The following is a 72089-nucleotide window of genomic DNA, read 5'->3' on the forward strand; positions in this document are numbered from 1 at the left end:
CTGACCATCTTTCTATTTTGTTTCCAAATTTCTTGCAGTTAACTTAATGGCGATTGTGATCCTTTCTCGGGGAAAATGCGGACTCTCCAAATGCATCACCCGTTACCTGGTTGGAATGGCAACAGCGGATCTGCTGGTTGTCATTGTTGCTGCTTTAGTGGAACAGACCAACAATATCTACATTTATTCCAGATCCCTGCTTATCACTCCTGTATGCGCTATGACACTTGTATTTCGGGTCGTGACGCAGGACTGTTCTGTTTGGTTCACGGTCAGTTTTACCTTCGATCGCTTCATCGCAATATGTTGCCGAAAGCTGCGGGAGCGATACTGCACCGAGAGAACAGCAACTGTGGTTATGGTGACCGTGGTTATTGTGAGCTGCGGGAGAGGTGTCCCGTTTTACTTTGCCGTTGAACCTTACGTCATCATTGACAACACGCCGTGGCGGTGCGTTGCCACATATGAATACATCACTTCACCCGTGTGGAGAGGGTACCAATTACTGAACAGTATTTTAACACCATTGCTACCAATCGGCTTAATCCTGGTGTTTAACGGGTTAACAGTAAGACATATCGTTGTGGCAAATAGAGTCCGCAGAAAGCTTCGGCACAGCAGCGACAATCAGAAAGATGCCGAGGTGGAAAAACGCAGAAAATCCATGATTTTGCTGTTTTCTATATCAGCTAATTTCATATTATTTTGGATGCCCTATGTAGCCCATTCCCTGAAATGGCAAATGCAAAACTATTATTACCAGGACAGATATTTGAGTTCCCCGGTATACATCCTACAACAATTTGGGTTCATGTTACAAATTCTCAGTATGTGCACCAATACTTGTATCTATACACTGACACAGAGGAAATTCAGAGAAGAGCTGAGGAATGGAATGAAGTATGTGTTGACATTAAATGGCCATCTGTGTAGATAACGCCCGTGTCCAATTGCAATTCTGCGGAGTTTTCAAATAAAGCCGATTTGCAATGAACAGGTTTGGCAAATATGTCATAAATTCGAACAATCATATGCCTGGCCATCCTGAAATTGTAACATTGGTGGAAGATTGCTGACTTCATACAGTTTAGGTCGGTAGCAATACAAACGCTCAATGCTGCTGGCGTGATTATTACATTGGTTGAAGTATGTTCCAAACTATCACAGACACTCGACTGTCAAAAGTGCAGGGATGCCTTCAGAACTTTCCGGAATTTAGCTGTTTCAAAATGGAGAGGGTCGGGTAACAGAGTTTAAAGGGGGCGCAATAGGAAACCAGGGATAGTATCGCAGCTGCAGAAAGGGAGGACAACGTGGAGCGTTTGCTTATTAATAGATAGCGCGACTAACACACAAACATGAAGCTGATCACTCCGTTTGGAGTATTCTATACAGCCGTCCACCAGATCAACCAAATAAGTGCTCCGGGAACGGTGAAGATCCGATCGGGAAGCCGATATTTGACATCGGCCAGTTATTGGCACGGATAACTGAAACTTCCAGAATATTCTCTGGCACCTCCTCAGGGTAAAAGGTCTTGGCATGGCATAATTTCTCAGTCGTGTCGAGGAAGGATTCATCTGAATATATGAAGACAGGCGGACTGGCGAACAGTCCGTACCGGATCTAATATTAGAAAAGGAAACGGGTCAGGTGACGGATCTCTCGGTGGGTCAGCATTTCAGAACGACAGGGCAGATCTGCCCTCGATTTACCTTGCACATGGATAGGGCCAGGGAGCATTGAATGTGTTTAATTGGGGGTTTGCGGTGTATGGTGCTACCTGTCAGGAACATGGCAACGTACATTAGGAAGTGATGTACTCTGGGAAATTTGCAACAGATATGTGGAGATTGTTTAGGGAGCACTGACATGGGGTTCAGTAAGGGGTTGTCTCATTGACACAGGGCAAGGATGATAGGATAAAGTAATCCTAGGTGGCAATAAAGTTGGAACAACTCGTCAAGAGGAAGAAAGAAAGGTACTTAAGGTTTCGGGAAAAAGGATCTGGCAGGGTTATGGAAGGTCACAATGCACACAGAAGAGAATTTAGTAATGGATTTAGAACATTTAGAAGGGGATTTGAGAAATCCTTGGCGAGTTGCACTGTAAAGAACAGGAGGAGACTGGGGAGAGTGTGGGCAGATCAGAGGCAAAAGAGGAAAACTTGTGTCTGGAGTCCAAGCTCCTCACTGAATACATTAATGAATGTGAACACAGCGTCAAAAGGCAGATATGCCAGAACATGCCGACGCTGAGAAAGAGGATGCGCTTGAAACTTGGAAAACATTATGATAGATGATTCCCCGGTGCCGGAATGGATATAGTTCAGCTGATTTGGGAAGGGAAACAAAGATATTGCTGAGATTCCGGACAGGATATTCCTTTTTTCCTTGACCACGGAAGAAGAACTAGAAGATTAGAAGGTGGCAAATGCTATGCAAATCGTTACAATGCATTCATATTTTCAAAATGTTTCAGAAAGTGACATGCTCTTATTTGTTCAATGGTTAACAAACATCTGTAATTGTAATCATAAACATTTAATGAAGCCTTTCGACTCCAAGACAAAGAGGCGCAGAAGGTAACGTATCGTCCACGAGTTAATATTCAACACAATTAAAACATGACGTCTCCAAACCTCCAACGACTTGCAGGATTACTGACCTCCACTTTCTGACCAAGGATAGGATTCGGATTAAATGACCCTTTGTTGTATAGTATCGAGGCTAATCATCCCTTTTACCTATTAGCACCTCTGTAGCAACAGATCTGTTCACCGTACTGAGACCACTGTCACACCCACCTCCAACCCGGAACTACTGTCTTCATTTTTTTTCTGTATTCTTTTAAACTTATTTACATCTTTCCTGCAGGTAGATGAGCCCAACAGCACACAGTATTCCAAATTAGACAGCAATGATGTCTTAAACAACATCAACATAACATCCTCACTCCTGTACTCAGTGCATTGGCCTATGAAGACAAATGAAGTCAAAAGCTTCTTTATTTTTACGACCCGGACCGTGGCCATCCTCAACTTCCAAAGCAAAAGGCCTCAACACGCATTCTAAAGAACTTCGGAGAGTGAGATGTAGAGAGCTGAAGCTAGCATACATCAGCACTTCATAGAATTTCGGAAAGATATGGAGCCTTCGAATTCGCATCAGTTCCGGGACATCACTCTCATCCGTGTATTTCTCCAATCATCTCTTAAACGTTGACATCGGAATCTCAATTACCACTTGTGTTGGCAGCACTGTCTACACTCTGACCACCCTCTGGGTGAAGAAGCCTCCCCTCATGTTTCCATTAAACTTTTCACATTTCACACTTCACCCATGATCTCCAGTGGTATTCTCGCCCAACATCAGTGGAGAAATCCCGCTTGCATTTACACTCTCTATAGGCCTCATAATGTTGTACAACTCTATCAAATCTCCCCTTAGTCTTCTACCCGCTCGGGAATAAAGGTCTGACATATGTAACCTTTCCTTTTAATTCAAAACATTCAGTCCCGGCAATGGCCGTGTAACTTTTTTTTCCTGTATTCTTTCAATCTTATTTGCATCTTTCCTGCAGGTAGTTGAGCCCAACCGCACACAATATTCCAAATTAAGCCCCAATAAAGGCTTAAACAACAGCAGCGTAACATCCCAACTCCTGTACTCCGTACTTTGTCATCGGCAAACTTGCTGATCCAGTTGATGACATTATTATCCTGATCGTTGATATAGATTACAAATAACAACGGACACAGCAAGGATACCAATTTACTTCCTCATTGTGAAAGCCAAGCGACTGACCCATCCCGAGCATCCTCCCATGTGAAACCTTTCAAATTCCTTGCTGAAGTCCCTGCAGACGGCATCCACTGCCTTGCCGTCAACACCATTCCTGGTAACTACCTCGTAAAGCTTTGTACGTTTCGTTAGACATGACCTACTACGCACTGGCCCATCCTGACTATCGCTAATGATCCTGGTTGTACAGATACTTCCCTTCATACGCCATGACCAGCGTAGATTTAACACCGAGGACAATTTCTCATTACGTAGAACTTGACGAGTCCCTTCCAGGCAAAACTATCATTATCATCCTCTGGTTGTCACTGATATTTATGGCCTATTGTTAAATGATCCTGCAATATTATCAGGATATATTGAGAGTAGTCTGGAAACGAAGGTGTCGTAGCTTTAAATAAATAATCGACTGGACTTAAACAGTGAGATGCGGTACAGTAGATAGAGCATAGAACATAGAATATTACAGCCCAGTACAGCCCTTCGTCTCACGAGGTTCTGACCGACTTTCAACTAATTCAAACTGACGCATCCCGGCTGCAATTGAATCAGAATTAGAAACAAATTTAATATCACAGGCATACGTCGTGAAATTTGTTAACTTTACGGTAGCGGTACAATTAATCTCCCTCCCGGTGGTAACACTGTGTAGAGGGCGTGGCCTGTTGGTGGGCAGCTTTAGTGATGGACGCCACTGTTACAAAAATCATCCTTGTAATAATGATAAGTGATGTACAGAGAATCTGCACTTCTCAGCAAGCAAATTTTATTATTTCAACTATAAAACACGAAGGTTCATACGCCATCTTCACTCCACTACACTCCATGAGCAGTCAATGAACAGAAAAGTCATTACCCGGGAACGGATTCGAGGCTGGCCAGAGAGAGGGACTCGGGAGAAAGAGACCGGGACAGAGACTGGTGAGGTAGCGAGAGAAAGAGGAGGGCAGAGAAAGACCCTGGGGAGGGAGGGCCGGGAGGTCGAGGTATCTGGTGTAGAGAGAGATCAGGGTTTCGAGAGTGACATTAGATGAGGAGAGAGATCGGAGTCGGGAGTTTGGTGTCGGTAGAAAGCGGGAGGGAGATAGCCGGAATGGAGAAACGCGACGGAGAGGGGGACGCAGCAGAGACCGGAGGCCGATAGAGTGACTGGATGAGAAACAGACTGGTGGAGTGAAAGTCCAGAGCAGGGCGAAGGGTTGGGGTAGGTAGAGAGAGAGAGAGAGGCAAGGAAATAGAGGCCGCGGTTACGGAAGAGATCGGATAGAGAGAATGTGAGAGACGAGTGGGGGGAGAAAGGGACTGGGGAATGTAGAGAGACGGCGGCGAGTGTCTGAGAATAGAAGGACGGAGGGGGGGGGGGGGGGAAGAGAGATGCAGCCGAGATTCTAGGAGAGGGAAACTGAGCGAGACAGAGTGGGGCGGGGTAAAGGTAGAATTGTATGACAGAGCTAGTGTAGAGAGATGAGGCAGAGACTTGGGATGAAATGACTGAGGGGAGAGTCTCGGAGAGAGACCGGTGAAGTAGAGCGAGATCGAGGGGGAGGGGGCCGGGGAAGTAGAGAGTTCTGGGGTGAGGAGAGATATTTGGGAATCTGAGTGAGGAGGGAGATTGGAAGAGAACTCGGAAGGGGAGACTCCGAGACGCGGCTGTGTGAAGGGTAGAGAAGGAGTGACGGCATGTAGAGAGAGAAACTCGTGGGAGGGAGAAACCAGGATTGGGGAGTCAATGGAGAGAGAGAGAGGCGGGTTTAGGTACTGGTGGCCGGTGGGGTTGGGGAGATGGGTGAATACAGGGAGACGGGAGATTATAAGAGCTGGGGAGGGAAATAGACACTGGGGTTGAGAGAGAGAGAGAGAGAGAGAGAGAGAGAGAGAGAGAGAGAGAGAGAGAGAGAGAGAGAGAGAGAGAGAGAGAGAGAGAGAGAGAGAGAGACTGGGATGAGGTAGGGAAGTGTGAGTCACAGAATACTGTCCATAAATACACTGAGCGATTTTGACTTTCCTACCTGCGGGGCATTCTGGGATTACAGCGTTTACATTCTATAGACCCTCTGAAACAAGCAACCCGTGCCATCTCTCTGACCGCTGCCACCCCGCCTGTTTGACCCGAGTCCTTCCCACACCGTATCCGCGATCTCACTTTCTTCGCGATATTCATCCTCCCTCCCCGTCTCTGTGACCACAAAACACTGCTGCTGTAACGAAAGCGCAGAGTGGTATGATGAAACTCTTATACAGAGTCATGTTAGTAACGGAACACTCTGGGCAATTTCCAGCGTTGGAGTCAGGAACCGAAGCCACCCGAGAAGAAAAATACGGAGACTCGACAGCCGGAGCGGAGACAGCGCCTAGTACGCGCAAGAGGTCCAATCGACAATGGTGGTTCAACTCTGTTTTGCTTCAGGATTTAAATTTTGTTAATTTCATTGAAAAACAGATTGTATTTTTTCTTTTCAACAAACTCAACGGAAGAAATTTCCGGTGGAACATTATGGGATACCTTTAAACTATATAGCCGTGGGCAAATTCTTTTCATACTCTGCAGGAAGAAAGCAGAGGGTAGTAGTGGAAGGAAAGTATTCTGCCTGGAGGTCGGTGACTAGTGGAGTGCCGCAAGGATCTGTCCTGGGATGCCTGCTGTTTGTGATTATTATAAATGGCCTGGATGAAGAGGTGGAAGGAAGTTTGCAGATAACACGAAGATTGCAGGAGTTGTGGGTGGAACTGTAGGTTATCGAAGGTTACAGGTTGCAGAATTGGTTGAAAAGCGGTAGATGGAGATCAATCCGGGGAAGAGTGAGGTGATGTATTTTGGAAGGACAAACCAGAAGGCTGAGTGCAGGGTTATTGGTCGGTTACTTAAGAATGTGGATGAACAGAGGGACTTTGGGGTTGGAATCCATATATTCCTCAATGTCGCTGCACAGGTTGATAGGATAGATAAGAAGGCCTATGGGATAATAGGGGGATTGAGTTCATGAGTAGTGAAGACATGTTACAAATCTACAAACCTCTGGCGAGAGCACACTTACAGTATTCAGTTCAGTTCTGGTCACTTCATCATAGGAAGGATGTGGAAGCTATGGAGACAGTACAGAGAAGATTTACCAGGATGTTGTCTGGATTTGAAATCAAGTCTTATGAGACAAGGTTAGCAGAGCTGGGACTTTTCACTTTGGTGCGTAGAAGAATGAGAGGGGACTTGCTAGAGGTCTACAAGACTATGAGAGGTATAGATCAGATGGATAATCAGTACCTGTTCCCCAGGGCACGAATAGCAAACACCAGAGGTCATAGGTACAAGGTTAAGGGAGGGAAGCTTAGGGGAGACATCAGGGGTAAGTTTATTACACAGAGGTTTGTGAGTGCCTGGAATGACTTGCCAGGGATGTTGGCGGAGGCTAAAACATTAGGGGTATTTAAGAGCCCCTTGGACAGGCACATGGATGAAAGAAATATAGACGGTTACGCGGTAGTGTGTGTTTAGTACATTTTTAAAGGAATATATGGGTCGGCACAACATCGAGGGCTGAAGGGCTTGTACTGTGCTGTAGTATTCGAGCGTCTAGTGTCTGGAAGTCCCACTCATAGCAGATAATTCAAAGGTTAATTTATTATCAAAGCATGTATCCATATACAACTCTGATTTTTTTTCTCCTCCAGACAGCCATGAAAAAAAGAAAGAACATGAACGCCGTTCAGAGAGAAACATAAAATCCGCCCCCCCCACACACAAACATAAATAGAATGGCAATCCGATCGTCAACCTCAAAAAACTCCTCTCCCCACACAAAACGCAACAAGAACATCAACACCCCTCTCCCCCAAAATAAAACCTAACGCCGCACAAATGTGGAGGAGTTGGTGTCACTAGTGTAGAGGAGGCTGCATCGAATTAGGCGACCACACGGGGATTCGCAACTGAATTGTTGCCTCATCTGGAAGGATGTTTGGACAATGGAGAGATTTCAGCCGTCCGGCTCTTTCACTGTGACATCCCGAACACCAAACTAAATCCATCCAACCAAGTCTGGGCGAGGTTTTATGACCAATAAACTTAATTCCTTTCTACGCTCAGCTGTCCAAAAGATTCCCTGACTTTTAGAGGACGGGGTATCTATGGTCCACACTGTCAGGGTGCTGAGTTTACCAGGAGACAAAGACTGCAGGGACGAGAGGTTTTCTGTTGACTAATACACTGTGTGTGGACCCCGCTGCCAATTCTGGTGTTGTGACCCGAATCGAGACAAACACCACGCTGCCCACTCCACCAACAACACGGCACAACCGGACACATAACAGGGGACTTTACATCCCAGAACACTGGATTCAGTGATGAAATCTGTGATTAATGTCGTCCCACGAAAATCATAAGAATCGTCCATTCAGGTGTTTTTAAATACGAGCTCTTTCCCACAAGTGGCGTCACCCACACACTGCCGTCAACAGAGGATTCTGGAGCTGAGCAATCCCATTGGTGCGAAGTGATGTCAATCACTGCTTACAGCCAATAGCGGATGGAAAGCATCCAAGAGGGCGATAACCCCGCTCCCTCGGCGAGCACCTCGTCAAAGCGGAGCCAACCCCAAAGGAAATGTCCCTCTTTTTGATTTATTTCCATTTCCCTCCGAGGGAATTTTCGGCGCTTGTGAAGTGTCTCCTGCGGCCGGATTTTGATGTATCGCTGAGTGTTTGGAGGAAACCGCTCGGCCCATCGGCTTGAATAAGCTCCCGGGGGATTTAGGGATCCCGGCAGAAGACGGAGGGGAGGGGGATTTTATTGAAAGGATACCGATAGTGTGAGAAGGAGCAAACACGATATTTGTCCCGGTGGGGATAGGAGGGGTTCAGTTGTGGAAATGTCTGAGACCATGGTGGTGGTGAGCTGGAGGATAGACACCAAAGACTGTTGACCTCCAAGTCGGGCCAATGGTCTGGGAAAAGTCGGGATAGGAGTGGTGTTGAGGGGCAATGATGGACTGGCCCGGGATCTTATTGAATGACAGTACAGGCTGTAAGTGCCGACTGGCTTGCTCCTGTTCCTGTTGTCTCTGTGTTTAAGGAGATGGAATAACCAAATCTTTCCTGGGTCTGCAAGATGTTTCAGTGTGTGTTGTAAGGACCGGTGGTTGGAGCCCAGTTTTTCACAAACTCTATCAGCAATCTGACCGAGAGACCAAATCGAAGATTTCTAAGTCTGCTGTAGACACGAAAGTATAGTTATATACTGATAATGACACAAACGTATATTAAGATATTGTTAAGGACATAAAACTTATATCTCTACATTGTTGATGGGATTTCTGTCAGTTATTGATACATTATATATATTATATATTATTAATATGATAATATATAGATTATATCATTTCATACAACCTGTATTTAATGACATAAAACACATTTCGATATTGTTAATGTACATTTTAATATTGATCATGACACAATGTATTTTAAATATCGTTAATGACATAAAACATGTTTATAGACTGTTACTGACAGAGAATCGTATAATTTGTGTTCCGTGTGTTATCTGAATGTACTTGCCTGCGATGCTGTTGCAAGTCAGTGTTTCTCTGAACCTGGGCCTTCCCGTACTTGTGCACTTGGTAATGAATTCAACAGGACCCCACAAAACTCAGTGAGATTTGATTATCATCTTGTCATCTCAGTGGGTCAGATGTAGAGACAGTACACTGTTAAGTACAAGAACCTGAACATTGTTGATCAGCAGAAGTATCTTGGAGTCCAAGGTCACCGCTCCCTGAAAGAGACTACTCAGATCGACAGAGTGGTTAAGAATGCAAATGGTATGCTTACCTTTACAATCAAGGCGTTGATTTCAAATGTCAGGAAGTTATGTTAAAGCTCGAATTAAGCCACATCTGGAGTATTTCACACAGTTCTTGTAGCCTCAATCTGGGAAGAATGTCGAGGCTTTGGAGCGAGTGCAGGCAAGCTTTACCAGGAAATTTCCTGGATTACAAGGCATGCATAATTTCAAAGGGCATATGCAAAAGTTTACATTGGTTCGTTCTAGCTTTTTCACTTTAGGATCATTTATATCATAGTATGCACTGTAAATTCAGTCTATTTCTGTAGGACCATCAGTGATTGTCCTTGATGTGTTCTTCCACCAAGTTCTATCTGCTCATTCTGTGCTCATATTATACCTGTAAGTTATCAATAATTATATATCAGCAATCTTTCTCCTACTCTCACCTCATTGTGAAGTGTTCTGCCTTACTGAGTTATTTCCGCGCTCAGTGTTTGTTACCTAGAACTAGAAGAGGATTTATTGAATACAGCATGAGGTAGGGTAAGGGCAGCCATTTCAAATTTTAGTTTCAACGGTATGAAATGGCAGCTGTGCTAATTTTATATAAAGAGACTTTACAGGGCAATATCAGGGTAGCTGTCTGTCACCTGAAGTTTAATTGAAGTTGGATAACGCAACAAGACAATGGTCCGTAAGACAAGAGTAAATAGATAAGACAATAATTTCAAAAGAAAATTTCGAGTTTTGGAATGGCCATGCCAAAGCCCTAACGTTAATCCCATAGGAATGTTGTGGAATGGCCTGAAGCAGCAGTTCAGGCAAGGAATTCCACCAACATCCCAGAGTTGAAGAGCGTTGACTGTGTGTACTGAATGAAGAGAAAACTAATGATGATCCCTTTTCCATTCTGGTTCCATCTGCTCATTCCCCACACATCTTCGTTAAACTCTGTCCAGCCTGTAACCCAACATCCCAATGATATACATCAACCATCTTGTTTAACCTCTGTCCAGTCTGTGTCCCACCATCTCAATGATATATATCAACCATCTTGTTCAACCTCTGTCCAGTCTGTATCCCACCACCTCAATGATATATATCAACCATCTTGTTCAACCCATGTCCAACCTGTATCCAACCACCTCAATATGTATCAACCATCTTGTTCAACCTCTGTCCAGTCTGTATGCCCTCATTTCAGTGATATATATATCAAACTTCTAGTCAATTTCTGATCAGTTTTTATCGCATCAATAATTACAATTTTAGGTTCAACGTTACAAAATGGCGAAGTGTTAATCTTGACAGCATTTAAAGTGAGTCTGTTATTGCATTTAATTTTTGTCATTTTTGGAGAGCCACTTTCTCTGTTGCCAGGGTAACAGCCCATGTGACTTGCAGGGAGTGGTGCACGTTTGTATCGCTCTCTGGTCACGGTCCCTCAGTGAGAGACAGCGGCCTCGGGAGCAGATGTAACAGACTGATAGTGGGGTGGGGAGGATTTTGTGAGCAGTGAATGTAAAGACTATTAACTCTGTGTTGGAATGAAGACGAAACTAATGAATGTGGGCATTACATTTCTGCAACTTTGTTCAGGCCGTCACAAACATCCTGTAATCAGTCAATAATTGTGCATAATTTAAAGTAAAAGGAGAAAAAGCTGGAAACGTTCAGCAGATCGGGCAGCAACTTGGACAGTCCCAGTTCAGATACTGGGTCTTCCACAGTTACTCTTTCCACAAATCTAATCTGATGAAACGAGTTTCCAGCACTATTATTTCAATTTTATAGTAAAAGCATTTTATTCCTGTTAGCCTACAGGAAATGTGATGACCAGTTGTGCTGGGCAAGACCTGATTTAACAAAAAGATCATGATAAATTGAATCCGGTTCAGTTGCAGGGGACAATGTAAAACGTATCCCCCGTATCTGGTGACTCACGCCCAGGATTTCCAGCCTGATCATTGGTCCAGTCAGATGACCATCAGGTTCCCATTCTACCATAAGTTGACGCAGTGTTAGTTTTTGAACTCTGATTGGCCGAAACACTGCATCATATTACCGGTTGCAAGGAGTCCTGGGAGAGTTGCTGTTTGGACTGTAATCATTGAAACTACTACTGTCGCCTCATTGTGAATTATTTTGCCTCACTATCGGTGTTTATTAACGAGAAATAGCAGAGGATTTATTAAATGCAGCCTGAGGTAAGGTAAAGGCAAACATTACAATTTTAGTTTCAACGTTATAAAATAGCTGTGTGTTAATTTTATATCAAGTCACTTTACGGGAGACTGTCAGGGTAGCACTCTGTCAACTGAAGTTTAATTGAGGTTGGATAACGCAACAAGACAATGATCGAGAAGACAAGAGTAAATCAATAACAGAATAATTACAAAAGAAAATTAGAATGGCCTAGTCAAAGTCCTAACGTTAATCCCATAGGAAAGTTGCGGAATGGGCTGAAGCAGCAGTTCCGTCGATGAATCCTACCTCGAAGCAGCAGTTCCGTCGAAGCAGTTTTGTAAGGCGGAATGACATAAAATTCCTCCAAGCCGATGTGCAGGAAGATCTATAGTTAACGGAAGCATTTGGTTGAAGTTATTGCTGTACGGGGGATTGGGAGCGCGGCCGGGGGGCGGGGGGGGGTGGGTTCACACCAATTAATGAAAGCCAAGGTTCACAGACTTATTTTGAACAAGTATATGCAATATTGAATGATATTAATATTGTCTTAACGAGACTCACAGCCTTTAAAATTGACTCTGTTGCTTACATTTTCGGTCACTTTTGGAGAACCGCTTTCTGCATTGCCAGGATAACAGCCCATGTGACCGGTACGGAGTGGTAAACATTTTTATCGCGCTCTCGTCACCGTTGCTCAGTGAGAGTTAGTAGCGTCAGGAGCAGATGTAACAGACTGATAAAGGGGTGGGGATGATGCTGTGAGCATTGACTGTGTGTACTGAATAATTCCTGTGTTGAAATGAAGAGAAAGCTAATGATGATCCCTTTTTCCATCTGGTTCCATCTGCTCATTCCCCGCGCATCTTGTTTAACCTCCCTCCGGGCTGTAACCCACCACCTCAATGATATATATCAACCATCTTGTTACCCCCTGTCCGTTCTGTATCCCACCACCTCAATGACAGTCTGTATCGCAACAATAATTACAATTTTATTTTCAACATTACAAAATAGCAAAGTGTTAATCTTGACAACATTTAAAGTGAGTCTGTTATTTCATTTAATTTTTGTCATTTTTGGAGAGCCACTTTCTCTGTTGCCAGGGTAACAGCCCATGTGACTTGCAGGGAGTGGTGCTCATTTTTATCGCTCTCTGGTCACGGTCCCTCAATGAGAGACAGCGGCCTCGGGAGCAGATGTGACAGACTGATAGTGGGGTGGGGAGGATGTTATGAGCATTGACTCTATTGACGGATTTATCCCTGTGTTGGAATGAAGACAAAACTACTGAATGCGGGCATTACATTTGTGCAACTTTGTTCGGGCCGTCACAAAGATCTTCTAATCAGTCAATAGTTGTGCATCATTTAAAGTAAAAAGAGAAAATGCTGAGACCGTTCAGCAGATCGGGCAGTAACTTGGACAATCCCAATTCAGATACTGGCTCTTCTACAGTTTCTCTTTCCACACATCCTATCTGATGAAACAAGTTTCCAGCAATACTATTTCAATTTTGTATCAAAAGCATTTTATTCCTGTTAGCCTACAGGAAATATGATGGCCAATTGTGCTGGACAAGACCTCACTTAACAATAAGATAACGATAAATTGTGTTCAGTTTAGCTGCAGGAGACAATGTGAAACGTATCGCTTGTATCTGGTGACTCACGCCCAGGTCTTCCAGCCCGATCATTGGTCCAGTCAGATGATCATCAGCTTCCCGTTCTGCCATAGGTTGATGGAGTGTTAGTTTCTGAACTCTGATTGGCCGAAACACTGCATTATTTTATCGGTAGCAAGGAGTCCTAGAGTTGCGGTTTGGGCTGTAATCCTTAGTACTTATACAGATAGGACACGATGTTCCTCCTTCCAAATGAATCAGAAGTCTCGGGCAACTGGACATTGGTTATGGGTATATCCCTGAATACACCACTTGCTGTGAGATGTGTGGACGATGTGCGAGGCTTCTGACGTCGGTAAGGGACAGATTCAGCTGTGTGACCCTCTGAGGCTGGGTCATGGGATATCCTAGTTTTAGATCAAGTAAAATGGACCCGGGGGTCAACTTGCCCAGGTTTATGAGGTGTTGAGCGAGTATTTCTGGTCTGTGGGTTCATTGTTCAAACCGTGTAAACAAACCACAACTTTTCGCACTAAATTGTTTTGGCATCAATTTGCCTGTTGTTCCTGGGAATCTGTTCAGTGCAGTTGTTGCTAACAAGGTCCACATGAATAATCTCAAGAATGATCGGCTTTATGTATGAGGAGCATTTGATGGTTCTGGACCTGTGCTCAATGGAGTTCAGAGGGGCAGTGGGGTTGGTAGGGGGATGTATGTTTAAGTAAACCTACCGAATGCTGAAAAGCCTAGATACAGTGGACATGGAGAGGATGTTTCCATTAGACAGAGAGTCTATGATCTGAGAGCACCGTCTCAGAATAAAGGCGCCTACTTTTAAAATTATGATGACAGACAGGCAGACAGACATACTTTATTGATCTAGAGGGGAAACTGGGTTTCGTTACAGCCGCACTAACCAAGAATAGAGTAGAAATACAGCAAAATAAAACCAGAAATTATTAAATAATAATAAGTAAATTATGCCAGGGGAAATAAGTCCAGGACCATCCTATTGGCTCAGAGTGTCTGACACTCCGAGGGAGGAGTTGCAAAGTTTGATAGCCACAGGCAGGAATGAGTTCCTATGACGCTCAGTGTTACATCTCGGTGGAATGAGTCTCTGGCTGAATGTACTCCTGTACCTAACCAGTACATTATGGAGTGGATGGGAGACATTGTCCAAGATGGCATGCAACTTGAACAGCATCCATTTTTCAGACACCACCGTCAGAGAGTCCCCAGAACATCACTGGCCTTACGAATGAGTTTGTTAATTCTGTTAGTGTCTGCTACCCTCAACCTGCTGCCCCAGCACACAATAGCAAACATGATAGCACTGGCCACCACAGACACGGAGAGCATCCTCAACATCGTCCGGCAGATGCAAAAGGACCTCAGACACCTCAGGAAGTAGAGACGGCTCTGACCCTTCTAGTAGACAGCCTCAGTGTTCTTTGACCAGTCCAGTTTATTATCAATTCGTACCCCCAGGTACTTGTAATCCGCCATCATGTTCACACTGACCCCTTGGATGGAAACAGGGTCGCCAGTGCCTTAGCCCTCCTCAGGGCCACCACCAGCTCCTTAGTCTTTTTCAGATTAAGCTGCAGATGATTCTGCACGCACCATGTGACAAAGTTTCCCACCGTAGCCTTGTACTCAGCCTCATCTCCCTTGCTGACGAATCCAACTATGGCAGAGTTAACAGAAAACTTCTGAAGATGGCAAGATTCTGTGCAGTAGTTGAAGTCTGAGGTGTAGATGGTGAAGAGAAAGGGAGACAAGACAGTCCCCTGAGGAGCCCCAGTGCTGCTGACCACTCTGTCTGACACACAGTGTTGCAAGAGCACGTACTGTGGTCTGCCAGTCAGGTAATCAATAATTCATGACACCAGGGAAACATCCACCTGCATCACTGTCAGCTTCTCACCCAGCAGAGCACGGTGGATGGTGTTGAACGCACTGGAGAAGTCAAAAAACATGACCCTCACAGTACTCTCCGGCTTGTCCAGGTGGGCGTAGACACCGTTCAGCAGGTAGACAATGGGATCCTGAACTCCTAGTTGGGGCCGATAGGCGAACTGGAGGGGTTCTAAGTGTGGCCTAACCGTAGGCTGGAGCTGCTCTAGAATAAGTCTCTTCAGGGTCTTCATGATGTGAGAGGTCAATACCACTGGTCTGTAGTCATTGGAGCCACTGGGGCGCGGCGTCCTCGGCACAGTGACGAGGCAGGACGTCTTCCACAGCCCAGGAACCCTCTGGAGACTCAGGCTCAGGTTGAAGACATGGTGAAGTACCCCACATAGCTGGGGGGCACAGGTTTTGAGCACCCTGGGGCTGACACCATCCGGGCCTGCAGCCTTGCTTGAGAAAAATCTCTTCAGTTAAAGGACGGCTGCTGTGTGGAACCTGTTGCCGCAGATAGGGGTGGAGGCTGCCCTTTGCGTATATTTATGGCAGATTTTAATATGTTCGTGATTGCTCAGTAGCTTCAGGGTTGCAGAATGATGGCAGGAATATGGTGTTGGAATAAAAATCATGTTTGAATGGTGGAACAGACTCGATGGACTGAATCATCTAATTCTTCTCCTACATCTTGTGTCTGACCATAACTGAACGATGACTCCTTCGTATCCCATATCAGGCATTGGGAAGTACGAGGGGAAATTTCAGATTTGTTCTTTGAGATCGTTATATTTGTCTTCAACATTTAAACTTCGATAAACGGAAATATTTGTTTTCTCATTTGTATTGTTAATGTGCTTTATTATCTCTCTAGTTAAAGTGAGACCTGTGGTGAGAGATTTATTGGAAGAAAAACCCCAAATGGAAGCAAACCACGACTGAAGACGAGGGAACAGCAACAAGTGAACCAGCCCAAAGACTGAGAGCACCGACTGGAGAGAAACCTTTTGACTCAGGGTTTCCATTGATTCAGTCAGGAGAAAGTCTGGTGAGTCTCATTTACTCAAACACTGGTCCTTTAGACATTACATATCTATACAAAGGAAGGTAGGAAACAGTTGGAATGAGACTGAATGTGCCAGGTATGCCTCTGTCAGACCCAGCTGCAATCACTCCAAGTCTGGTAAGGTGTTGTCAGCAGCCCAGCTCTTTAAAGCCACTCACATTCTCTCAGAGTTTGCTCATTTCAAGCTTTTACGTGAAGCAGTTTTTGGTCAGTTCTGAGTGGGGAGCGGGAATGAGAGGGGTTTGTTTATACTTACTGTCTTTCAGAAATGTAATTGCTTGAATTTAATTTGTGCCAACTTACTAACCATATCCTATACATTTTCAAACTAATTATCAATATACACGACAAGTAGGAATGGGTGTAACCCCGGGAACATCACTAACCACGGAACTCAAGTCCAAGAAACAGCTTCTCACCGTCAGCTTCTGCTTCCTAACAATCATCTGTTTGCAGACTCTGGGGCCCTGTAACAAACTCAATGTTAACAGCAAGATTAGACTGTAACTAATATAAAGAGGAACTTGCTGCTTCCTGTAAGGACGCGTATCATGTCTGATCCAAAGAGAAAGATCCTCCGTTGTTTACAACTTGATTTACCTCGAGACCCATCCTTCCCGGTACGCTGCGTCCGATACTCCGTAAGCCCCCAACCTCCCCCCACCCCGCCAATAGCCCCACACCCTTCCCATCGTTCACCCCACAATCGAACCCGTGGACAGATTCCCTTCACCCACATCCACACTCTCAACTTGGGTATCATAACTAACTGATCATACATTCCCGGCTCGGGCGCAAAACTGAAACCAGGCCTGCAGCACTGGCGACCCCGGACACCCCAGATGACTGGTTCAGTTCCGGCCCTTACCCACTGCAACCGACCTTCGATTTACACAAACCCGAGATAAGCCCCTTCCTCACCGCCGCCCGATCAGGAGAACCGCTGGATTCAGCTGGGTTCTGCACTGTGCCCTGACCTGCAGGAGGTCCCCACAGCGCCACCTGTGGCAAGATGTCGGACGGACAACACAGACTGTTCGGGTGTTGGTTCATTCACTGTGACACCCTCCAAACTTCACATTAACTCCATCCAACCGACTCTGGGCGAACTTCAACGAGCAAGAAATAAATCCCTGTCAGCGATCAGCTGTCTGAATAATTCGCTCACTGTCGGGGTGGTTTAAATTACCGGGAGACAAGGACAGCAGGAACGAGAGGTCTTCTGTTAACTGATCCGAATCTGTGTTTCCCCTGCTGGCAATTCCTGTTTACAGTAGTTAAACTGTTGTTTATGAAAATGCTAAACAACGAGACACTGCACTGACCGAACCACCTCAAATCAGATCACCCTGGAAACTCTTCCCCAGAAACATTCTGGGTTTTGTGACCCAACTCGAGACAGGCACCACACCGCCCACTCTACGGACAACACGGCAGAGCAGGGCAGCTGGCAAGGGACTTCACATCACACAACATCGGATTCAGTGATGAAACCCGTTAAGTTTCCTTCGTTCTCCCCCTGAAATCATTAAAACCTCCACTCAACAACTTGTGAATGCAAGCTGTCTCCCACATATGATGCCACTCTGGCGCCTCCACATAAAACCATCAAATACTGGAGCAGTATTAGGCCATTTGGCCCATCTGACGTCACGTGCGTCTGCGGGTTTGTTTCGCATGGTTGTGCAGTTTAATCTTTCTTCCGTTCAGATCAGGGAGTGACATCCGTATATGTCACGTCTTCTCATTTTGGGTGGGCATTTTTTTGTTCCTTGACTCCATGTCATTGTTACAGATTGCCAAAGTGCAGAAAACGTTTCCAGGTATATAACCCTATTAATGCAAAAAGGAAGCCTTTCCATTCTTTCGGGCTTCTCAAACATTTGTACACTTCAGTGAATTCTCTCGCCAGAAGTTCCAGAGCAGAAGCTCAGTCTGTCTAATATTGCCTCAGAATAAGTGGGGACTCAGTTATTATTCTCATGTACGGAGGGACAGTGAAAATCTTGTCATGCATACATTCCAGCTGGAGAGGGTGCAGAGCAGATTGCTGAAGATGCTGGCTGCATTAGAAACGAAACGTCGACTGTACTCATTTCCATACAAGCTGCCTGGCCTGCTGAGTTCCTCCAGCTTTTTGTGTGTGTTCTTTTATATTCCCTGTCCGGTTTTTCTAAACTGTGCGGGACCGTTACAGATTTCATCACTCAGATCATTATATCTGCGTTCAAGATATAAATTCCTATCAATTTTGTTTTCAAGAATATTCAACAGATATGTTTTGTTCTTCCTTATATTGAAAATGTGCTTCATTATCTCTCCGATTGAAGTTAGATCTGCGCTGAGAGATTTGCTGGAAGAAAAGCCCACGACTGGAAGCAAAGAACAACTGAAGACGAGGGAGCAGCAACATTTGAACGAGACGAAAACTGAGGACACCAGCTGGAGAGAACCCTTTGACTCAGAGTTTCCTTTCATTCAGTCAGGAGAAAGTTTGGTGAGTCTCATTTACTCAAACACTGGTCCTTTAGAGATTACATACCTGTACAAACGAAGGTAGGAAATAGTTGGAGTGAGACTGAGTGTGCCCAGAAGTAACAGTTATGCTTCTGTCAGACCCAGTTGCAATCACTCCAGGTCTGGTAATGTGCTGTCTGTAATCCCTGTTCTTTAAAGCCACTCCCATTCCCTCAGTGTTTGATCATCTCAAGCTCTTGCATCTTCTGAAATAGATTTAGATCACTTCTGATGTTACCTTGCCTGGCTGTATTAGGTCACAATCATCTCAAAATGCTTTGGCAATTCCCTCCCTTTATGAGACGCCGCAATTGCTTCGTTCTGTAGTGATTTCAGAAATGTAGAACTGCCATGAACTACAGTGACATGTAATTAATTCCTCTGGCTGTTGCAAGCTATAATGATATACTTCCTTCGAGTATATGGTTGTGCAAGCCTCTGCTGAGAACCAACCCACCTGATGCAAAAAGTCCCAGCACCACATTTCATTCAGTCACAAAAAGCAAAAGCCAATCGATAATTTACATTTACATACCCTGACTTTATCAAATATTTCTACTAATAAATTCTCAGAACCCATGATCCTGTGATTAAGCAGAAAAAGGTTCCAATTTGACTCTGTACCAAAGGGACAGGTTATATCTGTATTTGAGATGAACGAATCTCCTGCAGCTGCCAGGGTCGGTTAAAACTCAGTCGTTGCGGGACGGCAAACAAAGTGTTAGGGCAGATGATGGAGCAGTTGGGATTATGTTCAGAGAGACCGTGGAAGGATCGGTTGTGGACAGGGAATCATGTAGTCAGTTGGATGGGTTGAAATGTGTTTACTTCAATACAAAAAGTATTAATAATAAGAGTAAATTAAACATGGTTCAGTACACGAAAGGTGCATGTTGTCACCGTTACACAGACTTGACTGTTACAAGGGCAGGATTGGCTGTTTGATGTTTCAAGGTTTAGTTGTTTCAGAATGCATAAGGAGGGGGTGAAAGGGAGACAATTGTGACTGCTTATCAGGGATGGTATCATAGCAACAGAAACGGAGGACATCATGGAGGGACCATGTTCACACAGCGTGAAAGAAAGTCAGAAACGGGAAGGGAGTAATATTCATACCTACCCAAAAGCGACTGTGGCAATGAGGAGCAGATAACTTGTCAGTTTTTCGAAAAGTGAAAATGTAACAGGGTTGCTGTCATTGTTGACCTCAACTTTCCTGATGTTGATTATATAGATATAAAATCGGCGTTTAGATGGTGAGTGGAGAAAAGTGTAGGGGAGGTGCCAGAGATAATTTTCCACAATATGTGACAGTCATGCACCGACATTTGGATCGACAGAGTCTGATCAGGAGACACCATGGCATTGTGCATGGGAATTTGTGTTCAACAAGACTTGTTATAGTTTTTGAAGATGAGTGTCATTGAGGGCAATGGAAAGGATGTTGTACATTGAGCTTCAGTAAAGTCTTTGACAAGATGCCAAATGACAGCTCGGTCTGGAAGATAAGATCACATGCGGTCCAGGGTGAGAAAGTTAGATGGATTCAAAATTGCCTGGAAGGTAGCAAGCAAAGAGTGACGGTTGAAGGTTTTTCTTTGAAAAGAGGCCGCAAGATTGCTAGTTGGGACATTTGATATTCGTTATTTGATAGCAATGATTTGAATGCGGATGTACAAGGCTTGACTAGTAAGTTCACTGATGACACAAATTAGTAGATGGTGTTCATGACGAATATTATCATAGCTTATAGGGGATCTAAATGCGCAAAGGAGTGGTAAATGGATTGTAAAACAAACAGGAGCGGCAACGGTTTCACGCAGAGCTTGGTGATGACGTGGAGGGACCTGCCAGAGGAAGTGAATGAGGCAGACCCAATTGTATAATTCCAGAAGCAGATGGATTGAGGATGCCAGGAGGAAATGGGCCTAAAACAGGAAAAGAGGATCAAATCTGTGGGCACCGTGGTTAGCATTTTCTCATCGGGCTGAAGGGTCTGCATTTGTGCTCTGTTGCTCAGTTACTCTATCAGTAGGATGCGCCAGATATCACTGGACAGACATGCCGACAGATGGGGAATGGTTTGTCCCTAAGCCAACTCCTGCTCTGATACAGGGGATGTAGGTTCTGTCATATTTACAAAGTAATCATATCTCTGATTCACTGTCTGCTTCTGTGTAATTCAGATAATCACCGGCAGGTGGAGATTTCTGCACCGGGACCAAAGTGTAAACAAAAAATCAACAACCAGGAATCGTCAGTCGGAATCATAATGGCTACAGGTATGATCACTGGGATCTTTATGATTAAACGTCTGTCGCATCTGTGCACAATCGTTCCGATGAAGTATCTTACACAGATGGTAACGGGCACAGCAAAGTTTCATCAAACAGGATCATTGAATACCTTGGTAAAGAGGTCTTGAGTAATCGATCAGTCCAACAGTTCCAGCGCAGGGACCTGACACCAGTAATGGTCGAATGACTCCACTCATCAGGCAAAGCTTCACTTGAGTGAAAGGAGCAGGAGACCCTGAATCAGCAAGTTGGGAGTGAACCACTAACAGGAATGTGATATCGGTGTTGTTTGTTCCGTAAAAGTCCAGGTTCAGGGTTTGTTGCACAACTGGGCCTGTTTAGAGGTGAAAGACATCTCCAACTTTCATTTATAAAATTCAGAGACAGGTAATAAGAGCATTTCTGGAATTTCAGAGATTGTGTGATAACACAAAAGTTCAGGTTTTGGTCGGGTAGCTAGCAACTCCACCCTTGATTTTCTTGACTGCTGCGCAAAGGAGATGAAGTGAGATTCCGAAATCTGTTTTCTGTAGCCCATCCGAGAACATGGCCAATGGTAAGAATTGCTGAGGATCAGGAGACAGCTCATTGTAGGTAAATTTGAGGTGTGTTTCCGTGTTTTAATACCCCAATGAATGTCTAGGCTGTGGACAAATGGTGACCGTTATTTTCACAAAAGATGTTTAATGAGCTTTAATGCTGATATAGCACAGGAAATATAAAAACAGCAAGAGACAAACATAATCAAAGAAGGTGACTGGGACAACGTAATCTCATTGGTGAATATGATTAAGGTGAATCCCACGGGATTTCTGCAGGGGAACTAGGGTGGAGACATAAAATGATGGAGGAACTCAGCAGGTCAGGCAGCATTTATGGAGGGGAACTATTTTCTCAGAGTCAGAAATAGTTCTTATCCGATTCAATCTTTTGTAAGTGAAATATTCAATCCGCATTCTCTTAGGTACTAATACATTCTTCCTGTAGTATTGGTACAAGAACTGTACACGCCATTTCAACTGGTCCAAACAACAGTTTATAACATTGTCACAAGATATCTCTGCGCCTGTGTTCTGCTCTGTTGCTAATGATGGCAAACCTGCTAAATGTCGACTCCACACAACGACTCCTGTAATCCGGTGGCTGATTTGTTTGTGACCCTGTGAAAGGGACAGTGTGCGTATCTAGGTAATGGTCAGTCTGTGACCCTGGGGTCAGGACCGTTTGTGACTCAAGGCAATGGTCAGTTTGTGACCCTGTGAAAGGGACAGTGTGCGTATCTAGGTAATAGTCAGTCTGTGACCCTGGGGACAGGACCGTTTGTGACTCAAGGCAATGGTCAGTTTGTGACCCAGGGGACAAGACGGTGTGCGTCTCGAGGTAATGGTCAGTCTGTGAACCAAGGAACCGGACACTTTGACACAGCAGACGAAAGTATGTGATCTAGGGAATCTTACAGTGTGCAATTCAGAAGTTGGTTTGTGTATGACACAGATGACTGAACAGTTTGTGACCTAGGAAGAATTTGCTTGTGGAAAATAATTCCAGTGTTATTTCCCGGTATCACCGGACACCATTCCATTAAGATCCCCTGGTTATCAGTGTGTTCAACTACTGAAGAGCCAGTGATCAGTATTATTGTGTCGATCGTGTTCTGTATCTGGGAGTGGATGTGTCTGGTCACCGGCTTATTGGGATGATCTCCTAGCAGGAAGTGTGGTTCACATTCACCAACACAGTCCCACTCCAAATCTAGTCAGCCGGAGTCTCGGCTCCATTGATTGATGGCACTGTGTCTGTTCCGGCTGGAATTTAGAAAGGTGAGGGGTGGGGTATCTCAATGAACCCTTTCAAATGTAGAAAGGCCTAGACAGAGTAGATGTGAACCGATGTTTCTTGTGCTGGGGAAGTCCAGGATAAGATGGCACAGCCTCAGGAGAAACATTTAAACAGAAAACTCTTTAGCCAGAGGGTGGTGAATTTGTGGAATTTGTTACCACAGGCAGCTGTGGAGGCCGCGTCATTGGGTATATTTAAGGCAGAGACTTGTAGGTTATTGATTGGACACGGCATCAAAGGTTACGGGAAGAAGGACGAGAAATGGGGTGGAGGAGGGGAAGAAAGGATCAGCCATGATTGAATAGTGGAGCAGATTCGATGGGCCAATTGGCCTAATTCTGTACCTATGTCTTATGATATTATTGTGATGCACCTATTGTGAATTCTTGTTTTGCTGAGCTCTAAATCACTCTAGTTTAAATTGTATTTCGTCCAAAGATATATACATTAGCTTTAGACGAGAGAAGTATAGAACATAAACATTATGTAAGGTGCAGTGGAGCTAGTAGTATATGACAGATCATCAGGATTCAATATAGCAGATACACGAATATGAAACATGTAAGTATATTCAGGATATCAACAAGCAAAGGAAATAGATCACGGCGTGATAAATAGAAATCATTCAACAGGATTTACTTCAGGGCTAAAGAAAGTCTGCCAAACAGAGCTGAATAGTAACAATATAACAAAAGCAATAAACACGTTCGCTCTGCCTATATTAACGTATTCTTTTGGCATAACACCTCGGTCTGAAACTGATCTGGAAATCTTATACAAATACTCCACTCCAGGACAGTACGTTTGTTGTTCTTAACCTCCTCCTGTATCGCTTTGGCTTTACACTTGGGGTCACTGTCTTGCTGCAAATCAAATATTTTCCCAAGTCGCAGTTCTCCTGCAGACTAAATCAGGTTTTCTTCCAGGATTTCCCTGTATTTTGCTGCATACATTTTACCCTCTACCTTCACATGACTTCCAGGGCCTGCTGTAGTACAACATCCCCAAAGCATGGTGCTTCACGGTAAGGATAGTGTGATTTTGATGATGTGTAGTGTCAGGCTTACATCAAATATAGCATTTAGTCTGATGGGCAGCGCTCAGTTTTGGCTTCATCGACCTTAGAACATTTAGGGTCTCCCACATGTCTTCCGGCAAACTCTGGCCGAGATTTCATGTGTTTTTTTTTCCTTTTTTTCCAACAGTGTCCTTCGCTTTGCGACTCTCCCATAAATCTGTGACTGGTGAAGCACCCAGGTAACAATTGATCTCTGCGCAGTCACTGATGCTTGCAACTCCACCACAGCCGTCATAGGTCTCTTGGTGGCCTCCTTCACCAGTCCTCTTCTTGTAAGTTCACTCAGTTTTTGAAGACAGCTCCTCCAGGCAGATCTAGGGTTGTGCCATTTTCCTTCCATTTATTGATGATTGACTTAATTGTACTCCAAGGGCTATTCAGTGACATGGAAATTTCTTGTATCAATCTCCTGTCATGTACTTTTCAATAACTCTTTAACGGAGTTCCTTGTAGTGTTCTTCTGTCTTCAGGGTGTGGTTTGACTCGCCAACAGTTGAATCTTCCAGGTACATTTGTAGTCTTACTACAATCAATTCAGACATCTTGACTGCACACAGGTGTCCAAAAACAGATCTCAATTTAAATAATAATGTGACTTCTAAAACCAATTGGCTGCACCAGTGCTGACTTGTTGTGTCATATTAAAGGAGGAGGACTGCTTACGCAATCAGTCATTTTGTGTTTTATATTCAGAATTAATTTTGATCACTTTACAGAGATTCTTCCACTTTGACACAAGTCTTTTTTGTCACCCGGTTCGGATATCGCCCAAGTACGGAGTGAGAGACACTGACGCAGGTCGATAGTTCACAGAATTTAATGCGAACAATATTACAGGGAAAAGAAGACAATAAACACTAGGCCAAACAGGGCGGATGACTAAGACTTTCAAATGGAAAATGAAGCCTACACTGCGGCTGAAAACAGCAACTAAATATAAAACTAATACCGCTAGTCTTCAGACTCATTTGACTCGACAGTTCAATTTCTCAGGTCGAATGCAAGCAGGCAGCGAAGAACTGCTGTGTTCAACTCTCGACAAACACTGTGATGACAAGTATTGAGTTAAATACTATCAAAATTAAATCATAATTAGCTGTCATGTGCATATTCACAAGCGCATGCCGTATCTACTGCGCTGCTGAATCCGTGGTTCTGACACTTTTATCTTCATCAGCGTCAAAAAAAGCCACATTAGTGCCACTGTGATTGAATGTTGTAAAACAATAAAACATAAAAACATAGAATATAGAAATCTGCAGCGCATTACAGGTCCTTCGGCCCACAATGTTGTGTTGGCAATGTAACCTTCTCTAGAAACTGCCTAGAGTTGCCCTACAGTATAGCCCGCTATTTTCCTAAGCTCCATGTATCTATCTATGAGTTCCTCAAAGGACCGTATTGTGTCCGCCTCTACCACCGTTGCTGGCAGTGCAATCCATGGTCCCACCAGTATCTGTGACATCTCCCGTACCTCCTACTTCCAAGCACCTAAAACTATGACCCCTCGTGTTAGCCATTTCAGCACGATCAATGCCTCTCATCATCTTATGCACCTCTATCAGGTCACCTCATCCTCCGTGGCTGCAAAAGGAAAAGACCAAGTTCACTCAACCTATTTTCATAAGACGTGCTCTCCAATGCAGTCAAAATCCTTGTAAATCTCCCCTGCACTCTCTCTACAGTATCCACACCCTTCCTCTAGTGAGGTGACCAGAAATGAACACAGTACTCCAAGCAGGGTCTGACTGAGGTCATATATAGCTTAGACTTTGTTTCACAGGTCTTGAACTCAATCCCACAGGTGATCAAGGCTATCACACCATACGCCTTCTTAACAACACTGTTAATCTGCACAGCAGCTTTGAGTGTCTTATGGACATAAACTGCAAGATCTCTCTGACCCTCCACACTGCCGAGGGTCTTATCATTAATATTATATTCTGTCTTCAAATTTGACCTTCCGAAATGAACCACTTCACACTTATCTGGGTTTGAACTCCATATGCCACTTTGTAACCCAGTTCTGCACCCTATCGCTGTCCTGCTGTAACCTCTGAGAACCCCCCAGACTATCCACAACATCCCCAAATTTGTGTCATCAGCAAACATACTAACCCACCGTTCTACTTCCTCATCCAGGTCATTTATAAAAATCAGAAAGAGGAGGGTTTCCAGAACAGAACCTTGCATAACACCAAGGGTCACCATCTTCCATGCAGTATTTCAACCATCTAGAACTTCTGTGGGAAAGCTAATTCTGTATCCACAAAGCAATGCCCCCTTTGATCCCATGCCTCATTACTTTCTGAACGAGCCTTGCAATGGAAACCTTATCAAACGCCTTACTGAAATCCATATACACTGCATCCACTGCTCCACCTTCATCAACATGTTTTGTTACATCCCTAAAGATTTCAATCAGGTTCATAAGGCATGACATGCCCTTGACAAAGCCATGCTGATTATCCCTAATCAGTTTATGTCTCTCCAAATACTCATAAATCCTGCCTCTCAGAATCTTCCACAACAACACACTCACTTAACTTGCTGACTGGTGTATAATTTAGTGGTCTATCTCTACTCGCTTTCGTGAACAAGGACACGATATTTTCAACCTTCTAAACCTCTGGTCCTTCTCAACACACGATTGACAATGGAAAGATCATCGCCAGAGGCTCAGCAATCTTCCCACAGTAGCCGGGGAGCATATTTCAACCGGTCCCGGCAGCTTATCTAATTAATGCCTTTCAAAAACTCCAGCACATCCTCTTTCTTAATGTCTATACACTCAAGCATTTCAGTCCGCTATAAGTCATCCCCACAATTGTGAAGGTCCTTTTCACCTGTGAATACTGAAGCAAAGTATTCTTGAAGTACCTCAGAATATTTAAAATGATCGGCAGATTGAGAAATGTCTGTCGATAACGTAGCGGCGAATTCTAACCAAACCAAGTTGACATTGCTGGCGACCCCCCACGGATTTATTCTACTTTCCTGGCGTCCCGTCAGCTCCAACGATGATTGTTACCAAAGTCGCTGATAAGTATTCGATACTTTATTAGCAATCAGCAAACATACAATCTTGAAGCGAGGAAACTGAAGTGTCCCCAAGTGTCAGTTCAGCGTATTTGAATGGATAATAATAAAATATATGACATCGGTCAGTTCCCAGCTGTGTACCGCACGGAGCAAAGCACAAATATGTAACTGATTCCCTTTGTGTTTACCACACCCCGACTGATGTGACTAGTTGCCATGAAAAGCATCATAAAAAAACAACATAGAATACAATGCAGGTAGAGAACAGATGCATGGTTCCTACACACTGGTTCAGCTCTAATACAGCGTCTTCCACCTGAAATGTTAACATACCGTCTGTCTTGTTGAATAATTCCAGTTTTATTTATGGTTGTTTTGGATGTACGGGGGTCGACATTGTGTTTAGCAAGGTGCCATTTAACTATCTGATAATAGCCAGGTGACATGAAAGCTTGACCAGAGTTTAAGTGCTAATGATTTTCTTAAAGTCGTACAGGAGAAAATGTAGTGGCTCAGGAGAAGATGTTGCGATGCTGTGTGTGTGTGTTTGGTGCGGGGGGGGGGGGGGAGGAGGGCCGATTGCATTGTTCAGGATGTCACAGTCTTTCTACATAGAATCAAACCACATATTGTCTGAAGCATCATTGCCAGGCGATGTTAAACTGAAAGGAGACGGTGAGAACAGGTATTACAGAGAAATCTGTGTAATCCATTGATGAGAGGAAAAGATGTCACATTGGTCAGCAGAAAAGCTTCAACCCACCCTGGTGTAACAGTTGTCCATTACTCACCATAGCACCACTAGTGGTAGGAGGACCAACACAGTGGGGGCTGTTTGCTCAACCTGCCTCGCATTCCATTGACACATCATTCCCAGTCCAAGACACCAGATTCGCTCCTAAAAGGGAATTGTCTGCAATATAACAGGCAGAGTAGATACCCCAGAGAATCCTGGTGCAGTGTACAATCCATGGAGAGATCGGAAATGGACATTGTCTGACTGTGGGTGGATGGGCACAGGTGGAGCAGGTCATGTCAAGGCTTCAGTGGACAGGCCCAAGATATTTGGAAGTGTTTTCCTCAGTATAAAAGCAAAACAATGTTCTCCTTTACACCACAGTTAATGTCTGAACCTCCTGTTAATTTTGTTTGAACAGAGCATCAAAATCCGATCACAGCTGCCCTCAAAATGGCTCAAGGAGCGGGCATCGGAAGAGTTCCAGTGTGGTCGACATCAGAAAAGGTCACGGGTATGTCGGCGAATTATTTTAATTTATAAATATTGCCTTGACTCTGTGTCTGGGTTTAATTCAATATCGTCAATTCCCAAATTATTTGTGAGGGGACTGAGCAGAGACTGTTAACATTTCTGGGGGAAGCACAGTCACACGTGGACAGGGTACAATTACTGTTTTCTTCCAGCTCCTCTCGCAGATTGTGATGCATATTAAAACAGTGAGTATTCCAGAACACAAGACATTCTATAGATGTTGAAAGTTTTGAGCAACACAAAGGCACACAAAATATTGTCGGAATTCACCAGGTCAGGCAGCTTCCATAGAGAGAAATAAACAGCTGACGTTTCGGATCGAGACAACATGGAGTAGAAATGTGGCAATATCTAGAATTTCTGTCCCCTTCATTTCCAGTCCCGATTAAGGGTCTTGGCCTGAATCGTCGATTGTTTATTCTTCTCCATAGATGCTGCCTGATATGCTGAGTAGCCTGAGCACTTTGTGAGAAATCCAGAGATTTGCTGAGAAAGGGGTTGACCAGGCAGGCAGACAGTAACCCAGAGCAAAGCGGTGGTGATGGGCAGAACCAGGAGAGTCATGGTGATGGGTTACTATATTCCCAGGAAGAAGCAAAGCCTTTTCAAATAGAGAGGTATATTCCCAGGGACACAGCCTTCAATGGATGGAATTATGCCTCTTCAGCCCCGGCCGGCAGAAATTTTCCTCTGCTCTTCCCAGGTCCGCGCCCATTTCACCACCCCCAACTCCCCTCCTATATATATATATATTTCGGGCTGCTTGGTCACTTAGTGCATCATCTTTAGGTTCCAGAGAGAAAGTTCCTGCCCAATAATGCTCCTCATTTTCCTTCACAGGTCCGAGCTCAGTGATCACCGAGCTCCTGGCAAGCTGGGACGATTTCCAGCTGCTGCAGTTGACGGACTTCTACCGGGACAGGCTGGAGCAGGCGATGGAAGGAGGGGTGCACGGAGTGAGCCTGGCGTTAACGGCCGAGTATCAGTTCAGCGGAGAGGAACATCGGGTGAGTGGGAGAGAGAATGGGTTTGAATTTTCACTCTTCACAGGACTGATGGGTGTCCGATTTCTGACTCATCGGATATTAAATTAAATAAACGAACAGTTGGAAAATAAATACTATACATACAATTACAAAACAAAATGTGAATCTGAACCAGTGATAGAAAGAGGTGAAAATACGCGGCAGACTGGTGGGTAGCTGCTGAATGTTAAGAGTGAGCAGCAGCTGTATGGACTTAGAATAAAGGAGATTAAGTGGAAATATGCCAGGTTGTTTCGCTTTCGGAAGTCCGTGCAGCGTGACAGCAGGATGTCACTGAGAACTAGGGTATTATCTGTGTTCGCCACAGGAGCTCGAATGTGTTCTGTTCTGGGTGGAGATGATTGTTTCACAATCTGTAACTGCAGACAGTGTGGATCGGAGAATACTGCCATGTTTTAATGTGTAATCACTGAATAAACCTCCACTGGAAAAGGCAAAGGAAAGGCATCAGGAGTCAGCCGGTAATCCGCTGTCATATTGGACACAGGCGGACTGAGGAGAGGAATCACATCATCTTTTCTACAGCTTCCCTGTGACTGCTCACTCTATTACAAAAACCCTCCTGACTTCTTTCTTCATCTGTGATGGTTATTTTCAAATTTCTGTTTTACACCGTCAAATCCGGTGAGGAATTATTTATGTATTTGGAGCCACGTCAATGAAGCGGTCACAGGCCAGCCAGGATCTCATTGACTGGTGGACTAGGTTCACGGTGAATGTCCCTCCGTGTGCTCTGCACTCAGAATGTACAGTCCATGTCCAGACAGGATCAGCACCCATCCGGGTGACTGCTCAGTGTGATCCCGTTACAGAGCACATCATTTACTTCTCATTTTCTGTGTGAATCTGTCAGTCCCCAATATGTTCACTGTTACTCTTCACAGAAAATCTCTGATCTCGCTGATAAGAGAGAGCGGGCGGACAGTTCTAAACTCCTCCTGAGCCTAGTGATGGAGAAAGGCTCCCGCGCCCGGAGGGTGATGTGGGAAACCTTTGTGAAAATGCGGATTGGTGTCCCAAAGTTGGACAAAATACTGAAAGAAATACAGGAACATGGTGAGAGAGTATCAGAGATTAATTTAATTTTGGAATCAAGAATTACATACTTAATAACTTGACGCATTTCAATTCCTCAAATTGTTTAAATCTGAACAGGTTGTGTTCTGGTCCGTCGACCCGTACCAGAGATTCCCAGGGAACTGAAAGGTAAGTTTGATGTTGTGTAGGGCCATGTCGTTGTTGAGTCACGGGGATTTGATCGGGTAAATGTTCCACCGTGACACAGCGCACAGTGAGACACATGGAAAAATGTTTGCTGGAGGGAGAGTTTTCACAGGACAGCATGAGGAAAAACGCAGAGAGTTGGAGGCTTTGCTGAAAGGGATGATTCCTCTCTGGGTCCTGCAACTACAGATCCCTCCACCGGGGTCGGAATTGAGAAGAGGGCAATCTGAGGAGCGAAACTATGGGAAATTTCTTACTCCGAAAGGTGAAATTATATCCCTACAACCACCCAACCCCCGGAATAGCCCTCATCCTAAATCACTTTTCTAAACTCCCTCAGCTCCTACAGGTTATCATTTTTTTTTAGAATTGGGAATCCATTGAAGTTCCCGTCGCAGAATAACAATGACAGCATCCATTTAATGAGAAAAGCAGGTAACACTGCAACTAGTCCCGACAAAGGGTCTCGGCTCGAAACGTCGACAGCGCTTCTCCCTATCGATGCTGCCTGGCCTGCTGTGTTCCACCAGCATTGTGTGTGTGTTGTTGTTTGAATTTCCAGCTTCTGCAGATTTCCTCGTGTTAACACGACAACTATTCTGTTTAATCCCATAACAGCAGATGAACCCCACTCTGTTCACATCTGCAACGTCTTAGTGCAAACACTGCTAAAGTTATCCCGTTCAATTTCCCACTTAATAATCCTGGGAATTCCATCAGGAGACAGTGTTACTGAGGGTGTGATGGGGAAAAAATCCTCAGCTCTGTCCATAGAAGCTGAAATATATGTGATGTGTGGTGGATACTGTGGAAGTGTGAGAGATGGAAGTTAGGGCAGAGAAACCGAGGGTTGTAAGCTTGCGGCAAAGAGGTGGAAAGGACTGAAAATATCTATAAATAATATTGTAATTAATTAAATTGTGATCGTCTGGATAAGAAACTCACTACATCCGTAAGCACATTGTGTCGGTGAAAATGGAGCCCGGGGCAGTACATGGGCTCAAGTGAGTGTAAGGTTTCATCATCGCAGACTGAGTTGGATCACTCAACTGCACATTTATTAGAGGAGAGAGCGAAGCAAAGAAGGTATTGTAAAAAGTATTAATCTTACATTAGTCCATGTTTTAACTGATAACTCGAAGCCCTTGAACAGTAATATAAGGAATCTTGGCCAACACCCTCATTCAGCCTGTCTCATTTCCAAGAACAAAGTCCAAAAGATGTTAGTTTTGAAATGGTATCAGATAAAGTTTTCAAATTGCTCTCGTTTCTGTCACCTGTGTTAATGCTTTTCCAGTCCACATTCAGACAATAAAACCCCTCCATTTTCCTACACTAAGGATTTGGTAATTCTCGACAATTTGCCTGCAAACTTGTTCTTCAATGTTCTTCATGCTGTTTGCCGAGGGAACAGTCACGGCAGTGAAATTCCCACACCCATTTCTGAATATGAAACAGATTCTCTCCCTGATTATTGAAGAACATTATTTCTACCACTGTCACATTCTCTAAACATTTCAAAAATCTAAGTTTTCTTACTGTGTCTGTTACTCCCGAATACTTGATTGGAATGCCCGCACACTCCCTGACAGGGTCCTGAGACCCCACGCACACCTGGCAGGGCGTTGACACAGTGTGAGACCACACACACACCCCTGACAAGGTCCTGACATATTGTGAGATCCTACCCACCCCAGTTAGGGTGCTGACATACTGTGATACTCCACACACCCCTAAGAAGATCCAGACAGGATGTGAGACCTGACACACCCCTGGCAGGGTCCATACGCATTGTGAGACCCCACACACCCCTGCTAGGGTTCTGACACACTGTGAGACCCCACACACCACTGAGTGGTTCCCGACACACTGTGAGAAAACACACACCACGGACGGGGTCCTGACACAGTGTGAGACCCCACACACCTCTGACAGGGTCCTGACACACAGTGAGACGCTACATACCCCTGATAGGGTCCTGACACACTTTGAGATATACTCACGCCTATTAGGGTCCCGACACAGTGTGAGACCTCACACAAACCAGACAAGGTCCTGAAACACCGTGAGAACCTACTCATGCCTGTTAGGGTCCTGTCACTCTGTGAGACCCGACACATACCTGAGAGGATCCTGACACACTGTGAGACCGCAGACACACCCCAGACAGGGTCTGAACCCACTGAGAGACCCCACACACCCCTGAGAGGGTCCTGACACGATGTGAGATCTGACACCTCTCTGACAGGATCTAGACAGACTGCGAGACCACACACACTCCTGGCAGGGTCCTGACACACTGTGAGACCCCACACGTACCTGACAGGGTACTGACACACTGTGATACCCCACACACTCTTGACAGGGTCCTGACACACTGTGAGTCCCCACACACTCTTGACAGGGTTCTGACACACTGTGTGTCCCCATATACCCTTGACAGTGTCCTGACACACTGTGAGACCCCACACAACCTGGACTGGGTTCTGACCCACTGCGAGACCCCATACACCACTGACAAGATCCTGACACACTGTGTGATCCCAGACACCCCTGGCAGGTTCCTGACACACTGTGAGACCGCACACACCCCTGACAGGGTCCGGACCCACTGAGAGACCCAATACACCCCTTACAGGGTACCGAAACACTGTGACACCCCACACACCCCTAACACGGTTCCGACACACTGTGAGACCCCACACACCCCTCTTAGGTCCTGACACACTGTGAACCGCACATAACCCAGAGAGGGTTCCGACACAGTGTGAGACCCCACACACCCCCGATAGGGTCCTGTCACACTGTGAGGCCACAAACATACCTAACAGTGTCCTGACACACTGTGGGACACCGCACAACCCTGACAGTGTCCTAAAACACCTTGTAACCCCACACAACTCCCACCGGGTTCTGACACACTGCGAGACCCCATACAACCCTGAAAGGTTGCTGACACACTGTGAGACACACTCACGCCTGTTAGTGTCCTCACACAGTCTGAGAACCCACACAAACCTGACAGGGTCCTGACACACTGTGAGACCCCACACACCCCTGACACGGTCCTGCCGCACTGTGAGAGCCCACACATGCCTGTTAAGGTCCTGTCACACTTTGAGACCCGACACACGCCTAACAGGATCCTGACACACTGTGTGAGCCAGACACTTCTGGCAGGGTCCTGACACACCGTGAGACATCACACACCTCTTACTAGGTATTGAAAAACTGTGAGACACCGAACACACCTCACAGTATCCTGATGCACTGTGAGACAGTTCCTGACACAGTGTGAGTTGACGCACACTCTTGGCAGGATCCTGACATACTGTGAGACCCCAGACACACCTGGCAGGGTCGAGACGCACTGTGAGATCCCACAGACCCCTGACAGGTTCCTGAGACACTGTGAGACTGCACAAACACTTGACAGCGTTCTGACATACTATGATACCCCACACACCCCTGACAGGGTCCCGACACACTCTGAGACCTCAGACACACTTGGCAGGGTCCAGACACACTGCGAGACACCACACACGCTTGACAGGGTCCTGACACACTGTGAGACGCCACACACCTCAGACAGGGTCCTGACAGCCTGTGAGACCTCACATCTGACAGGGTGCTGGCACACTGTGGGACACCACACACCCATCCAGGGTGTGAGAGTTGTGCGAGGATGTCCAGTACGGGACAGTCGGGGGTCAGTAAACTACCAGGGAAATACTCACCTTCACAGCACAGTTAATGTGGGAATGTGATGATCTGGTGTTTATCTGGACCAGGCCTCTCTGTCCAGTCAGGGGTCTGTTAATCGAATTTACTTTACTGTGCGAACATCCATTGACAAATCCAATCAATGCACAGCTTTGAGATGACTCTTGTGTGCTTAAATACTGAGTTCTGAGTTGAGGCATCTAACAGCTTGTCCACTGTCTGTTCCCATGGAAGATGTTCAACAGAAACACAAGGAGTCTCTGCGGACACAAACTGAAACACTGAGAGCGAACACGATCCTGATGAGGGAGAAGGTGAAGGTTTTCCAGCTAGTTGATCGATACGCTGAGCTCACGGTCATTTCTACTGTTCGAGATCGGAGACTGGTGGAACATGAGCTGCTGGCAAGAGGCAGAGACCACGAGGAGTGGAGAGAAAAACTTCTCCGTGGACACCTGGAAAAACTCCGGATGGATCAGCTGTTCCAGAGCAGCTTTTCCCGAAGTAAATCCAAATCTGGGAGTTCGGCAGCAGTGGCCGGAGTCCCGGGGATCGGGAAAACAACAATGGTACAAAAGATCGTTTATGACTGGGCCAAGGGGGAAATATACCAACAATTCCAGTTTGTCTTCAGTTTCAAATTCCGGGAGTTAAACTCCATTAACTGCACAATAAACCTGAGGGAACTGATTCTGGATCAATATCCTTACTTCAGGAATATCCTGAGAGAGGTCTGGAAGAACCCAGAGGGATTGCTGTTTATATTTGATGGCTTGGATGAATTCAACGACATAATTGATTTTGATGACAGTCGGAGAGACACAGAACCTCGGTCCACATGCACAGATCCTGAATTCAAGTGCAAGGTGTCTGACATTGTGTACAGTTTAATCCAGCACAAGCTGCTCCCAGGGAGTTCAGTGCTGGTGACCACCCGCCCCACTGCGTTACATTTATTGGAAAAGGCAGAGATCAGTATCTGGGCTGAAATCCTGGGATTTGTTGGTGAGGAACGGAAGGAATATTTCATCAGACATTTTGAAGATCAGACGGTGGCGGCAGCTCTCTTCAAGCACGTGAAGGAGAACGAGATCCTGTACACCATGAGCTACAACCCCTCCTACTGCTGGATCCTCGCTCTGGCACTGGGCCCCTTCTTCACACAAAGAGTCAGGGACCCGCAGCGAGTTCCCAAGACCATCACCCAACTGTACTCTTACTATATTTACGACATCCTGAAAAACCACGGCCGTGAGATTGAGAACCCCCGTGATGTGTTACTCAGGGTTGGTCAGATGGCCTTCAGAGGAGTGTCTGAGAAGAAGATTGTGTTTACAGATGGAGATTTGATCAAGTACAATCTGCAGCCTTCCCAGTTCCTGTCCGGGTTCCTGATGGAACTTTTGGAGAGAGAGGATTCTGCCCGGAGCGTGGTGTACACATTCCCACACCTCACCATCCAAGAGTTTGTAGCTGCAGTCGCACAATTCCTAAATCCACATCCCGGGGATATCCTGAAATTTCTCACTGAAACCCACAACACGACTGATGGGCGATTTGAGGTGGTTCTCCGTTTTGTTGCTGGTCTCTCCTCCCCAATGACAGCTCGGAGCCTGGAGGAGTTTCTGGGTCCATTTCCTCATGAAACAACCTGCCGGGTGATTGACTGGGTGAAGGAGGAGGTTGAACGCCAGAGTGGAAACACGGGGAGTGAAGCTAGTAAAAGGAGACACCTGAACACATTGCACTACCTGTTTGAGTCTCAGAATCGTGGACTGGCTCAGGCCGCACTGGAATCTGTGGAAACACTTTCGTTCAATGGGATTGCGTTGACCCCGATTGACTGCGCCGTCCTGTCTCGTGTCATCGGACTCTGTGACACAATAAAATCCCTTCAAATGCAGCTCTGCTATATTCAGTGTGAAGGAATCCAGAGGCTGGGACCCGGGCTGCACAAGTGCCAGGAGTTGAGGTAACTTGATTTATTTCTCACTGTGAACTGTGAAACTGTTCCATTGTGTTGCTTCATTGTAAAAGTGTTTGTGTAAAACTGTAATAAATCAAATAGTAAAGAACTGTGACAAATGCCCAGGGGATCAGTCAGTAATTCCCCAAGGACGGGAGGGTTCTGTGGTTCCTTGTGAACGGATATTGGAGACTTCATCAGATCGGTGAACAACGACCATTGGTTTAATGGTAGTAAATCACAGGAATGCCCGTGTTTCTCGCTGCCTGTGACACGTCCATTGACAATGTTCTTTCTCACTGTTACTGACACCCAGACCGACACTGACTGCAGCAGGTGGATCAGAGATTCACACCCCCTTCCCTATGAGGGACAAGAGACTATCAGCAGACTTTCCCAGTGAGAAGGAAAAAAATACCATTGTGAGATTATCCTCCCCTGCCCTTCACCGTTTGTGACTATCACCATCAGTCAACCTGTGTGACTGTGCTCACTACCAGATAGCCAGACTCCATGGGCAAATGTCCTCGATTATAATCCTAGGTTCATAACACCCATACCGTACAATCAATCTTCCAGGATCACCTTCTTCCCTCCGATCCTCCTGTGGGACATCTCTTCCTTACATGGTAACACTTTTCCTCCTGTGGGATCTCTCTTCCCAATCCCCATTCCTCCTGAGCGATCTCTCTTCACAACCCCCTTCCTCATGTGGGATCTGTCTTCCCCATTCCCGTTCCTCCTGTGGAATCTCTCTTCTCCATCCCCTCTCCTCCCGTGGGATCTCTCCTCTCAGTCCCCGTTCCTCCTGGGTGATCTCTCTTCCCCATTCGACTTCCTCCTTTGGGATATCTTCCCCATTCCCTACCTCCTGTGGGATGTCTCCTCCCCTTCCCCCTTACACTTCCAGAATCTCTATTCCTCATCCACGTTCCTCCTGTGGGTTCTGACCTTCAAATTTCCCTTCCTCCTATATGATCTTTCTTACTCATCCCCTTTCCTCCTATGGGAACTCATTTTCCCATTCACTTTCCATCTTTTGGATCTCTGTTCCCTATTCCCCTTCCTCCTGTGGGATCTCTCCTCCCCTCCCGCTTCCTCCTGTATGATCTATTTTCCTCACCCTCCTTCCTCCTGTTGAATCTCTATTCACCATTTGCCTTCCTCCTGTGGGATCTCTCTTCCACATACCCTTCCTTCTGTGGGATCTCTCCTCCTCATCCCCAATCTTCCTGTCGGACCTCTCTTACCCATCACTTTTCCACCTGTGGGATCAAAATTGCTCACAACCCTCCCTCGTGTCGGAGTTTTCTTCCTAAAAGCCCCTTCCTCCAGTGGGATCTCTCCTCCCCATCACCTTCGTACTGTGGGATCTCCCTTCCACATCCCCCTTCCTCCTGTGGGATCTCTCTTCCACATCGGCTTCCTCCTATGGGATCGCTGTTCCCTATCTCCTTCCTGCTGTGGGATATCTCTTCCCCAATACCCATCCTCCTGTCGTATCTCTCTTCCCCATCCCTCTTCTGTGGGATCTCTCTTTCCCATTTCCCTTCATCCTAGGGAAACTCTCTTCCACATTCCCTTCCTCCTGTGGAATTTAACTTCCCCGTTCCAGTTCTTCCTGTGGGATATTTCTTCCACAGGTCTATTCCTTATGTGGGATCTCTTCCAAATCCCCTTTCTCTTGTGGGATCTCTCCTCCCCATCCGCCTTCCTGCTGCAGAATCTATCTTCCCCAACCCCCTTCCTCCTGTGGGATCTCTCTTCCTCATCCCCATACCTCCTGTGGGAACTCTCATCCCCATCCCCCTTCCTCCTGTGTGATCTGTGTTCCCCATCTCCTTCCTCCTGTGGGATATCTCAGCCCTAGCTCCATTCCTCCTGTGTGATCTCTCTTCCCCATTCCCACCTGTGGGATCGCTCGTTCACCATCACCCTTCCTAATGTGGGATCTCCCGTTCCCGCCCCAATCCTTCCTCCGGTAGGATCACTCAGCCCCATCTCCCTTCCTGCTGTGGAATATCCCTTTCCCAGATCCATTCTTCCTGTGGGATCTCTCTTCCGCATTCCCCTTCCTCCTGTTGAATCTCTTCCCCATTCCGTTCTTCCTGTGGGATCTTTCCTCCCCGTTCCCTTCCTCCAGTACGAACTCTCGTCCTCATTCCCCTTCCTCATGTGGGATCTCTCTCCCCCCTTTCCCTTCCCCCTGTGGGATCACTATTCTCCATCCCCTTTCCTCCTTTGGAATCTCGCTTCCCCATTCACTTCCTGCTGTGGGATCTCTCTTCCCCATCCCCTTCCTCCTGTCGGATTTCTGTTCCCCATTCCACTCTCTCCAGTTGGATCTCTCTTCTTCTGCTCTATTCCTCCTGTCGGAAATCTTCAAAATCCCCTTCCTCTTCTGGGATCTCTCTTCACCATTCCCCTTCCTGCGTTGGGTTCTGTCTTCCACATCCCCTTCATCCTGTGGGATCTCTCTTCCCTATCCGCCATCCTGCTGGGATATCTCTTCCTCATCTCCATTCCTCCTGTGGGATAGCTCGTTCATCATCCCCCTTCCTAATGTGGGATCTCCCGTTCCCGCCCCAATCCTTCCTCCGGTAGGATCACTCAGCCGCATCTCACTTCCTCCTGAGGGATATCACTTTCCCAGCTCCATACCTCTTGTACAATATCTCTTCCCCATCCCCTTCCTCTTGTACGATCTGTATTCCACATCTCCTTCTTCCTGTGGGATATCACATTCCCAGCTCCATGCCTCCTGTGTGATCTCTCTTCCCTATCCTCTATCCTTCTGTGGGACCTCGTTTCCCCATCACCTTCCTCCAGTGGGATATCTCTTCCCCAGATCCATTCGCCTTATGGGATCTCTCTTCGTCATTCTCCCTTCCTCCTGTCGCATCACTCTTCCGCATCTCTTCCTCGTGTGGAATCTTATTTCCCCATACCCCTTCCTCGTGTGGGATCTCTCTTCTGTATCTCATCCTTCCTTCTGTGTGATCACTCTTCTCCAACCCCCTTTCCCCTGTGGGATCACTCTTCCTTTTCCCCCTTCCTCCTGTGGGATTAAAATTGCCCACGGCCCTCCCTACTTTGGAAACTCTCGTTCCCGTCCCTCTTAATCCCGTTGTATCTCGCTTCAGCATCCCATCCATCCTTCTGTACGATCTCTCTTCACCCAAACCCTTCCCCCTGTGGGATCGCTCTTGACCATCCCGTTTCCTCTTTTGGAATCTTCCTTCCCCACCCCTTCCTGGTGCGGGATCTTTCTTCCCCATTCCCCTTCCTTCTATTGGATCTGTTCCCCATCCCCTTCCTCCTGTGGGATCTCTCTGCACCATCCCCATTCCTCCTATGGGAACTCTCATCTCCATCTCCCTTCCTCCTGTGGGTCCTCTCTTCCCCATTCCCCATCATCCTCCGGGGTGTCTCTTCCACATCCCCTTCCTCCTGAGGGATCTCTTCCAAATCCACTTTGTCCTGTGGGATCTCTCCTCCTCTTCGCCCTTCCTCCTGTACGACCTCACTTCCACATCCGCCTTCCTCCTATGTGATCTGTGTTCCCCAACTCCTTCCTATTGTGGGATATCTCATCCCCAGCTCGATTTCTCCTGTGTGATCTCTCTTCCCCATTTCTCTTCCACCTGTGGGATCTCTGTACCCCAGCTCCATTCCTCCTGTGGGATCACTCGTTCACCATCCCCCTTCCTAATGTGGGATCTCCCGTTCCCGCCCCAATCCTTCCTCCGGTAGGATCACTCAGCCCCATCTCCCTTCCTGCTGTGGGATCTTTCTTCCCAGATCCATTTCTCCTGTGGGATCTCTCTTCCCCATTCCTCTTCCTCCTGTGGGATCTCTGTTCCCCATTCCCTTTCCTCCTTTGGAATCTCCCTTTTCCATCCCCATCCTTCTGTAGGATCTCTATTCTCCATCCCCCTTCCTCCTGTAGGATCTCTATTCTCCATCCCCCTTCCTCCTGTAGGATCTCTATTCTCCATCCCCCTTCCTCCTGTACGACCTCCCTTCCACATCCGCCTTCCTCCTGTGGGATCTCTCTTCCCCATCCCCCTACCTCCTGTGGGATCTCTCTTCCCAATCCCCCTTCCTTCTCTTTGATCTCTCTTCCCCATCCCCCTTCGTCCTGTTGGATCTCTACCCCATCCCCCTTCCTCTTGTGGGGTCTGTCTTCCCCATCCCCCTCCTGTGGGATCTCTCTTCCCCATCCCCCTTCCTCCTGTGGGGTCTCTCTTCCCCATCCCCCTCCTGTGGGATCTCTCTTCCCCTTCCCACATCCTCCTGTGTGATATTCCTCCTGTCTGATCTGTGTTCCCCATCTCCATCCTATCTTATCCCCAGCTCCATTCCTCAGGTGTGATCTCTCTTCTCCATTTCTCTGCCACCTATGGGATCTCCGTTCCCCAGCTGCATTCCTCCTGTGGGATCGATTCTTCCCTTCCCCCTTTCTCCTGTACAATCTCTCTTCCTCATCCCCCTTCCTCCTGTGGGATCTCTCTTCCCCATTTCCTTTCCTCCCATGGGATCTCTGTTTCCCATCTCATTTCCTCGTTTGAAATCTTCCTTCCCCATCCCCTTCCTGGTGTGGGATCTTTCTTCGCCATTCACATTTTTTCTGTGCGGTCTCTCTTCCCTATCCCCTTCCTCGAGTGGGATCTCTCCTCCCCTTCCCCCTTCCACCTGTACGACCTCCCTTCCACATCCGCCTTCCTCCTGTGTGATCTGTGTTCCCCATCTCCATCCTACTGTGTGCTATCTTATCCCCAGCTGCTTTCCTCAGGTGTGATCTCTCATCCCCATTTCTTTGCCACCTGTGGGATCTCTGTTCCCCAGCTGCACTCCTCCTGTGGGATCTCTTATCCCCTTGTCCCTTCCTCCTGTACGATCACTCTTTCCCATTTCCTTTCCTCCTGTGGGATATCTGTTCCCCATCCCCTTTCCTCGTTTGGAATCTTCCTTCCCCATTCCCTTCCTGGTGTGGGATCTTTCTTCCCCATCCCCCTTCCTTCTGTGCGACCTCTTCCCTTTCCCCTTCCTCCTTTGGGAAGTCTTTTCCACATCCACTTCCTCCTGTGGATTTCTCTTCCCCATTCCACTTCCTCCTGTGGGATCTCTCTTAGTCAGCTCTATTCCTTCTGTGGGATCTCCTCCCTATCCCCCTCCTCCTGTGCGATCGGTGTTTCCCATCTCATTCATCCTGTGGGATCTCTCTTCCTCATTCACCTTCCTCCAGTGGGATCTGTCTTCCCCATCCCCATTCCTACTGTACGATCTCTCTTCCCCACCCTCCTTCCGCCTATGTGACCTATTTTTCCCATCCCCCTTTCTTCTGTGGGAGATCTCTTCCTCATCTCCACTCCTCCTGTGGGATCGCTCGTTCCCCATTCCCCCTTCCTAACGTGGGATCTCTCGTTCCCACCCCCTTCCTCCGGTAGGATCACATCCCCATCTCCATTCCTCCTGTGAGTTATCTCTTTCCTAGCTCCATTCCTGCTGTGGGATCTCCCTTTCCCATTTTCATTCCTCCTGTGATATCTGTTCCTCATCCCCTTCCTCCTGTGAGATCCCTCGGGACTTTCATCCCTGCCCCTCCCGACTCTCTCACATCAGAAACAGATTTCTAACCATCGGAGAATGAGACAGAATATGTGGAGTTTACAGGGTCACACCGACAGACTAAATTACTGACATTCGGCGAATACCCTGGAACTGGTCAGAGAGAGGCATTGACAGTGATGGGAACTCCGAACAGTGATTTACTGAAGGGTTTAATGTTTCCTTAAATATATGAGAGAGAGAGATTACCCCAGACCCACGGTTTGAATCACTTTGTTCATCAATTTGTCTGTTTGTGTTTAGACTTGGGGAAAATAACCTGGGAGATTCAGGAGTGAAACTGGTGTCTGCGGCTATGAGGAACCTGGAGTGTAAAATACAGAAACTTCAGTAAGTATCAGATTGTGGGAGATTGTGTTTACAATCACTGGGTGTCTGACACTGAACATTAATGTGATCAGTAATTGTGATCCTGATTAACACTGGGGATTTGTACCGTCTCCTGTCTCTCTGTGTCCTTCACCCTCACTCTCTCTCATCTCCAGGCTGAGGGATGTCGGTCTCACAGATTCTGGTGCCGAGGATCTCGTCTCCGCTCTCAGTACAAACCCATCACTGACGGAGCTGAACCTGAGTTTCAACTCGCTGACTGACCGATCTGTCCCCGCTCTCCGCCGCCTCATACTGACCCTCCCGAGTCTGGAGCTGATCGAGTGAGTGTTTGTGTTAATGTTCAATGTGATAAAATATCAGCGGATCCGCGGGTTTTCTGGTGATATTTGTCTGTGAGTGTTGTTGAAACATTAACCCCGGTCCCCTGTTACTGACACTGTTGTGTAATCTGTTTATTTCAACTTTATTCTCCCATCTGTTTCAGGTTGGACGGGAATCGGTTCAGTCAGGCCGGGGAGAAGGAACTGAGATGTCTGCAGGAACCCAGACCCGGACTCAGAGTGACCGTGTGAACATCTGAATGTGTGAACATCCCCGCCCGCCGGGATAGTGGCATTTTGGTCAATTCCCCGCCCTCCCATTTATTGCCGCGCGCCTGGTTTAATTGCCAACGGTTTTAATGGAACGGCGCCAGTCTCGCTCAGAGTGACGTATTTCCGCCTGCTCTCCAGCGACGCACCTTCCGCGGATGTGCATTTCGAAACTCCTTCACGTGAGAACCGGGGGGCAGGATTCCGTCTAGGACTCCAATGTCTCGGGGTGGGATTCTCCCGGGAGAGAATCTTTTTGCTTCCTTTGCTGAGGACGGTGCATTCGGCAGCCTGGCCGATATAATGATGTTAAATGGACAAATCCCTCGGCAGTGACCCTGGATCTGCAGCGATCCCGGACACGGCCCTGAAGTGTGATTTTATAATCATCGGTTCCCCGATGCAGAGTGACGGTGAGAAACGGGACTGATTATTCAACCGGTCACTCGTTGTCGCCGGTTAGTTAATTGTGTGTGACTGTGAGTGAGTCGGGAGCCGCTTATTTATTCCCGCACGTCAGCAGCTCACACATTGTTTAATTTACATTTGCCATGATGAAATCAATAAACCGCTGTAACTTCCTATCTTCGTGCCGGACTCGAGTTTTATTTGAGGTTTCTGCTGCCCCCCGCACCCTGTGCACTGCAACAGTGGGTCGGAGCTCCTCGCATCACACTGACACAGTAGCGTCTCAGCTCCAGGCTGAGGGAGGTCGGATGCCCAGGATCTCATCTCCACCCAACCCCCTTCTTGGGTAACTGACACCCTCCTGCCACCCGCAAACAGTTAAAATAGACTGTTATCAGCCGTGATTCCACCGAGGTCCGGACTACGAGAGGAATGGGGGATGAAATACCAGTTTAAGTACGGCATTCACACCCTCTACACCGTCCCATCACACAAACTCCGGGTCAGACACAGATTGAAGCTTCCTGCAAACTTTCCCAACAAACACTACCGGGAACAGACAGAGTGATTCTCCCCCCACATCGTCCCTAAACACACTCCTGCGGTCAGACACAGAGTGAAGATCCCTCCGCACAGTCCCATCACACAATCCCTGGGTCAGACACCCCTTCCCATTCAATCCCACCGTCCGCACTCCCAATGGACACCACCCCTTCCCATTCAGTCCCACTGTCCGCACTCCCAATAGACCCCACCCCTTACCGTTCACTCCCACCGTCCGCACTCGAAATAGACCCCACCCCTTCCCATTCACTCCCACCGTCCGCACTCCCAATAGACCCCAGCTCTTCCAGTACACTCCCACCGTCCGCACTCGAAATAGACACCACCCCTTCCCATTCACTCCCACCGTCCGCACTCCCAATAGACCCCACCCCTTCCCGTTCACTCCCACCGTCCGCACTCCCAATAGACCCCACCCCTTCCCGTTCACTCCCACCGTCCGCACTCCCAATAGACCCCACCCCTTCCCGTTCACCCCCACCGTCCGCACTCCCAATAGACCCCACCCCTTCCCGTTCACCCCCACCGTCCGCACTCCCAATAGACCCCACCCCTTCCCCTTCACCCCCACCGTCCGCACTCCCAATAGACCCCACCATTCCCGATCACTCCCAACGTCCGCACTCCCAATAGACACCACCCCTTCCCGTTCACTCCCACTGTCCGCACTCCCAATAGAGACCACCCCTTCCCGTTCACTCCCAACGTCCGCACTCCCAATAGACCCTACCCTTTCCCGTTCACTCTCTCCGTCCGCACTCCCAATGGACCCCACCACTTCCCGTTCAGTCCCACCGTCCGCACTCCCATAGACACCAACCCTTCCCATTCATTCCCACCGTCCGCACTCCCAATAGAACCAACCCCTTCCCATTCACTCACACTGTCCGCACTCCCAATAGACCCCACACTTTCCCGTTCACCCCCACCGTCCGCACTCCCAATAGACCCCACCCCCTCCCGTTCACTCCCACCGTCCGCACTCCCAATAGACACCACCCCTTCACATTCACTCCCATCGTCCGCACTCCCAATAGACCCCACCCCTTCCCGTTCACTCCCACCGTCCGCACTCCCAATAGACCCCACCCCTTCACATTCACTCCCATCGTCCGCACTCCCAATAGACCCCACCCCTTCCCGTTCACTCCCACCTTTCGCACTCCCAATAGACCCCACCCATTCCCGTTCACTCCGACCGTCCGCACCCCCAATGGACCCCACCCCTTCCCGTTCACTCCCACCGTCCGCACTCCCAATAGACACCACCCCTTCCCATTCATTCCCACCGTCCGCACTCCCAATAGACCCCACCCCTTCCCGTTCACTCCAACCGCCCGCACTCCCAATAGACCCCACCCCTTCCCATTCACCCCACCGTCCGCACTCCCAATAGAACCCACCACTTCCCATTCACTCCCACCGTCCGCACTCCCAATAGACCCCACCCCTTCCCCTTCACTCCCACCGTCCGCACTTCCAATAGAACCCTCCTTCCCATTCACTCCCACCGTCCGGACTCCCAATACACACCACTCCTACCCGTTCACTCCCACCATCCGCACTCCCAATAGACCCCACCCCTTCCCGTTCACTCCCACCGTCCGCACTCCCAATAGACCCCACCCCTTCACATTCACTCCCACCGTCCGCACTCCCAATAGACACCACCCCTTCCCGTTCACTCCCACAGTCCGCACTCCTAATAGACCCCACCCCTTCCCGTTCACTCACACCGTTCGCACTCCCAATAGACCCCACCCCTTCCCGTTCACTCCCACCGTCCGCACTCCCAATGGACCCCACCCCTTTCCGTTCACTCCCACCGTCCGCAATCCCAATAGACACCACCCCTTCCCATTCACTCCCACCGTCCGCACTCCCAATAGACCCCACCCCTTCCCCTTCACTCCCACCGTCCGCACTTCCAATAGGACCCTCCTTTCCATTCACTCCCACCGTCCGCACTCCCAATAGACACCACTCCTACCCCTTCACTCCCACCGTCCGCACTCCCAATAGACACCACCACTTCCCATTCACTCCCACCGTCCGCACTCCCAATAGACCCCACCCCTTCACATTCACTCCCACCGTCCGCACTCCCAATAGACACCACTCCTACCCGTTCACTCCCACCGTCCGCACTCCTAATAGACCCCACCCCTTCACATTCACTCCCACCGTCCGCACTCCCAATAGACCCCACCCCTTCACATTCACTCCCACCGTCCGCACTCCCAATGGACCCCACCCCTTCCCGTTCACTCCCACCGTCCGCACTCCTAATAGACCCCACCCCTTCCCGTTCACTCACACCGTTCGCACTCCCAATAGACCCCACCCCTTCCCGTTCACTCCCACCGTCCGCACTCCCAATGGACCCCACCCCTTCCCGTTCACTCCCACCGTCCGCACTCCCAATAGACACCACCACTTCCCATTCACTCCCACCGTCCGCATTCCCAATAGACCCCACCCCTTCCCGTTCACTCCCACCGCCCGCACTCCCAATAGACCCCACCCCTTCCCATTCGCCCCACCGTCCGCACTCCCAATAGAACCCACCACTTCCCATTCACTCCCACCGTCCGCACTCCCAATAAACCCCACCCCTTCCCATTCACTCCCACCGTCCGCACTCCCAATAGACACAAACCCTTCCCATTCACTCCCACCGTCCGCACTCCCAATAGAACCCACCCCTTCCCGTTCACTCCCACCCTCCGCACTCCCAATAGACACAACCCCTTCTCATTCACTCCCACCGTCCGCACTCCCAATAGACCCCACCCCTTTCCGTTCACTCCCACCGTCCGCACTCCCAATAGACCCCACCCCTTCGCATTCTCTCCCACCGTCCGCACTCCCAATAGACCCCACCCCTTCCCGTTCACTCCCACCGTCCGCACTCCCAATAGACCCCACCCCTTCCCGTTCACTCCCACCGTCCGCACTCCCAATAGACCCCACCCCTTCCCGTTCTCTCCCACCGTCCGCACTCCCAATAGACCCCACCCCTTCCCATTCACTCCCACCGTCCGCACTCCCAATAGACACCACCCCTTCCCATTCACTGCACCAATCTGTATTCCTAACGGGACGCAGTCCTACCCATTCGGTCTCATCGTCCGACCTGCCAATGGACCCCAGCCCTTCCAGTTCACTCCCACACCCCTTCCCGTTTACTACCACCAGCTGACTCCCAATGGGACTCCTTCCAGTTCATTTCCAACTGGTCTGTCAACCTGGAAATTGGCGGGCACGCCCGAATTCCGTGTCTGAAAGAACTCAGGGCTTCATTTAGGGAATTTGACCAGAACGCCGATGATTTATTAGTTACTCGGAAGTCGAGGGTCGTGTGGATGTTGACGACTTTGAAACACTGATGATGCTCATCTCCTGGCGGAGACGATGGATACGATCGGACTGAAGGACATTCGGCACGTCTTCCTGAAAATAGCGGGGGTAGGGTTGGGGGTCAGTGTGGTGAGGGAGGTTTAATGGTTTCAGTGTCCCCACTACGGGAGATTCATCGAGCCCGGTTCCCGGTGTCCACATAGCCCACTGGAAGATATCCAGGGCACAGTTCCCGGTCTCCAAATCCCAAACTGGGAATTTTGCCAGGCACGATTCCCGATCTCTGTCTCCACACCAAGACTTTTACCGCGCACGGTGCCGGGTCTCTGTATCGACACCGGGAATATTACCGCACACGTTTCCTGGTGTCTGTATCCTCCTCTCTCCACGACACTCGGAGTGATGACGCACAGGATCCGGAGATGAGGATGTCGGATCGGTCTCTATTGTTTGCGATATATTTATTATTTGTGATAAACAGTCTGCGCAATCGAGTGGAGGGTGGTCGAGAGTGTCTGTCCTGCGAGGGGCTCCTGATTGAAAATGGTGAATAGGGAGGGAGCGACAGAAGGATTTAGAATGATCACTAGGGAGGGAGTGAAAGGTTGACTGAAAATGGTCTCCGGGGAGAAAGTGATGGGCTGAGTGACAGTGGGCGCCAGGGAGGGGGCGATGGACGGAATTAAGATGGCCGTGGTTACCTTGTTTCTCATGGCCGGCAGTGAGGGAGTGATACACTGACAAGAGAGTGGGAGTGACAGGCAGAGTTAAAATGACCGGCAGGGTGGGAATTGTGCACTGACTGAAAATTATCACAGGTGGGGGAAGGAGTTATGTGCTGAATAAATATAGGATTCTGGATTAAAACCAGAACGTAAAATTAATCCCAGGGAGAGAGTGACGCGCGAGTATAACATTGTCAAAAAGGAGGAGTGACGTGCGCTTTGAAAATGGTTTCCAGGAAGGAAGGGAGGGATGAGAGAAAATGGACGCCAGGAGGTGACAGAGAGAGTGACGGCCCGACCTGAAATAGACCCTGCTTCCTTTGTTACAATGGCCGACAGGGAGAGTGGTGGACAGACTTCAAATGGCCAACAGAGACGGAGATACGCACCACGTAAAATGGCCGAAATGGAGACAGTGGCACATTGAGAAGAGAGAGGGGGTAATGGGTCAATGTAAAATGACCTATTGCTCTGACATAAAATGGCCGCTGATTCGCTTAAAATGCCTGACGGGACAGTTTAGGGAGGTGATACTCCGATTGAAACCGGCCGTCACCATCCTTAATTTTGTTGGAAAAAAAAGGGAGAGATGTGGTGACTGAAGGAGACTCCGCTCGGCCGGGTTGAAACGGGACCAAGGAGGGAGAGATGTGGTGTCTGAAGGAGACCCCGCTCGGCCGGGTTGAAATGGGCCCAAGGAGGGAGAGATGTGGTGACTGAAGGAGACCCCGTTCGGCCGGGTTGAAACGGGACCAAGGAGGGAGAGACGTGGTGACTGAAGGAGACCCCGTTCGGCCGGGTTGAAACGGGACCAAGGAGGGAGAGATGTGGTGACTGAAGGAGACCCCGTTCGGCCGGGTTGAAACGGGACCAAGGAGGGAGAGATGTGGTGACTGAAGGAGACCCCGTTCGGCCGGGTTGAAACGGGACCAAGGAGGGAGAGATGTGGTGACTGAAGGAGACCCCGTTCGGCCGGGTTGAAACGGGACCAAGGAGGGAGAGATGTGGTGACTGAAGGAGACCCCGTTCGGCCGGGTTGAAACGGGACCGAGGGAGCGACACCTTGGTTAAAGTGAGCGGCAGAGAAGGAGTGAAGATCACGTTGACTTCAAACGGCCGACGCTTCACTGGAAATGGCCGCTGGGGAGGGAGTGACGGCTTTGGAAGAAGTGAGCACAAGAGAAGGAGGGACGCGCTGATTTAAAATGGGCGAATCTTTGTTTAATGTGGCCGCCAGGGATGGAGTGAGATACTGACTTACAATAGCCACTGTCACACACAGAATCTATGGCGAAGGAACATGCGGTGCCCATGGATACAATCCCGGGATCGAGAGTGTTATTGATTGTAATAAAAGTATTTTAATTTGTGTTTTCTATCGTCTTGGGTATTGTACATATGTTTTAATTCTAATGATTATGTCATTGAATAAACTAATATATCTATCTCAGATATACACACATACACATATACATGTGGGTTTTGGGGAGGAGGGGTGAGGGGTTTGAGAGGAAGAGGAGTGATGGGACGAGGAGTGGACTGATGAGACGGTGAGCGTGGCGAAGTCACTGACTCAATAGGGGACGAAAATGCGAGGGGCGCAAGTCCCTGTCACAAACTGGAGGCCGACATGGAGAAGATAAAGCCGGTGTGAGGAGGAGTGAAACGGCAGGAAGAGAATGCGAGTGATGGGACAGGGAGGGAGGGCAAGTGATGGGACGTGGAGGGAGGGGAACATGGGATGGGAAGAGAGGGGATGTAATGGGATGGGAGGGAGTGTCTGATGTGGTGACCAGTGCTATCATGTTTGCGGTTGTGTGCTGGGGCAGCAGGCTGAGGGCAGCAGACACCAACAGAATCAACAAACTCATTCGTAAGGCCAGTGATGTTGTGGGGGTTGAACTGGACTCTCTGATGGTGGTGTCTGAAAAGAGGTTGCTGTCCAAGTTGCATGCCATCTTGGACAATGATGCCCATCCACTCCATAATGTACTGGTTAGGCACAGGAGTACATTCAGACAGAGACTCATTCCACCGATATGCAACACCGAGCGTCATAGGAAGTCATTCCTGCCTGTGGCCAACAAACTTTACAACTCCTCCCTCAGAGTGTCAGACACCCTGAGCCAATAGGCTGGTCCTGAACTTATTTCCACTGGGCATGATTAACTTATTATTATTTATTTATTTGTGGTTTAATATTGCTATATTTCTACACTATTCTTGGTTGGTGCGGCTGTAACGGAACGCAATTTCCCTCGGGATCAATAAAGTCTGACTGTCTGTCTGTCTTTAGCAGCCGGAGCTGAGAGCAAAAGGAAAACAAAACGTGCAGCAGCAGTAATACCATTGACAATAATTTACCTGTTTAAAGACAGGATATAAAATTGTAGCATCATACATCCCACAGCTATTCGACACTCACTTAGATAATCACAATATACTTACAGAAGAGCAAAAAGTGTGCCGTGAGGGTGTGAAAATATGAAAAGATAACTGATAATAGATTCTGAAATTCTAAATCAAGCCCAAATGAATATGAAAGCTTTCAAGTGGTTATGTTGACTACCGAAAATCATTTAATTCTGCCCCACACTAGAGACACATGTAATTTGGACTGGACAACCGCAGAACATTAGACACAATGAAAGGTGCAATAGAGCGAGTAGATAGATAGATAGATAGATAGATAGATAGATAGATAGATAGATAGATAGATAGATAGATAGATAGATAGATAGATAGATAGATACTTTATTCATCCCCATGGGGAAATTCAACCTTTTTTCCAATGTCCCATACACTTGTTGTAGCAAAACTAATTACATACAATACTTAACTCAGTAAAAATATGATATACATCTAAATCACTATCTCAAAAAGCATTAATAATAGCTTTAAAAAAAGTTCTTAAGTCCTGGCGGTTGAATTGTAAAGCCTAATGGTATTGGGGAATATTGACCTCTTCATCCTGTCTGAGGAGCATTGCATCGATAGTAACCTGTCGCTGAAACTGCTTCTCTGTCTCTGGATGGTGCTATGTAGAGGATGTTCAGGGTTTTCCATAATTGACCGTAGCCTACTCAGCGCCCTTCGCTCAGCTACCGATGTTAAACTCTCCATTACTTTGCCCACGACAGAGCCCGTCTTCCTTACCAGCTTATTAAGACGTGAGGCGTCCCTCTTCTTAATGCTGCCTCCCCAACACGCCACCACAAAGAAGAGTAGAGCAGCAAGGTCCGATACTCCCGATGGATCGAAATGAAACAGATGAAACAAATGAAACCTGGGATAGCGAACCGCAAGCAAATTAGATCATGGTGTGCCAAATGGAAATAAATCATTTCAGGGCTTAAGAAAATGAGCCAGAAAGAGCTCAACAGTGAAAATATTACAAAGGCAACACACAGGTTTGCTGCAAATACATTATGTTTGTTTTTCGAAACAGATCTGGAAAACTGATAAAGAAAAATAACAATTGAAATGAAATTTTTAGAAAACACTACATACACCTTAGAACAGGTACCTTGGACAGAGGCGGAAGAGGAATAACAGACGTAATAAGTTTACACACCAGTCAGATGAAACTTCGAAAGATAACTTTTCATCAAGGAAGACAGGATTTAGCAATCAACGCGAGCATGTGGAATTCTGATATGGAGCCCGCAACATTAAACTTCAATGAAAGTACAAAATAGAAAAAAATAACAAAATTATCACTTTGGAAGAAAGCGTTAACCAATGGAAGAACGTGACCCTCTGTGGAGGACATCCCCACGATCTGAACAGAGTCGATGTCGACAAGGAAACGGCGAAGGTTTGGCTCAGAGTTGGAGTCCTTTTCCCAGGAACGGGGCAACACAAGGTGTTGAACTCTGAACCAATATAAAATACAGAAGAAAAGAACAACAAATTCAAGACGACAATGTCACGAGAAAGCAGAAACAATCAATCGCAGCACAGGATCCTGCAGCAGATTAACTCAGTTTGATTACTGATACAGGTGAAATCAGGTGGCAAGCGTCATTCACCAAGTTCTTGCTTTAAAATGCTAACTCATTAATTGCAGCGTACGTTACTACAGAGAGAACCTGATCCAGTTTGAGATTCGGAGTCCTACAGTTATATTAAGACCGGTCCATCATTACAGACAGGGCCGATACATGATGCCCGTCCAGATAAAGAAGCGACAACAACTTATAGCCATTCCAGGCACACACAACTTCCATAAATCAAAATGAAAACCACCGGCAATGTGCTGACTTAGAAGATAAAATTGAAATGCTGTTGAAAATGATCGGGATATAAGACCATAAGACAAAACTGCAGGGTGAATTCTATCATGTTATGATCACTTATCCCGAAGGGTTCCTTTACCTTAAGTTCTACAATCAACTTCAGTTCATTGCACAACACCGAATCGAGAACAGCTGATCCCGCAGTGGGCTCAACCAGCGCTGGTCGAAAAGGGATGTCGAAGGAATTCCAGAAGTTCCCCCTGTTTCGATCTGGCACCAACCTTATTTTCCCAATCTACCTGTATATTGAAATCGCTCATGATGATCGGAACATTGCCCGTTTGGCATGGATTTTCTATCTCCCGTTGTCATTTGCAGACCACATCTTTACTCTGGTTTGGAGGTCTGTACATAACTCCCATTAGGGTCTTTATTACCTTTGCAGTCTGTTACTTCTACCCACAACGATTCAACACTTTTCGATCCTATGTCACCCATTTCTTATGATTTGATTTCATTTTGTTTAACCAACAGAACCCACCAACCCCTCTGTATATCTGCTGGTCCCTCAAATACAATGTGGATCCTTGGACATTAAGCTCCCAGCTAAAATCTTCTTTCCGCCACGATTCAGTGATGCCCACAACTTCTTAACCGCCGATTTGTAACTCTGCTACAAGTTCATCTACATTATTCCATATACTGTGCGTTTCCAAGTATAACACCTTGAGTTCTGCATTCACCCTTTTCAATTTTGTCCGCCTTTAACATTGCAGCATCCTGGTGACGGCATTTTTGTCCCATTGTGAGCCTCTCTTCACTCAGAGTCTGACTATACACTGGCTCTGTTTCTGAAACAACTCCCTCATCCTCAGCACGATCACCCCGGTTCCAATCCACCGCCAGATCAGCTTAGACCATCCCGAACAGACATTGTCTGGTATACATTGTCCAATAGTAATACTCACCACTGGTCTCATCCTAAAGACTCTATGCATTATTTTTAAGCAATTAGACCTTCACAGCAATATTTATGCAAATCTCCATACTGCCATAATAATAAACAATTCTAGAATACTCCTAAAACTCCCCGCAATTAAGAAAATAAGTGCCCACTGCGATGCAAATACCGCAAGTTTGACCACCTTGAGCTGAAAAAGAATTAAAATAGAAATCAGAATGAAAAGCTTCATTATGCTTGTGATAGACGGGGTTGGTAATGCTGATTAACTCCATCTACACAAAAATTGTCTCAATGGCGTGTTTCTCAAACAACCTCTGGGTTGTCTACCCCGTCTGAACAATTCCAGCTCCTGACGTTCACATGAGGATTAACTACTAAGCCCGGCGGAACCATTTCTATTGACAGGATGAGGAGCCAAGGCGGCTCACCATGGCTTCGGACGGATGGGGCTTGTCAGCGGGGGTTGGCACTCATCACGTAGATGGAAAATTCTGTTCTCGAACCTACGGCGAAACCCAGTCCTGGGGAAAGCTTCGGTGGCAAACTACGAGGCAAAGTTCGGAGCAACAGCTACGGGGCAACAACGTGCTCTGCGTGTCCTGTTGCAATGGCTTTGCATATCGGCTTGTGTATCAGGGAGACATCTCGGTCGCATCATCCATGGTTCACACTGGCCAACGGAGGGAGTCAATAATAATGCAAAACCGTAAGTAAGTAAGTAAATTAATGAGTGAATGAATGAATAAAAGATAGATTGATAGATAGATAGATAGATAGATAGATAGATAGATAGATAGATAGATAGATAGATAGATAGATAGATAGATAGATAGATAGATAGATAGATAATAGATAGATAGGTAAATAGAGAGTTAGACAGACAGAAAAATTGATAACTTGATAGATGAATACATCACATCAATATTACGAGAACATGACTTTCAGAGCCATTGAAAGTGTGTCCTTGGTTGTGGAATCTGTTCAGTTTTGCGGTGAGTGAAGTAATCCGTGTTGTTTCAGGTGCCTGATGGTCGGAGAGACGAACTGTTCCTAAACCTGGTCTTGTGTCTCTTTCCGATGGAAGCCGGGGTAGAAGAGAATCACCTGGAAGGTGGGCGCTCCTGATTATGCCTTCCGCTTCCTTGTGACGTCACACGCTGTAGATGTATCGCTAGTTTCCTGTGTTTTCACCTGTCGGGTGTGTGGGGCTTTTCCTGTGATGGGATGGGACGCATCCACTACCTTGTGCAGGTGTTTCCGTTCTGTGGCATTGGTGTTCCCATACCGGGCCGCCATGCCACCGGATCAATACTGCACTCAATGCGGAGATTTATAGCGCAGTCCAAGCCCAGATTAGCAAACCAAAATCAGAATTAGGTTTATTATCACCGGCATGTGACGTGAAATCTGTTAACTTAACAGCAGCAGTTCAATGCAATACATAATCTAGCAGAGATAATAATAAAAATAATAAATAAATTTAAACATAATAAATAAACAAGTGAAAGGATCATCAAAAATTTGTTAAAAAACAGAACAGAAATGTTGTATATTAAAAGGTGAGGTAGTGTCCAAAGCTTTCAAAGTCCATTTAGGAATCTGATGGCAGAGGGGAAGAAGCTGTTCCTGAATCGCTGAGTGTGCGCCTTCAGGCTTCTGTATCTCCTCCCTGAAGGCAACAGTGAGAAAAGGGCATGTCCTGGGTGCTGGAGGTCTTTAATAATGGACGCTGCCTTTCTGAGACACCGCTCCCTAAAGATGTCCTGGATACTTTGTAGGCTAGTACACAAGATGGAGCTGACTAGATTTACAACCTTCTGCAGCTTCTTACGGTCCTGTGCAGAAGCCCCTCCACACCAGACAGTGATGCAGCCTGTCATGCCAAATCGCTGCAAACTCCTAATAAACTACAGCCGCTGTCTTGCCTTTTTAATGACTACATCAATATGCTGGGACCAGGTTTGATCCTCAAATATCTTGGCACCCAGGAACTTAAAGCTGCTCACTCTTTCTACATCTGATCCCTCTATGATGATTGGTGCGCTTTCCCTCGTCTTACGGTTCATTATTGTAAAACTCAAAATCAAATTTCAACATACTTTCATTCTCACAATCTGCCGGCGTGTTGGTTCCACCGCATTTGCGTCTGCAGAGGTCTGTCACGGGTCAGGTGTCTGAGAACTGGATGGTTGCAAATGAATTCTGTTACTTAAGAAAGTTTCTGGGACTAAGTCCTTGAACGCGGCGTCAGAAGTGGGTACATTATTAGCAAATATTCAACGAGATCAAAGATGTAAATATTTGGTTAGACCGGGTCTCAATAGGTCTCTGCGTGTTAAGTCATGCCTCACCAATCTTACAAGGTTTTTCGCGGAGCTGACCAGGAAAGCTGATGAAGGAATGGCGGTGGTGTATGTCCGCCTAGATTTTAGAAAAAGCCTTTGTCAATTCCGGCCTGAGAGGTTGGTCCGGAGTGTTCAGTCTTTTGGCACTGTGGAAGCGGTAGTAAATTTGATGCAACATTGGCTTACAACAGGGGTTCCCTTTCTTGTATCCAATGACCCCTCTGTTAATCGTAGGGCTCCATGCAATAAAAATATTGGAAACCCTGTCCTAGAGACAGAATCCAGAGTGTGGTAGTAGGTAGTGGCCTCTCTAACTGGAGGCCTGTAGTTACTGGTGTACCGCAGGTGCTGCTCTGGGTCCATTGTTGTGTGTTATATAGATCAACAATCTGACCGACAGTCTGATAAATTCACACTGCAGATTTGAGAATGATCGCAAAATTGGATGAGTGGTAGACAGCGAGAGTGGCTGATGGTCTTGAATACAGGTAAGTGTGTGGTGTATCACTTTGGGAGGACGGCCTACACTGTAAAAGGGAGGGCATTGAGTACTGCAGTATAAAAGAGAGACCTGGGAAGACTAATCCACAATCCCTCGAAGGTGGCGTCGCAGGCAGATAGGGTTGTAAAGAGAACTATAGGCACATCGGCCTTCAGACATCGAAGCAGCGAGTTCAGGGGTTGTGATGCTATGCGGAAGCTGTATAAGACGTTGGTAATGCCTAATATCGGGTATTGTATGTGTTCTGGTCACCAACCTACATGAACGATATCAATAATCTTGACGGAGTGCATAGAAAAATTAGAAGGATGATGCGGGGACATGAGGAGGGGAGTTGGAGGGAAAGTTTGAGTAGGTCAGGAAGAGGTTCGTATTCCTCCAAGCGTCGGAGTGAGAGGTAAGGTTTTTAAGAGATGTTCCAATTTATGAAGGGTATAGATAGCGTAAATACAAGCAGGCATTTTCCACTGAGGTTTGACTAGAGTGGTGAGCTACGGGTGAACGGTGAAATATATCAGGGCAATATGCGGCGGGACATCTTCTTGCGGCAGCGAGAGTGTGGAACGGGCCTCCAAAGCAAATGGCGGATGCGGGACCGATTTCAATATTCAGAGGAAATCGAATCCGACATGAACGGGAGAGTTATGGACGGCATGGTCCAGGTGCAATGTCCACGGGACTAGGGAGAGGATCAGTTCGGCGCTGGAGGATGAGCAGAAGAGCCTGTTTCAGTGCCGTACTGCTCGATGACTCTGTGACCAAATGCCACTGCGGGATGTTCCCCAGTGGGGTAAGGGTACTCCCGTCAGGCCGGGTGTGGCGAGGCATCAATATGGGACCACTGACCATTTCTCTCATAGTCTGCTGTAGGTAGAAATAATTACCGCATTTTTGTGCAATTCTAGTCAGTCTTAAGGGATGATTTGGCAAAACAACATATTATATTCAAAAAAGCAACTTGGAATTAACCTCTGAATTTGGCGACTCTTGATCTGGCCTTGAGAAAGCTCAGAAACTCCGGTGACTGAATCTATGAGCAACCGGCACGATGGTGAAAGAACTCCATGCAATAAAAACAATGGGAACCCCTGTCTTCAACGCCGAATCCAGAGAGTGGTGGGAGACGGTGGCCTCTCTAACTGGTCCTGTAGTTACTGGTGTACCGCAGGTGTTGCACTGGGTCCATTGTTGTGTGTCATATGTATCAGTGATCTGACTCATGAGATGATAAACTGAATCTGCAGCTTTGAAAATGACACAAATATTGGATGAGCAGTAAACGGCAAGAGCAGCTAATGGTCTTGAATACAGGTAAACGTGTGGTGTATCAGTTTGGGGTGGGGAGGGTAGAGAGACAAACCGTGGTAGGTCTTACGCAGTAAAAAGTAGGGCATTGAGTAGTGTGGTATAACAGAGAGACCTGGGAAGACCGATTCATAATTCCCTGAAAGTGGCTTCACAGGCAGATCGGGTTGTAAAGAGAACTACTGACACACTTGATTTCAAACATCAAAGTAATGTGTACAGGAGCTGTGATGCTGTGTTGAAGTTGTTTAAGGCGTTGGCAATGTCCTATATCGAGTATTGAATGTCTGTTCTAGACACGTACTCGCATGGACGACATCAATGTACATAGAGAAGTTAGATGGATGATGCCGGGACTGGAGGGCCGGAGTTAGAGCTAAAGATTAAGTCGGTTAGGAATAGGTTCGGGTTCCCTCAAGCGTTGGAGGAAGAGGGAACGTTTTGGAAGAGAAGTTCCAGTTTATGAAGTGTACGGATAGCGTAAACATAAGCAGGCATATTTCACTGAGGTTTGACGAGAGTAGTGAGCTACGGGTGAAAGGTGAAATATATCCGGGCAATATGCGGCGAGACATCTTCTTGAGGCAGCGAGAGTGTGGAACGGGCTTCCAACGGAAATGGCGGATGCAGGACCGATTTCAACATTGAAGAGGAAATTGGATCCGACATGAATGGGAGGGTTATGGACGACATGGTCCAGGTGTAATGTCCCCGGGACTAGGGAGAGTATCGGTTCCGCACTGGCGGATGAGCAGAGGAGCCTGTTTCAGTGCCGGACTTCTCCATGATTCTGTGCTTTGTGACTCGGTTACTGAATGCAACTGCGGGATGTTCCCCAGCGGGGTAAGGGTACCTCCATCAGGCTGGGTCTGGCGTGGCATCAGTATGGGACACTAACCATTTCTCTCATAGTCTGCTGTAGCCAGAAATAATTACCGCATTTTTGTGCAACTGTAGTCAGTGAATTAAGCAATGAATGAGCAAGAAAACATTTTATTCCACAAAGCTACTTGGAATTAACTTTTGAATCCGGTGGCTCCTGACTTGGCCTTGAACAAGCTGAGAAACTCCTGTAAAAGAATCTATGAGGAACCTGCACGATGCTGGAGGAACTTGTCATGTGGACAGTGTCAGTGGAGGAATATGGACAGATGACCCTTTGGGTGGAGGCACCTTATCTTTGCTTTCATAGAATCCATAGTATACCTGTCCTCGAGGAGGAGAGCGCTGCACACAATTAACCATTTCATTCTCATGCACATACAAAGGGGTTCGACAGTTAGTGCCAGAAGGCTCCCTGATATACCATTAATCCCCTTTCCCCGGCACTCAGATATAGAAACAGCTGTAATTCCAAACCACTGTACGGCCAAAATCTCAGTTATTGATGCTGGTTTCAGAATGTTGCTTTCTTTCGAAAGCGTCTCCCCGGATGTTCCTAACGTCCGGTGGCTGAATTGACGCAGAATTTTATTCTCATGCACATAGAAATGGGTTCGACAATTACTGCCAGAATCCTCCCTGATTTACCATCAATCCGCCTTCCCCGGCACTCAGATATTTGCGCCGCTCTAATCTGAAGCCAGTTCACGCCCGAAAGCTCAGTTACTGATGCTGTTCATAATGCTGCGTTCTTTCCAATGCGTCTCTCCTTGGACCGTCACTCTGTTCCTGATGTGCTGAAGCGGAAGTGACGCAATTGGCCTGTTGTAAATTATGTTTCATGAAATGTCAAAGAACCCCTGTCCCCTGCTTCTCCATATTTCTCTGTCTAAACACGAGAACAGCGTGTTTCAGGAACAGCTCTCTTTCTATATCCTGATACTTCGCTGTGCACGCGTATTGATGTTCCACTGCGCAGTTCATCTCTGTTTAGCACCTTAATATGTACTTTTTCCCTGAATTAATTTCTTTCTGAAATCTAACTTCGAAAATCATCTGGTGCCTCTGTAATATCGTTACTGGTACTTATTTGCATAAAAACCGATGTTGACACAATATTTTCTGTTTTTCTCTGTCTGGTACAGCAGCGGACAATGTCTGTAATGCTGGGATCATTGATTTGCATTTCGCGCCGCATACTCGCCAACATCTGTGTTTGCGACTGACTCCGGTAACAGTGCAAACAGTGAGGGTTTGCGCCAGAAATCATTCATGTTAATGTCCAGTAAAAAATAAATCCCCGCAAGCAAAGTGACAGTGAATCACATGAAAGGTGCGTCATCACGGCGAAGTGACAAGACAGAGACTCCACTCGCAATGTGAGAGTGGAATCAGCGCTGATGAGGTGGACTCACCCACAGGATTACAGACTCCTGTCGTCACCAGCGATGCGCAGATAATGTCCTGTCATTACACGGAGTAGTTTGACAACATCGCATCTGGTGTTGCCATCTCTTGAGGCTTCATGACAGGTGTTGCGTTCAGTTCAATGAAATCAGGCGTGTTATTTCCCCACTGGCATTACGGTACGTCAGAGCAGAGATATTTTTGCTAACTAGCGGTAATTAGCACCAGTCACTGTACAAGTTGTTTTCATTATTGGTGACCGATTGCTCTATAAAAGTACGTCATTCTGAGCTTCAGCTACATTGAGGACGGAAACATCCAGACGCGGTGGACTCTCAACAACGTGTGATCCGTGAAGAGTTTTACCCAGTAGGCGCAAAGGAAATTTGCTCTCTGGGCGTTGTTATAACTGTTTGAGTTCATTTACTGGCTATTTACAACTTTTATGAAATTTAGAAATTGGGAACATTCCAAACGGAACAGCCTTGGATTAACAATGTTTCTAGAGAGTGCTATTTGTTACACCGTCATTGTAACTGTCGGCATCCCGGGTAAGTACTTTTTGATTGTTTATACGGAAGCACAGACCTCACGCCGCCCTCAGTTACTGCTGATGTGATTTTAATCGGTGTTCATTAAAAATCCTAAAAATGGTGTTCCGTTCCTCTCAACCTCCTGCCTTGTTGTTGTTTTAACCTGGTTCATGCATACTTGTCACTGGAACTGCTTTACCAATTTCTACCAAAAAAAAAATTCTCTTCCCTCTTTCTGAAAGTAAACTCATCTATTCCACTTCTATTCCTCCAGACACTGTTCAATTAATGGCCGTTCTATTTTCTACTCTTCGACAATTCCCATTTTTTTCCCGTCACCAAATTCTTATCTGCGTTCCTTGGTGTCAGCACCGTTCCCTCTAAGATGCGCGGGTGCGGAGCCTCACCATAATTGAGACTCCCCCGCGAACATGGCATTTGTGGACAAGCAGCTGGAATTTCTTTTACACCATGTTAACATCATTTTGAAATTATGCTAAAAATCTTTCGAAATCTTTGGTAATATAATTATGAAATTCTCTGAAATTAACTGTATTAATGAATATAATAAATACATGTGCTAAACTCTAAAGGTACCACATTTACATTGTAAAATTGTAAGTTCAGCGTACTTGTATTTACATTTCTTCATGTTACAACACTGTCAAAAATGGTCACAATAAAAACAGAATGGAACTCAGTCGCTCACTGTTAAGAAACTACCAACGCCGTCCCGTCAGAACATTTTACATTTGCATACTTCCTGTCAATTGTGACTGCCCGACAGTGTTTACGTGTGTTGTGTGTTATGTTTTGTCATCGTTTGACTTGCCTATTACATATTTTTAAAAAAACATTACAAGTGCCGAGCACTTTTAAGACCGGGTAACAATGTTCTGCTCAGAGCAATGGTTTGACCCCGAAGCAGTAAAATAAAACAGAGGGAAGGTGGCTGCGGTGCAAGGTCTTGTTTTCAGAATCTGACCCTGCAATCGAATAGTAACTCAGACTTTCGGAAAGAAGCGTAGATGCGCACTTCAATTACACTACCCCTCTCCTTGGAGATACCGCGCTTGGAGTTCTGTGAACTGTCTTGGTCGCCCTGTTATAGGAAAGGCAGATGTCCGCTGAAAAGAGTGCAGTCAGTATTCACAAAGATGCTGCAGGGACTCTCGGGTTTGAGTTACAGGGAGAGGTTCGGCCGAGTGGCATTTTAGTGAGGGGTCGCCCTGTTATAGGAAAGGCAGAAGTCCGCTGAAAAGAGTGCAGTCAGTATTCACAAAGATGCTGCAGGGACTCTCGGGTTTGAGTTACAGGGAGAGGTTCGGCCGAGGGGCATTTTATTGAGGGGTCGCCCTGTTATAGGAAAGGCAGAAGTCCGCTGAAAAGAGTCCAGACAGTATTCACAGAGATGCTGCAGGGACTCTCGGGGTTGAGTTACAGGGAGAGGTTCGGCCGAGTGGCATTTTATTGAGGGGTCGCCCTGTTATAGGAAAGGCAGAAGTCCGCTGAAAAGAGTGCAGTCAGTATTCACAAAGATGCTGCAGGGACTCTCGGGTTTGAGTTACAGGGAGAGGTTCGGCCGAGTGGCATTTTAGTGAGGGCAGAAATGTAGCTGGATTACGAGCGACGTTTCCTCACATAGAAGTTGCTCTGTGTATTGAACAGCCTGAGAAAGGAAATGGGAGCAACAGAGTCGTTAATACTATTTAAAATACAGGTGGACAGTTTGACGAATGTGATCCAATCACGAACAACTGTATCAGGTGGCCATGTCGGTCGGCATGGAGATATTGGGCCGAAGGACCCGTTTCTATGCTCCATCATTCCTGGACTCTGCTCATAGCTGCTGCATCCGTGAACGTGAAGAGATTAATGTGAGCATGCGCAACTGTAAAACGCTTTATGCTACGGTCACGTGTTCAAACAAACAAAGTATCTTTTTACTTCCACTGATAATGTCCAGCGGAGATGAACGATGGATTTTATTTCAAGAGAACAATTGGAGGCAGCATTTCTGCAAAAAAAAACCGTTTGAATTACTTTATTCTTATTTTTGGTCCTTTTTATTTCACTGCAGTTAACCTTGTGGCAATCATCATTCTCAGCCGAGGAAAATGCGGTCTCTCCAAATGCGTCACGCGGTACCTGGTGGCGATGGCTGCGGCGGATCTAATGGTGGTGATTATCGAAGTCCTGTTCTACCAGATGGGTCGAGCATACGGATTTCATTACGGAATCCTGGACACTGCTCCGTTCTGCCTTGTCCACTACGTCCTGTGTCACGTGGCCGTTGACTGTTCCGTGTGGTTTACTGTCGCTTTCACTTTCGATCGGTTTGTGGCCATTTGCTCCGCTAAATTTAAAGCGAAATACTGCACCCCCAGAATTGCGGGATTGGTGATTGGCGCACTATCGCTCGGTTTCTGTTTAAAAAACATCCCATTTTATTTCCTGTATATGAATGGAGCAGCGTTGTTGATAAATGGTAACTGGTTCTGTACCAATAGGCCCGCACTTCCTTCCTTGGGACCGTTTGAGGGGTTTTATTGGGTGGACCGTCTGCTGAATCCGCTACTTCCTTTCTTCCTCATTTTGACCCTCAATGCTCTGACCGTCAGACAGATACTGGCGGCGAGCAGAGTCCGCAGGGGGCTGAAGGGGCGGGGAAGTTGCGGGAAACAGCGAGATCCGGAGATGGAGAGTCGGAGACAATCCATCATTCTGCTCTTCAGCCTGTCGGCGAGTTTCCTTCTCTGTTGGGCGACAACCACTCTGGTCTTCATTCTCATGCGATGCCTCTACACAGACCTGGAAACGTCTATCCGGCTTTTTCAGGCACATTTTTCGGGTTCTATGATTCAGAATTTCAGCAGTTGCACGAATACATTTATCTACGGAGTGACCCAGACCCGATTCAGAGAGAAGTTGAAAGCTCTTCTTCTCTCCCCGGCTACTTTAGTTTTGAAATGTTTCAGTGACCTGTACCGCTCACATGAAAGGGTCAAATAATTTATCAATTTCGCAAAATAATCAGACCTGCTCTACAAGCGTATTAATGAATTGAACTCCCTGAAAACGTTACTTCTCACAGCAGTTTTGTCTGTCCGTTATTTCAGAAGAAAACCATTTATATTTCTATTATAGATTAGATAGCTCGGGTTATTAGATAGCTCTTCTGTTAAATGTATTTTAACTTGCACATTAAATCACCCTAATATCCGTTATTACAAATACACAGAAGTGTCCATTATCTAAACTTGAGTCTGCCAGTCCCTACATCCATTCTCTTTCTCTCGTGTTTGGAGATTTTCCTTCAGTTAAATTTCCGCTTCGCCAGCTGTATTAGCACGTTGCTGTGGAGACTTATTGTCTCTATTTTTCTGTCTGGCTGAAGGTATTCAGTTTTAGCAAGCGTCGAAGCCCCAGTGTACGGATCAGATATGATTTTGCCTCGGCCCTACTCGTCGATGATTTGACACCACGTCGGTACACATTTCATTTTGTCCTGACGGTATTTTCATATAATAAATGCAAGTTGACCTTGCTTTAGCAGGTTTGCAACTCTGACCCTTTACAGTAATGATGTCCAACATCAGAATACTAGAAGCAAATTAAAGGACTTTACGTTTTATACATTCCACATATATTTTCACCATTCCCACACTGATTTCGAGCCATTATTATGCGAAATGCTTCACAGCGCCAGTGACTTCCTGTTTCGTACATTCCGGTTGTTCATTCATTTCCGCAGAATGCTGTGCGGTGATGGAACTGAACTGTGAGCTGTTTGCTGCGTCCGGTGTGGCAAGGTGCCGGGTTGTAAGCAATCACTGTGAATTGATATCTCTGGGTCTGTACCCGCTGGAGTTCAGCAGAACGAGTGGGGATTTGATTGAAACCTTTGGAGTGCTGCAATGCCCTGACACAGTAGATATGGAGAGGAGTTTTCCAACAGTGGGGAGCCTACGACCGGTCAGCACTGCTTCAGATTGAGGGACCTTCATTTGGAACACAGATAAGGATTTAATTTTTCATTTCGCCAGAGGGCGGAATTCATTGGCACAGCCGGCTCTCCAGGTCACGTCATTAGGTACATTTAAGCCGGAGATTTGTAGCTTCTTGGTTAATCAGGGCGTCAAATGTTCTCAGGAGAAGGCAGGAGAATAGGGTTGAAAAAAGGATAATATATCACTTAGAATGGAATAGGAAAGCGGAATGGATTGACCAAATGGCTCAATTCTTATATGAGGGTTTCAATGGTCTGTTCTGTTTCAACGACACACCACATGTTTGTTACGTCCTCCAAACCTGTACTTGGAGTGTTACGTACTCGTGACACGTGACAGTGGTACCCTTGTCACGTGACTAGGGTTGAAGTTATACTGGACTTGAGGCAATGGTCTTGTGATGGTGGAGTGACGTCATTTTCCCGCCAGTAGAGGTCATGTGACAGGGTTTTTTTTACAGGGTATAAAAGGAAGACCCCACCCTGTGGGGAGGGGCAGTTCGTGGCTGGATTTGACATGTTGACTTCAGACTTCATGCCACTGCGTGATTTAATGTGATGACGCAGTTTAGTTGAAAAATGAAGTTTTATCTAATGCCTAAAGTTTAAAAGGTCATTGCCAGCAGTTTCTTTACTGTGGAGAGTGAAGATAAAAGTTCGGAAGTTAAAGATCGAGGAGTATCGATTTTCGACGGTGGATTGGGTTCGACCTTGTGTGATCCTCATTCGGAAGGATTTCGTTGACTGTTCTCGTGTTAATCTCTGCGGGATTGCAGGAGATTGAGGACAGAGTGTGGAAGAAGAGGTCAGTGCCTTTAAACCGTTACGTTTCATAAAATTCTAGGTGGGAAGAGTTCGACGCCGGGGATTGAAGGAGAACGACGTGGAAGAGAATTTAAATCGCCTTAAAAAGTCTCTCCTTTTAAATGGACTGAGCATTTTGAACTTTTGGCAATATCGCTTTAAAGAACTGTTTTTTTTCCAACATCGCTTTTAGAACTGTTTGAGCTGCATCGCTTTAAGAAATGTGCAGCTGCCGCACAGCAGCTGTTTTCCGGTTACGTTAGTGTTTGTTTACTTTTGGGGGGTTTGTTTTCAGTGTTTAATAAACGTGTTATTTGTTATAGAAACCCTTGCCTAACTCACATATATTTATTGTTGCCTGAATACGTAACAGGAGTTTAAACTGTAAATCCGAAATCAAACAGCTGATTACTATCTGACGTCACTGCGGGACTGAATATATAATGAATAATTCTCCATATTTTAACCAAGATAATGTTGAGAAATTAAATATTCCTGTGTGATTCTTTATGACGTGAATTTCATCATTCATTTTCCAGAGCTCGATGTCTCCATGTCGCTAATTAGATTGCCATAACGAGTTGATGTCGCGCATTCACAGGAACTGCGGCTCCACAGAAACCAAGGCAAACCACGAGATGTCGCTGTTTCTCCGGACTGGTGAAAGATTTACACTGAACTTCCTCAGATGTCAGTAGCAAGAGCATTTTGTTTTCCATAAACATGAACGAGAAGGGGAAGAACGTTGGGGGATCATAACCGTGATATAGAGGAAGGTTAAAAGTATATCGGAAAATATGGCAGATTAAATTAAGTACTGAAGATTGTGACTCCCAATAATAAAACACACCTCGTGCACGACATTCCCGCACTGACTACGCGTGTCTCCCAGTCAGATCCAGTTTCGGCATCTCTTAGCTTCCACAGACACCACAACTCCGCCTTTAGCCCCTTCCTGTCACCCAGCGTCTTCCGTACGAGCTGTACCTATTGATCCCCATCTCTCCACCACTGACCATTCCCTCTCACCACGCTGTCTCATTAAATACACCCTTTTTCCACCAGTTCCCAATGACCATACGCCACGTCGCCCTATTAATCTCTGACTCCGCAATCCCTTAACAGTCCCTGCATTGACCAACTCTCACAGCGACGTCTCCACGAACCGCGCACACACATTCAGATCGAATTCCCTTTACTCCTCACGCGGGAAAAACAGCTTCACTGACTCCTCCTCAACACCAGACTCCGCGGCCCCCACCGCCTTCAGCAGCATCCACGGCCTCCACCTCCCCACCAGTCAGCAGGGCCTCCACCTCCCCACCAGTCAGCAGGGCCTCCAGCTCCCCACCAGTCAGCAGGGCCTCCACCTCCCCATCAGTCAGCAGGGCCACCACCTCCCCACCAGTCAGCAGGGCCCACACCTCCCCACCAGTCAGCAGGGTCTCCACCTCCCCACCAGTCAGCACGGCCACCACCTCCCCACCAGTCAGCAGAGCCTTCACCTCCCCACAAGTCAGCAGGGTCTCCACCTCCCCACCAGTCAGCAGGGCCCCCACCTCCCCACCAGTCAGCAGGGCCCACACCTCCCCACCAGTCAGCAGGGCCCCCACCTCCCCAGCAGTCAGCAGGGCCTCCACCTCCCCACCAGTCAGCAGAGCCTCCACCTCCCCACAAGTCAGCAGGGTCTCCACCTCCCCACCAGTCAGCAGGGCCCCCACCTCCCCACCAGTCAGCAGGGCCCACACCTCCCCACCAGTCAGCAGGGCCCACACCTCCCCACCAATCAGCAGGGCCTCCATCTCCCCACCAGTCAGCAGGGCCCACACCTCCCCACCAGTCAGCAGGGCCCACACCTCCCCACCAGTCAGCACGGCCTCCAACTCCCCACCAGTCAGCAGGGCCTCCACCTCCCCACCAGTCAGCAGGGCCTCCAACTCCCCACCAGTCAGCAGGGCCCACACCTCCCCACCAGTCAGCAGGGTCTCCACCTCCACACCAGTCAGCAGGGCCTCCACCTCCCCACCAGTCAGCAGGGCCCACACCTCCCCACCAGTCAGCAGGGCCCCCACCTCCCCAGCAGTCAGCAGGGCCTCCACCTCCCCACCAGTCAGCAGAGCCTCCACCTCCCCACAAGTCAGCAGGGTCTCCACCTCCCCACCAGTCAGCAGGGCCCCCACCTCCCCACCAGTCAGCAGGGCCCACACCTCCCCACCAATCAGCAGGGCCTCCATCTCCCCACCAGTCAGCAGGGCCCACACCTCCCCACCAGTCAGCAGGGCCCACACCTCCCCACCAATCAGCAGTGCCTCCACCTCCCCACCAATCAGCAGGGCCCCCACCTCCCCACCAGTCAGCGGGGCCTCCACCTCACCACCAGTCAGCAGGGCCCACACCTCCCCACCAGTCAGCGGGGCCTCCACCTCACCACCAGTCAGCAGGGCCTCCACGTCCCCACCAGTCAGCAGGGCCCACACCTCCCCACCAGTCAGCAGGGCCTCCACCTCACCACCAGTCAGCAGGCCTCCACCTCCCCACCAGTCAGCAGGGCCCACACCTCCCCACCAGTCAGCAGGGCCTCCACCTCCCCACCAGTCAGCGGGGCCTCCACCTCACCACCAGTCAGCAGGGCCCACACCTCCCCACCAGTCAGCAGGGCCCCCACCGCCTTCAGCAGCATCCACGTCCTCCACCTCCCAACCAGTCATCACGGCCTGTACCTCAACTCCAGAGCCCACGGCCTCCACCTCTCACTCAGCCTCCATAGCCCTCACCTCCGCACCAGCTTCCTCTGACCGAGCGCATTAGCAACAGGTCCTTTGAGCACATTACCCCGGTACCGGAACACAGTCTCTGCACTTCCCTGCGATTACCCACTGACCCCACTCATTCCCGGTTCCCACTGACCCCTCATCGCTCCAACAACCTCGACTGGTTACACCCCTCCCGGTAGATTATCTCTGACAGCATACTTTCTCCACGCTCCAAAGAACTGCTGATCCGCCCAGCAGTTCCCACTGACCCCACATCGCTCCACGCCCCCAATAACCAAAAACTCAACACATCCCACTGACTGCACACCTCGTTCACGTTCCGATTAAGACCACAACTCCCCCACTAGTTCCCAGTGACGCGGCACACTTCTACGTCCCGGATGGGTCCACACATACCCGGTTGTTTCTACTTACGGCCCAAGTCGGAATGTCCCGACACACCTACTAGTTCCCAGTGACGCCACCCTTCCTCCGCGTTACAATTGTCATACAATACGTAGTACAGTACAGTACAGTACGTAATTAAGAAGGCCTATGGGATGCTAGGCTTCATTAACACTGGGATTGTGTTCAATAGTAGAGAGGTCATATTGCAACTCTACAAATCTCTGGTGAGACCGCACTTAGTATATTGTGTTTAATTCTGGTCACCTCATTATAGGAAGGATGTGGAAACTATGGAGAGGGTGCAGAGGAGATTTACCAGGATGTTGCCTGGTTTGGAGAACAAGTCATATGAAGCAAGGTTAGCAGAGCTGGGACTTTTCTCTTTGGAGCGTAGAAGAATGAGAGGGGACTTGATAGAGGTCTACAAGATTATGAGCGGCATAGACAGGGTGGATAGTCAGTACCTGTTTCCCAGGGCACCAACAGCAAGCACCAGAGGGCATATGTACAAAATTAAGGGAAGTTTAGGGGAGACATCAGGGGTAAGTATTTTACACAGAGGTTTGTAAGTGCCTGGAATGACTTGCCAGGGATGGTGGTGGAGGCTAAAACATTAGGGGTACTTAGGAGACTGTTGGACAGGCACATGGATGAAAGAAAAATGGAGGGTTATGGGTTAGTGTGAATTTAGTACTTTTTTTAAAGGATTATATGGGTCGGCACAACATGGAGGGATGAAGGGCCTGTACTTTGCTGTAGTGTTCTATGGTTCTATAGCACCTTCACCATTTCCCACTGCCCTCAAATATTTCCGCGTCACCAGTGATCACAGCCCTCTCCAGCAGACCCCACTCAATGTGATCCGCACATATGGCCCCAATGGCCACAAATCCCAGTTGTTTTCCACTGACTCTACCTCCCCATTTTCCAATACCCACATACGGCCCTCATTCTCGCTGACTCCATTCCTTCCCATCAGCTCATATTGCGACTATGCTTCCCCAGCAGACCCCACAGCTCCCAAGCGTCTGAGATTGACCACAGGCCTCTATTGAACACCACCCAGCTCATATCTCAGCCGTCAGACCCTGAAGCCGTCCTCATACACCCCCTCCCCCGCAAGCACCGCGACTGCATCTCCACTCCCGCACTGGTTTGAAAAGCAAAACAAGATCCGTGTATCTAATCTTGATTCTACGGGCCCATAACCGCACAGCAGCCACTCCCACAGCACCCATCTGACTCCTCACGCTCAGCAGACACCCATTGCTCAACCACCACAGAACCCCACCACCCACTAGAAACATCCACACGAACAGCAACCCAGAGCACCCCCGCACCCCCTGTCATCTAACAGACCGCACACTGTTCCCTCGGGATCCAGTATCTGTGAATCCTCGGGAGGATGCCTTTCGGCATTTGGAACCACCCCCAGTCATCTGACTGACCGCACACTGCTCCCTCGGGATCCAGTATCTGAATCTTTGGGAGAATGCCTTTCGCCAAGTGTGAGATATTGAACTTCGGAAGGTCAAACCAAGGTAGAACGTACAGGAAAAATGCTAGGACACTGAGGAGTGCAGTAGAACAGAGGGATCTGAGAGTACAGATACATAATTCCCTAAAAGTGGCGTCACAAGTAGATAAGGTTGTAAAGGCAGCTTTTGGTATATTGGCCTTTATAAAACAATGTATTGAGTATAAGAGTTGGAATGTTATGGTGAGGCTGTATAAGACATTGGTGAGGCCGAATTTGGAGTATTGTGTGCAGTTCTGGTCACCGAATTACAGGAAGGATATTAATAAGGTTGAAAGAATGCAGGGAAGGTTTACAAGGATGTTGCCGGGGCTTGAGAAACTGAGTTATAGAGAAAGGTTGAACAGGTTAGGACTTTATTCCCTGGAGCGTAGAAGAATGAGGGGTGATTTGATAGAGGTGTAGAAGATTGTGATGGGTATAGATAGATGGAATGCAAGCAGGCATTTTTCCACTGAGTCCAGGGGAGGAAGACAAACAGAGGTCATGGGTTAAGGGTGAAGGGGGAACGCTTGCAGGGAACATTGGGGAAGGTGCTTCTTCACGCAGAGAGTGGTGGGAGTGTGGAATGAGCTGCCAGATGAAGTGGTGAATGCGGGCTCACTTTTGACATTTAAGAAAATCTTGGACAGGTATATGAATGAGAGGGGTTTGGAGGGATATGGCCCAGCAGCAGGTCAGTGGGACTAGGCAGAAAAAATGGTTCGGCACAGCAAAGAAAGGTCAGTTTCTGTGCTTTAATGTTCTATGGTTCTATGGTTCTATGGATACTGGTTTTCCAAAGACTGACCCTCCCTCTTTCTCTCCGTTCCCCATTCGGAATCAGATGATACTCACGCTTATCTCTTTGCTAAACCTGACGTGCTGATGCAGAATGACGCGCGAAGCATCGCGGGATCCAAATGCCGAGAGGCATCCTCCCGAGGATTCACAGATACTGGATCCCGAGGGAGCAGTGTGCGGTCAGTTAGATGACCGGGGGTGGGTCAGAATGCCGAGAGGCATCCTCCCGAGGATTCACAGATACTGGATCCCGAGGGAGCAGTGTGCGGTCAGTTAGATGACTGAGGGTGGGTCAGAAAGCGAAAGGCATCCTCCCTAGGGTTCACAGATACTGGATCCCGAGGGAGCAGTGTGCGGTCAGTTAGATGACTGAGGGTGGGTCCAAATGCCGAAAGGCATCCTCCCGAGGATTCACAGATACTGGATCCCGAGGGAGCAGTGTGCGGTCAGTTAGATGACTGAGGGTGGGTCAGAATGCCAAAAGGCATCCTCCCGAGGATTCACAGATACTGGATCCCGAGGGAGCAGTGTGCGGTCAGTTAGATGACTGAGGGTGGGTCCAAATGCCGAAAGGCATCCTCCCGAGGGTTCACAGATACTGGATCCCGAGGGAGCAGTGTGCGGTCAGTTAGATGACTGAGGGTGGGCCCAAATGCCGAAAGGCATCCTCCCGAGGATTCACAGATACTGGATCCCGAGGGAACAGTGTGCGGTCAGTTAGATGACTGGGGGTGGGTCAGAATGCCGAAAGGCATCCTCCCGAGGATTCACAGATACTGGATCCCGAGGGAGCAGTGTGCGGTCAGTTAGATGACTGAGGGTGGGTCAGAATGCCGAAAGGCATCCTCCCGAGGATTCACAGATACTGGATCCCGAGGGAGCAGTGTGCGGTCAGTTAGATGACTGAGGGTGGGTCCAAATGCCAAAAGGCATCCTCCCGAGGATACACAGATACTGGATCCCGAGGGAGCAGTGTGCGGTCAGTTAGATGACTGAGGGTGGGTCCAAATGCCGAAAGGCATCCTCCCGAGGATTCACAGATACTGAATCCCGAGGGAGCAGTGTGCGGTCAGTTAGATGACTGAGGGTAGGTCCAAATGCTGAAAGGCATCCTCCCGAGGATTCACAGATACTGGATCCCGAGGGAGCAGTGTGCGGTCAGTTAGATGACTGAGGGTGGGTCCAAATGCCGAAAGGCATCCTCCCGAGGATTCACAGATACTGGATCCCGAGGGAGCAGTGTGCGGTCATTTAGATGACTGAGGGTGGGTGAGAATGCCGAAAGGCATCCTCCCGAGGATTCACAGATACCGGATCCCGAGGGAGCAGTGTGCGGTCATTTAGATGACTGAGGGTGGGTGAGAATGCCGAAAGGCATCCTCCCGAGGATTCACAGATACTGGATCCCGAGGGAGCAGTGTGCGGTCAGTTAGATGACTGAGGGTGGGTCAGAATGCCGAAAGGCATCCTCCCGAGGAGTCACAGATACTGGATCCCGAGGGAGCAGTGTGCGGTCAGTTAGATGACTGAGGGTGGGTCAGAATGCCAAAAGGCATCCTCCCGAGGAGTCACAGATACTGGATCCCGAGGGAGCAGTTTGCGGTCAGTTAGATGACTGAGGGTGGGTCAGAATGCCAAAAGGCAT

General features: G+C 47.5%; 1 protein-coding gene across 1 annotated transcript; it reads left to right on the plus strand.

The window, feature by feature from the left end:
- The first annotated feature begins 11676 nt into the window (after window positions 1–11676).
- On the plus strand, window positions 11677–43434 carry LOC140722542 (NACHT, LRR and PYD domains-containing protein 3-like). Its single transcript, XM_073037251.1, has 12 exons — window positions 11677–11789; window positions 16170–16343; window positions 18692–18858; window positions 21065–21160; window positions 28292–28384; window positions 29245–29411; window positions 30335–30506; window positions 30606–30656; window positions 34632–36369; window positions 42238–42324; window positions 42480–42647; window positions 42812–43434. The coding sequence occupies exons 4-12, from the start codon at window positions 21151–21153 to the stop codon at window positions 42897–42899; spliced, it is 2574 nt and encodes an 857-aa protein (XP_072893352.1). The 5' UTR covers window positions 11677–11789; window positions 16170–16343; window positions 18692–18858; window positions 21065–21150; the 3' UTR covers window positions 42900–43434.
- Window positions 43435–72089: the final 28655 nt, after the last annotated feature.

This window comes from Hemitrygon akajei, unplaced genomic scaffold (genome assembly GCF_048418815.1).
Source record: "Hemitrygon akajei unplaced genomic scaffold, sHemAka1.3 Scf000080, whole genome shotgun sequence".
In the NCBI taxonomy this organism is placed as follows: domain Eukaryota; kingdom Metazoa; phylum Chordata; class Chondrichthyes; order Myliobatiformes; family Dasyatidae; genus Hemitrygon; species Hemitrygon akajei.

What these genes read in the sequence shown, in the direction of transcription:
- LOC140722542 (XM_073037251.1), top strand. An exon ending in GACATCAGAAAAGGTCACGG is followed by an intron (nt 28,385 to 29,244) that starts GTATGTCGGCGA and finishes TTTCCTTCACAG; the next exon opens with GTCCGAGCTCAGTGATCACC. An exon ending in TCAGCGGAGAGGAACATCGG is followed by an intron (nt 29,412 to 30,334) that starts GTGAGTGGGAGA and finishes TACTCTTCACAG; the next exon opens with AAAATCTCTGATCTCGCTGA.